Raw genomic sequence first — 72,089 nt, forward strand, 5'->3', positions numbered from 1 at the left:
GATGTGTGTAATAAAAATATTAATAAAGAAAAAGATTAAAATTTGTGGTCCAGATCAAGAAAGAGCTTCAAATGAGGTTAAAAAAAAGAGAGTGAAAGGAAAGCTTTATCCAGCTTTATTCTATTGTGATGAAATATAGATGACATAAAACGTACCATGTTAACCATTTTTAAGTTACAGTTCAGTGACATTAAGAATATTCACATTGCGTGCAACCACCACTACCATCCATCTCCAGACCAAAATGCTGTCCCCGTTAAATAATAACTCCCCACCCCACCCTTCCGCAGCCCCTGCCACCACCATTTCACTGCCTGTCTCTCTGAATCTAACTTCTCTAGGCACCTCATACAAGTAAAGTCGTGCATTATTTGTTCTTTTGTGTCTGGCTTATTTCACTTAGCGTGATGTCTGCAAGGCTCACCCATGTTGAAGCATGTGCCAGGTGCTTTTTCCCTTTAAGGCTGAACAGTTTCATTACATGCATCTACCGCATTCTGTGTATCTTCGGATGGGCATTCGGGTTGTTCCTCCCTTTGCCTGGACATCGGCGTTTTATTCCCTTTGTGATGGGAGGTCAGGGCACATCCTTCTGTGTGTGGCCTCTCTCCAACTGCTGATTAGGTTGAGATTCAACTAACAGTTAATAAGCAGCTACGGGGCCCCGGGAGCCAGCCTCAGCGCTCTTAACCTTGTTTTATGTAAGCCCTCAGAACCACCCTGTAAGTGAAGTGAGGACAATTATCACTATTTTACCGCTGAGAACGCTCAGGCTCCAACAGGTCAAGTAACGTGTCCAAGGCCAGTGTGTCAGAGAGGCTGTAATTACAAATGACTCCAACATCTCAGCGACAATGTTTTTCTCTGAAAAAATATCTGTTTCTCACTCATGTTCATGTCATCGTAGGTCAGCTTGTCTCTGCTCCACATTACCTTCATTCCAGGCTGATAGAACAGCCCCTCTCCGGGACATGGCTGTCCTCACGGTAGAGAAAAAAAAAGAAAAAGATAAGCGACCACAAGCCAGCTCTTAACACATCTGCTTAGAAGTGACACGGTTGCCCGGCCGCAGTGGCTCGGTGGTTGAGCGTCGACCTATGAACCAGGAGGTCACGGCTTGATTCCAGGTCAGGGCACATGCCTGGGTTGCGGGCTCAACCCCCCAGTGTGGGGGGTGCAGGAGGCAGCCGATCCATGATTCTCTCTCATCATTAATGTTTCTGTCTCTCACCTCCCTCTCCCTTCCTCTCTGAAATCCATAAAAATATGTTTAAAATAAAAAGTGGAAGTGACCGGTCATTTACACACACGTTTCATTGAATCCAAACCAAGTCCTATGGACACTCCTGTTCAACAGGACAGAGATACACAACCCTGTCCCAGGGCAGACAGCGAATGGAGTGAACAGAAATGTTAGCCCTGCAGCCCGAGGGGGGAGGGGGTGGTCCTGGAGCTGACAGAGGACGGGGAGCTGTCAGCGGAGCCCACAGGTGCTCAGTCGGGGTCCACATTGCAAAAGTACAATCCAAAGCCTGCGAGAGCCCCAGAGAGCTCTATTCCCAGAAAACTGACCCACTTGAACCAAACTCAGAGGAAACAATAGACAGACAGGAGGTCAAGATGTTTATTTACAGTGAGCATTGGAGAGGCCGCAGGGAATCAGACACGTGGGTCCTGTGCGAACACAGCGTCTCTCCTGGGTGGAGGCCTCCGGAGGAGCCACTCGGCGACTCTGCACACCCAGCAGCAGCGGGTGGTCCTGGTAGAACACAGGCAGGCCTGGCCTCTAATTCCCTGAAATGCGGCCATCTTTTCCCTGCCGGGTAGAAAAAGCAAGCCAGTGCGCCTGGCCCTGTGCTGGCAAGGAGCCCCTCCTTGGAACCCTGTGAGTAGAGACTGTTCAGCCCATTTTACAGAGGGAAAATAGGAGAGAGACAGACAGATACACACACACACAGATATGCATATATACATATTCACATATTCTATATGCTCTCTTTATACATTGTATATATAATTATATATGTATATGTAAGCTGTATATACATAAGGATTTTGCCTGCCTATGTTTTCTGTGTATACTATATATGATGTATGTTATGTATGTATTGTACATGTGTACATATATAAAATATAGGCAGCAAAGATCAAAGAAAGGTCAAGAGGGTTTTTTTGGTGATATAATTATGGATATATAGATCTTTTTTAAAAAATGAATTTCTGACCTGCATTGAGCATATGTCAATCTATAATTAAGAAACATTTGTTAAAAATTAGCCCTAACCGGTTTGGCTCGGTGGATAGAGCAACGGCCTGCGGACTGAAAGGTCCCAGGTTCGATTCCGGTCAAGGGCATGTACCTTGGTTGCGGGCACATCCCCAGTAGGGGGTGCGCAGGAGGCAGCTGATCAATGTTTCTCTCTCATCGATGTTTCTAACTCTCTGTCCCTCTCCCTTCCTCTCTGTAAAAAATCAATAAAATATATTTTTAAAATGTTAAAAAAAAATTAAAGTAATTTAGCCCAGGCCAGATGGCTCAGTTGGTTGGAGCACCCTCCTGTACACCAAAAGTCTGTGGGTTTAATTCCCGTCAGGGCATGTATGGGAGGCAACCTAGTGATGTTTCTCTCTCACATGGATGTTTCTCTCTCTAAAATCAATGAACCTATCCTCGGGTAAGGATTAAAAAGAAATCAATGTCATTGAAAAAATTTTAACAGGCTGAAGATTTGCAATACTTATGGGAATTAACCTTTCCTGGATTTTCTTTTTTTTTTTAAATTAAATCTTTATGGTTCAGATTATTACAGTTGTTCCTCTTTTTTCCCCCATCTCTCCTGGATTTTCTACCCAAGCCCCATTGCAGGAGCTTGTTGAGCACCCACTGTCCGCCCAGACAGCAAGGTGTCGCATCTACAGTGAAGAAAGAGATGCAGACATGTCCTCACAGGGCTCACAAGGTGGACAAGAAAGACGATGAATGAGCAGTTTCCATAAAGTGTGTGGAGGCCCAAGAACCTGAGAGTGGTTAAGAGCTTGTCCCAAAATTGTCCAGTCACTAGTGGCAAGTACTTCAACAGAGCAATGGCTTTAGTCCTGAATTCAAAAATCCTGGTTCCGTCCCCTTAGTTGAGTGATTCGCCTCCCATAGGCAAATTACTAAACCTCTCAGCCTTGGTTTTGCTCTCTGTAAAATGGGTCCTTATAAGATTAACTGAGGTAACCCATGTACAACCCTGAGCTCAGGTGTCCAGCACACAATGAGTGAGTCACTGAGATGCAAGAAGGCATTGGACCCAGGACTCCCAAATCCAAGTGTGTTGCCCTGTCCAGCTCATCTCATTGCCTCTAACTCAAGACAAGGCCCGCTCCCTCAGGCACAGTGGTGCTCCCTGCAGTGGTAGGGACCCCATCTCTCCAAGATAATGACCGACAAGAAACTCTCCTCTCTGGAGAGAGAACGGGGGAGCGGGGGTGTGGAGACTGCACAGCCTTCTGAACTGTTTGAAAAAATCACTTCCTTATTCATGAATTCTTTTCAGGTTTAAAAATATGGGGCAGCGGTTATTTTAATAATTGGAATTAATGGACTGTCTAGGTACTCCTTCCGTGGAAAGCTCTTTTCCCTCTGCAGAGCACGGCTTTCCCCACAGTTGAGTCTTCGGACCATCTTTATTAGAACTCCCCGCCCAGCCAGCGTGGCTCAGTAGTTGAGCGTCGACCTATGAACCAGGAGGTCACGGTTTGATTCCTGGCCAGGGCACATGCCCGGGTTGTGGGCTTGATCCTCAGTATAGGTGTGCAGGAGGCAGCTGATCAATGATTCTCTCTCATCATTGATGTTTCTATCTCTCCCTCTCCCTTCCTCTCTGAACTCAATAAAAATATGTTTTTTTAAAAAAGAATTCCCTGCTCCCCCCACAGCCAGCTCCAATGAGTCAGAATTTCTGGGGCGGTGGAGGAGGGGGAAGCCTGCTAGGCCTCTCTTTTAATTAGCTCCCCTGGTACTTCTTAAAGACATCAAACTTTAAGAACCACCTCCTTAGGAATCCATTGGCATATGAAGTGCTTAGAAATGTTACCTTCCCTTTCAGTCTGCCTTCACCCACATTATATTACAGGTTGTTGGCCAAGAGAATCCACCTGTAACTTTGTTTTTATCTACAGTACAAACTAAGGTTATTTATGCTGTCACCCCATTGTCCTAAGAATACAAATGCTGCCTCAACGGGTTGAATACATGTAATGGAATACTACTGTGTAGATATAAAAATCAGGATGAGCAGCTCTTCCCACTGTGCTGTGGATCCAGCTCTCAGATATGTAAAGTGAAAAAAATAAACATGTACAACAATGTGTCTAGCCTGCTAGCACTTGTGTACACACACACACACACACACACACACACACACACTCTACGATATGTACTTGTATGGGCAAATCATCTCCGGAAGAACAGACAGGGAGAGGAACTCGGTGGCTGGGGGCCTGGGTAAGAGACGCTTCATAGTACTGTACACCCACCCTAGCTCTTGAATTCTGAACCACCAGAATGCATGCCTTTTTAGAATTAAATTAAACTCGAATGTAAAAGCATGCTGCCAGGGTAACGCTGTCCTTAAGCTGTTTGAATGCACGTGCCTCGTTCTCAGCTCAGCCCTGCAGCTCCGTTTTTCAGACGGTCTTTTCATCTACGGCTCTCCTTCCACAGAGTCAATAGCTGACCGTGTCTATCCACAGACATATTGTGATGAGACTGTTAAGCCAGACAACGCCGCCGGTACTTAACATTCTAGTCCAGAGGCAGCAAGCGCACATTTGCAAAAGATTCCATGATTCCAGACTCAGCCAAGAAGCAAGAGGTCGGTGTGCTTATGTGAGCCAACGCTGCTTCCCAAACACGACGTGCTCAGGAAGGCAAGGTGCGCCCTTGGCCTTCTGCAGCAGCACGATGTGCACAGGAACAGAGAGGGGCAGCTCAGAGGGAGGAAAGGGGGAGGGACCTTAAGCAATCCTAAATTGATAGGCTTCCGCAGAAAAGAGAGATATTATTAAGAATAAAGTAAGGGTAATATATGATCCAATCATTCCATGCCTAGGCATTTATTTGCCCAAGAGAAAAAGAAATATGTCCACACAAAGACTTGTACACGAATGTTCACAGCAGCTTTATTTGTAATAATCCCAAACTGGAAACCACCCAAATACCCATCAATAGGTGAATAGATAAGCAAATTGTGGCAGATCCAGCTGGTGGAATACTACGGAGCAATAAAAATGAATGAACTATTGCTACTTGCCAACAACATGGATGAATCTAAAAATAATTATCCCAAGTGAAAAAAGCCAGACAAAAAAGAGTGCATACTGTATGATTCCATTTGTGTAAATGTCTTGAAAATGTAGGCTAAGCTGTAGTGACAGAAAGCAGATTAGTGGCAGCTCAGGGATCAAGGTAAAATAGGCTGAGAGGGAGGGATTACAAGGCCGGATGAAACTTTCAGGGGTGATGGAGATGTTCGCTATCTCGGTGTAGTGATGGTTTCACAGGTATACACAAATGTCAAAACTTAACAAATTACACACTTTAAATATGTGCAGTTAACTGCATGTATACCTCAATAAAGCTGTTTTTTACAAAAGAATCATGGGGTATCTCAAGAAAGAGGTTATGCTTTTGGGGTTGAAGGAAATGTTCTATATCTTGATTGCTAGTTACACAATTGTATACAGTTGTTAAAACTCATCCAAGTGAAGAAAAAAAACACCTCATCCGAGTGCATACTTAAAATTAGTGATTTTTGTTGCATAATATACCTCAGTGAAATTGATCTTTAACGAACAGGACATATATGTATACTCATAGAGTACAGGTTAGCAGCTGGACCTCAAACACCTGGTGCCCACCTTCCACTGCTGCAAAGATCTCTCTCCATCTCTTTCTCTCTCTCTCTCTCTCTGCCTACATCATTCTTTCTCTTTCTCTTACTTTCCCACTGATTTATTCCCTTCCAGTTCTCTGGCCCCAAAGGCAGAACATTCAGCTGCCAATACTTTCTGAGCTCGAAGGCCCAGGCATTACAAAGAAAAAAAAGAAAAAGTGGGGAGGAGGAGACTTCTGAGTCAAGTTGCAAAACCCATGAGGATTCTGATTGATCCATTTGGAGTTGTGTGTTAGGCCTTCATGCACTGGAATAAATAAAACGGTGAGCAGCACTTGCAGGCATTGTGCTAGGCCCTGGGATCCCAGGGAGAATGAGACTAATGATGTTTCCACCCCAGAGGAGGACGGAGCAAGCAACTCCACACGCCCACTCACATCCTGGTAAGTGCTTTAAAGAACAAACAGGAGTAAGGCGCTGGCGAGTGATGGGTAATGGGATTATTTTAGATCCGATGGCCAGGGATGGTCTCAAAGGAGGTGACATGTACAGGGGGTTAGCTCTCCAAAGAGCTGGCTGAGGAGAAGTTAGGTCCAGTAGAAAGGACAGCAGGGGAAAGGCCCCGAGGCAGCTGTGTGAGGGCAGCGTGGCTGGGGCAGTGGGGAGAATGAAAGATGAGGCCAGATCAGATAGGGCCTTGGAGGGCAGAGAGAGGAGTTTGCGTTTTATTCCAGTGACTTGGAAAGCCTCTGAAGCAGTTGAAACGGAGGGCTGGCTTGCTGTGATTTTTTTAAATCTCCTCGGGCTGCAATGAGAAGAATAGATTATAGTGGGACAAGAGTGGGGGCAGGGAACCAATAGAAGGCACTTGAAGGTACAGCCAACAGGACTGGCTAATGGGTTGAGTGTTGGGGGAAAAAGAGGGAGAGGGAGAGAGGAAGGAGGGTGTATAGGGAAAGAAAGGAATGAAGTGGATAACTGTGGCAGGGCTGCAGTCCTGTTTACTAATAAAGCATCTCCCACCGTGATCACATGACTGAAGGTGGAGATGGGGTAAGCCGTAAAAGTAATACATGTCAATGTTGAGTTCCCTCTCCGAGCCTCAGGAACCTGGTCAGGGAAAGGAGAGGAGGGTTGGAATAGCTTCGGTGGTTCTCAGTGGGGGTGGAACGCCCATGCAGAACACCGACATTTCCAGGAGGGAACCAGGGATCCCAGACATCCGGAAATGTGTAGGAAGTCCCACACAATACAGAATGGTCCCATGTCCCACTTTCAAATGCCCCGCAGCCCATTTATAAAAATGAAAAAACTGTAAAATTACCTGACCTGGAATTTCACTCCATTTTACATAGAAGCATGATTTCTAAAAATACTTCCCAGGAATGCAACTCCAGTGAAAAATCAAGGGATTTGATCTGTTTAGAAAGTTGCCCAAGAATTGGTTTTGGAAGAACATATCGCCCAGAGCAATCAATGCTCCTAGTTTTTGAAGTGCAACACCCCTGTGTCGGCCTCCGTTTACAGCTGCGGCATCCAGGGTGATCCTATGTGCAGGTGTAAACATCTATCTCAGTCACTTCCTGGATAACCATGTGTAGGTATTTACAAATTTAAAATGCATTGTATTATAAGTTACTTTCCATTTATTTCTTCCTTTGTTTACAGTTGAGATTGGAATCCTAAACTAATTTAATTCTCAAAACAATCCCATGAGGAAGACACTGTCATTGGCCCCATTTTATAGATGAAGAAACTGAGGCACAGACTAGCACCCAATTCACAAAGCTAATGAGCAGCAGAGCAGGAACTTGAACCCAGAAAGTTTACTCCAAAATTCATATTGTCTAAAGCACTGCATCACATCGACTTCAGGTAGGTTTTCTGTGAATTTTATTTCAGGATAGAAGAGGAGCAGAACTCTGTGTGATGCTCTGATGGACTGAAGAATCTCGGGTTCAGTTCTGGTCAAGGGCATGTATCTCGGTTGCAGGCTCGATCCCAGCACGCAGGAGGCAACCGGTCGATATGTCTCTCTCACATCGATGTTTCTCTCTCTCTCTCCCTCTCCCTTCCACTCTCTCTAAAACTCAATGGAAAAAATATCCTCAGGTGAGGATTGATTAAATATATGTATATCTCACAATACCCAAGTCTAGTGAAGACACAATCAGGCTCTCAGACATTGTTGGTGGGAGGGCAGTGAGGGGCTCCTTCCCAGTAAAAATTCAGCAATATACACACATCATTCTTTGACTGACTTCACTTCAGAAAATCCTCCATAAGGAGATATTTCTTTTTTTTTTGTGATAAATGATACATTCCATGAAATTTAGCATTTTAAAATGTGCAATTCAGTAGCATTTAGTACATTCACAATATTGTGCAACCGGCACCACTATCTAGTTCCAGAACATTTCATCACCCCGAAAGGAAACATCGCTTCCATTAGTCACTCCCCGGCTCCCTTCTGACCCGGCCTCCGGCAGCCACTAATCTGCTTTCTGTCTCTATGAGTTTATCTCTTCCGGATATTTCCTGAAAATGGAATCCTACAACATGCGACCTTCTGTGTCCAGCTCCTTTCTCTCAGAATAAGGTTTTTAAGGTTAATCCATGTTGTAGCATGTATCACTACTTCATTCCTTGTTTTGTTTTAATTATTTTGTTGAGGTAAAATTCACGTAACATATAAGTAAGCATTTTCAAGTATACAATTCAATGTCATTTATCACATTCACAATATTGTGCAATTACCATTCTATCTAGTTCCAAAACATTTGCATCACCCCAAAATAAAACCTGTGCCCATTAAACAGTTAATTCTCATTCTCCCCTCCCCCTAGTCCCTGGCAACCATCAGTTTCCTTTTTTGTCTCTATGGACATCTGTATTCTGATATTTCATACAAATGGAATTAAATATTATGTGACTGTTTTGTCTAACCTCTTTCACTTAACATGGTTTTTCGTGGTTCACCACATTGTAGTATGTATCAGTACTTCATACCTTTTTATGGTTGAACAATATTTCAATATATGGATGTACCACATTTTGTTTATCCATTCTGCCATTGATGAACATGTGGGTTATTTCTATCTTTTGGTTGTTATCAATAGTGCTGCTATGGACATTTGCGTATAAATTTTTTGGGTTTTTTTTTAGTATATACCCAATGGTAGTGCTAGATTATATGAAATTCTATGTATAAGCCATAGAGAAACCGCCAAACTGTTTCTCCACAGTGGCTGCACCATTTACCATTTTACAGTCCCAATAGCAATGTTCTAATTTTTCTATCTCCACATCCCCCCAACATTTGTTTACGAGTTTTTTTCTGGTCAATCTAGTGAGTATGAAGTGGTATGTCATTGTGATTTTGATTTGCATTCTCCTAATGACTAATGACAATGAGCATCTTTTCATGTGTTTATTGTCTATCTTCTTTGGAGAAATGTCCATTCAATCTTTTGTCCATTTTTTAAATTGGGTTGTTTGTCTTTTGTTGTTGGGTTGTGCCTAAAGAAATCATTTTAAATTTTAAAAAGTATTTACACATAAAACTATTCATCACATATTATTTATAATAGTGAAAAGATAAAAAATGACACTTATGTCTAACAATAAGAGATCCAAAGACAGTCCCTGTCCTCACAGGGCGCTCTGTCTTGTTAGCAAGTCACAAGAAAAACAATTGATTCAGTAAGCCCCAAGTTCAGGGTGCACACAGGTCACCAAGGAGCTCAGAGAAGGGCGGAAGGATGTCAGGGGAGTCTCCCAGACCCGGTGAAGGAACATGAGGATAAGTACGCAAGGCAGAAGGAATGGCCTTGCCCAGAGCTGTGAAGGAGAATGACACCCTCGGGGAACTACAATCAGTTTTTGGCTGTGGTTAAGGTTCAGTGTGGAGAGGCGGGAAGAAGCTGGAGCACGAAGGGTCTTTTGGGCTAAACCTTTACCTGAAAGCTCAGGGAGCTACAGAAGCAGGTGACATCACCAACTTTATCTTTTGGAAAGATCCCTCTGACAGCCACATAGAAGGTGAGCAGTGGTGGGGCCAGACTACGGTCTAGTCAGGAGGTGTAACAAGACAGAATGAACTAACACGGGGAGAGAGGAGATAAGGTCAGGGATCAGACATAATCCCTATATCATAGTTCCTGCCTGTTATGGTTTGGCCTGTGTTCCCCACCCTCAAAAAAACCGATATGTTGAAGTCTTAACCCCCAGTATCTCAGAATGTGACCTTATTTGGAAATAGGGTCATTAGCTAAGATAAGTTCACACTGGAGCAGGGTGGCTCCCTTCTCCAATATGACTGGTGTCCTTAAAAGACAGACACGTGAAGACAGAGACACACAGGGAGAATGCCCTGTGGGGACGAAGGCAAAACATGGAGTGATGCAGCTGCAAGCCCAGGAATGCCAGAGATTGCCAACAAACCACCCAAAGATAGGAATAGGCAAGGAAAGATTCTCCTAAAAGTTTCAGAGGGATTAAATACAGTCATTATTTGAAACTTACAATTAAATAAATTATATTCAAAGACAAAGATCATAAGTTCTTAAAACTATCACTTCCTAATTATTTTACTCTTATCTGTGCTATTATCTTTCTCTCTAGTGCTTTTTTCTTTTCTATTATTATTTTTTTTTAATTGAATTTATTGGGGTGATATAGGTTAATAAATTTATATAGGTTTCAGGTGTACAATTCTATAATACATCATCTGTATATTGTGTTGTGTGTTCACTATCCCAAGTCAAGTCTCCTTCCATCACCATTTATCCCCCTTTACCTGCTTCTACCTCCCCCCACCGCCACCTGTGCTATTATTTATTGTCTTTGTCGGTGGAAATATTGTAATTGTGTGCCACGGCACATTTCTTCCCCACTCTATGTTCAGTAATGTCAACTGATAGCTTGAAACTGGCCATGGCAGGAGGATGTATACCATGGAAATTGGCAAATGCTACAAACCAGAGCTTGATTTACTGTTTTGTTGACTGTCCACACTTGAGAAAGTAATGGAGAAAATGTTAGTAACGCATATTAAACTTAAAATTGCATCATGCCTGTAGCCATTACATTATAAACAGCACCAAAAAAATGAGGAAACAGTGTTCCAGTATTCAAAAACTATTATCCAATTCTGCAAAGAAGTCACTCATGGATAAATGAGTCAAGTTCTAACTGAAGTCTTCCTTGTTTTACTTTCGAGTCTTTACCATAAAGGAAAATATCAACCAACATTTATATTGGGTTTGTCAATTGCAACTGTAAGTTGGCTAGGATATAAGAGTTTGGCAAAAATCAACAAAAGCATTCTGTAAGAATCAATTGGCTACATGGAATTTACAATAGAGTAATGCACATTTTATTATTTTTAAATTGTATGTTACTCATCCTTTTTATCAGTGAAATTTATAGTACACTAATATATGGGTATGTATAAGTATATAAACACACACACATACACACGTAATTGTTTTCGCCCAGACATTGTTCAACTGCCTGACTACATCCGAGCAGAGCAGTCACTCTCATGGAATGGGTCATAGGGGTTAAGGTAATAAAGGCCTTCAAAGCTGAGGGGCTAGAAGAGGCACTGAGTTTGCCCAGGAAGAGGGAATGACTAGGGGTGGGCCTTCAAGGCCCAAGGAACTACATGCATTGAGTGATGGGGAGGGTGGCAGAGGGGAGCAGCAATAAAGGACAGTGGTTGTAACAGCCTGATGATAACTGCCTCAAGCTGGTATCAGCCAAGGACAGAAGAGCAATGGTCTGGCTGTGGCCCTGGAGAGCTGACTCCTCATCTCCCATTGGCTTTTGTGGTACCTGGGTGATGGGACAATGAGTAGCCTCCATATTTGAGGCCAGAGAAAGCAGTGTCCTCTGGGGAGAAGTTGGTTTCCGTTCATAAGGACAGCTCCCACATAGTGTATGCAAGGGGAGTATAGAGCAGTGACGTGATCAGAGTTTCTAAGTTAGACATTTTAGGCTAGAATTCTGGCTCTGCCACTTACTGGAGGTGTGATACTGGGCAAGATACTTACGCATTTCTGAGCTTTCCTGTCCTAATCCACCTACCACTCTACAAATAATATACTTAAGACACTAAGCACAGTGCTTAGCACATGGTAAACATTCAATAAATTGTCAATATTGTTGTGACTACATTAGTGAAAAAGCAAGGTACATAATTCTATAACTACAATTATACCTGGGGGTGAGGAGCAAAGGGAAAAGGAATCTATATATATAAAAAGCCAATGATTCTCAACACTGGTTGCTATGACACCCACTGTGGCCAGCGAACCCTCCCGATCAGGGGGCAGGGCCCACAGCCAACCGCCTGTGGCCCCTCCCCCCAACCAGCTCCACCCCTGATTGGCCCACCCACCCCAATCAGGGGCGGTTGCCACCAGCCAATCACCCTCAGCCCCTCCCCCCAGCCAGCCCAGCCCTGATCAGGCCCAATTGGGGTGGGCCAGCCGGCCAACCTCCCACTGTCTCCTCCTCCCCCCGCCCCCGACAGGCCCGGCTCCAATCTGTCCCAATTGGGGCCAGGCCGGCTGGACCCCACCCATGTATGAATTCGTGCACTGGGCCTCTAGTACATAATAATATTAATAACAATTGTCCTGGGATGACAGACCAATGATGGATTTTTCTTCACCTCCTCTGTATTTCCCAAAACATCTACAACAACCCTATTTTTTATTTCATTCTGAAAAAAAAAAGTATTTTTTAAAGCAACGATTATGCATAAGAAAGAAAATATTCATTAAAAAAATTTAAAAAGACCAGTGTTGTCTCCAGGCATTAGAAAATAAAGTTTTGTGTGGTACACACAGGCCTCTCACGCAGGCAAATTATTGCAAAAGACAGAAAAAACACATGCAGAATTTAGCATTTCCAAGTCACCCTGTTTTACTACTGAAAACATTAATAAGTTCAAAGGCTGTCTTCTCTTCTCTATTGCGTCTCATCCTCTGACTTCTACATTTCAAGAGGACTGGTAGTGATGAATAAAGGTGCGATACATTCATCTAAACACCTAACATTCAAGTCTTTTATTTATGCAATTCATTAAAATTTTACCTGTTATCAATCTTAGGGTTCCAGGTGTTAATGGCAACTCTAAATGAAAGTCAAATGTAATCGTTTGCATAAAAGCATTAGAAGATGATTAATTGGTATTTTCATGCAGCAGTGATCTATTCTGCACTCCTAGAGCTGAAAAAAATTTTCACTAAAAACGTTTACCTACATGAACCCTTATGAAGTTGCAAAATGTTCTTGTTTTTCATGTACTCAGCTACACTGATAACATCTTCATTTGGGGGTCGTATTTCCTAGTTCCTGATTTTAAAAGGCATTACAGTTGGGCACCCTAGAAAATGAGGCTGAGTTCCACGCCTTCCCTTGAATATTTATGTGTTCTGTTCCAACAGGACAGTAGAGATGAAATCGACTGATGTTAACAAATTCCCATTTGTATATTTTAGCATGATATGAAAAATATACTCCAATTTCAAGGGACCTACACTTGAGTTGCCCTAAAAAAGTAAGTCATGGGGCTTAGGTAGAGAAGTGTTTTCAGAGGAGTGATTTATCTGTGCTGAATAAAAGCTGCAGCACTGGCAACTCCGATCCAGTGATGATGGCTAAAGCATGCGCAGGCAGGTTCCCGAAAGCCTCGCAGGAATTTAGGCCACATGTTAATGCACTAAAGATAAAATCAATTTGAAAATTTCTTAAATCAAATACCAATCCTGGAGTAATACTCTATGTGCAGGAGAACCAGCCAGCGGTAATAGGGAGCCAATTATAAGCCATAAACCACTCTGCTCAGATGACCTGGTTTGTTACTGGTAGGGCCCATTACACACAGTTTGCACAAGTTAAATCCACTTGTAACTGGACAAACAATGGGTAACCATGCTGCCGTCACTACTCGAGCCAATGAAGCAGAGACAGGGTTGAATCATATATGAGTGTTTGTTCCAGTACTGCCGGCAGCATGGGAGAGCAGCATGTCAGCCACCGAAGTCTGCTCTGTACCCCACCATGAGCCAGTTGAGGGCAGTTCACTGATATGCAAAAGGACTAGGAGTCTTCAAAGGGCTGAGTGATATGCAAGGGTTGGGGTTACCTGGGGAAATGGGCAGTTAACAGGTGAGCAGGCTGGAGTTCTGCAAAGGCCTGCAGGTGTGCAAAAAGGGCTGGGGAACTTCAAAGCACTGGCGACTCTGGTTTCTGCAGCAAAGTTGTTAATCTTTCCATGATAACAGGCAGTGCCAAATGGGGAGGAAGGGCTGCTTCTCCAGGTCAGCTCCAGCCACGGTAGAATGTGCCTTCTTTAATCAGAATAAAACAATCACGGTGAACAGAGCATGATTCATATTTCTTACAATACTAGCTGGTTCCCCAAATGCTATTGCTGCCCCCTTTCACGCTGACTAGACAGAACTGTTATACACAGGCATGTATACACTCCCCACACACACACTCAACATAGAGATGCAGCTCAATTAACAGGGACTCCTACTATGTGCAAAAACCCACAGCCACATCCTGAACATAACATCTTTCCATTCTACTATTGCCATACAGCTGAGCAGGTAAGTGCCGATTTTAGAATCAAATGGGCCCAGATTCCAACACTAGCCCGGCCACCTACTTGTTATTTCATTTCTGTTTCCTCCTCTATAAAATGGGGATAGCGAGGAGAAGCCAGTGAAGATTAAATGAGATAATAAGGCAATAATAAAATTCTGAGCACAGCCTTACTCGGCACATTTTGGCTAATGTTAGCCTCTTGTTCCTCCATCTTCCTGACAGCCCTGACCCCTGAACAGCAAAGGAGACAGAGGCATCACATTGTCACACTTGCCAGTGAACTCGCCCAGGGTGGTTGCAAGGTTGCAAGCAGTGAGGTGTTCTCATTGCTTTCATTTGCCTTGTGTGATCTGCGGGAGGAACAGAGGTGGGGGCGGCTTTACAAATCTTTCCCCACACTGACCAGATATCCCAGTTGTGGTAAATTAACCCCTTGAAATGCCAATGCAGATCTACTGGCCACCTTTTCATGTAACCTGGGCTCTGGTGGCTAAAAAGAAAGAAAGTCTTCTACCCTCTTCCTCTGTTGCTCCCTTAGTTGAGGCCCCAACACTTCTGTGCTTGCTTACTGCAAGCCTTCATCAGCCCACCATCCTTTCAGCCTCTGCTCTCTCCACTTCATTCTGATTCATTCCACTGATGTTTATGGCATGCCTAGCACAAATCAGGCACTGAGTTTGCACAACTGGTATGACATCTAATTTAAGGAGCTTCTTGAATGACCAAAGCGAGTGCCAGATGGGCAGCTTTGTGAACACAGATCTGACCGACCATATAGCTCTGGTGTTTCCCCATTGCCCAAAGCAGAGATTGCCAACTCGAGACCCTGATTCAGAATGGCCTTGGTGTGCCTGGACATAGACAGTTTGAATAAATCACATAGTTAACTCTGATGTTTCCTCTTGATTGAGATAAACTTTCAAATTTCTTGCTAAGATACATAATATCCTCTGCAGGATGACTCCAACCTTCCCAGCTGCACCAAATCCATTTGGCCTCTACCTAAATTTCGCCTTCACTCCTTACCACACTCCAGCCATATTACCCACTGCTGCTCCCGGACATAGCAAACTCATCCTTCAAGTCTCTCATACTGTTATGCACACTGATTAGAAAGTGTATTGCCTATTGCTGTAACTATTCTTTTCCACTTTTATTTATATTTCCACTAGAATTTAAGCCCTACAAGGGTAGATTTGGTCTTATTTATCACTATATCCTTAGTGCCTAGAATAGTGTACAGTATGTGGCAGGTGCTCAAATACTCACCAAATAAGTCATCACTCTTCCTATAGGTACTTCAGTCACAGTACGGAATAACACGCTATTTGTATAATCCCTTCAAATCAAGGTTCTATTGGTTATTAAGAAAGTCAATCAAACTGCTTTAAATAAGGGGCGAGGGAAGGGGCAGAGACTACTGAAAGAACTCCAGGAGAGGCATACACCTAGACCCTCTGGGAAGTGGAACTCGGAATTTGGCTGGAGCTACTCCCGGACCATAGTCTCTCCATTTTGCTTCCCTAGGCTGCTGCTCCCTCCTCCTCCCTCTGGCATGTCACATATGACCCCACACATGCCCTGGCCCTGCTGGCTCCTCACATCCAAGAGTCTCCCTGAGTTGAAACTGAGAATCTGACCCCTGGTTAGCTTTGGGCCAACTGTATCTCTGACCCAATTAGTTGTGGCCTTGGGGGTAGAGAGGGAGGCACAAGGAAGGAGTGTATAGTATTGTCTCTAGACTCTGAGTCTAATGAGGACCAAACCTGCCCGGCACAAATCCATACCCTCCAGAGAACAAACATGCCATTTCTCCCAAGTGTGCTAGGCTCATTCAACTTCCACTCCCTCATCTTACTTCTTCTGCCTGAAGTTTACTTCCCCTACATCATGCTTATTTGTAAGTGTACAATTCAGAGGCATTTAGCACATTTACAGTCAGGTAACCATCACCACTATCTAATTCCAGGACATTTTTAACACCCCACAAAGAGACCACATATCCACTAGCAGTCATTCTCCCCATCCCCACCCCAGGAAACCACTAACATGTTCAACTCTCTCCAGTATACATCAGAAGTTGGATCTCAGCTGACATGGTTCAGTGGTTGAGCCTCAATCTATGAACCAGGAGGTCACTGTTCAATTTCCGATCAGGGCACATGGCTGGGTAGCGGGCTCGGTCCCCAGTGTGGGGCATGCAGGAGGCAGCCCATCAATGATTCTCTTATCATTGATGTTTCTATCTCTCCCTCTCTGAAATCAATACAAATTTATGTATTATATATTTTTAAGAAGTTGGATACTGGACATACTGGAACTGCTGTTAATCTGACAACTGTAACTTTTTGAGAAACTGTCCAATTGTTTTCAAAAGCAGCCCCACCACTCCACATTGCCATCAGCAATGTGTAAGGACTCCAGTTTCCCCACACCCTTGCCAAGACTTACTGTCCATCTGTTTTATTATAGCCATCCTCATGCATGCGAAGTACTATCTCATGCATCAACCTTTTCTACCTCACACTTCAAAGTCCAGCTCAAATATGATCACCATGGAACTTCCTCATGTGCTCCAGGGTAGGTTTAATAACTCCCTTCTCCACAGTAGTCACTTATGCTTCTATTAGTGCCCATTCATTCAATATTTACTGAGCACAGGCTACATGTCAAGCACTATTCTAGGTGAAGATAGAGTGAACAAAAAAAAAAACAAAAAACCTGTGCCCTTGTGGAACTTATTCTGATGGGGGAGAGATGATAAAGTCTGTGACAGAGAAAGACAAGTACCTTATTTCATTTATATGTGGAATCTAATGAACAAAATAAAGTAACAAAATATAGATTCATAGATAAATATTCATAGACTGACAGCTGTCAGAGCAGGGGCTGGGTGAAAAAGGTGAAGGAATTAAGCAAAGGGAAAAAAACTCACAGACAACAGTATGGTAATTACCATAGGGAAAAAGGGGTGGGTGAGGTAGAAGAGAGTATAAAAGAGGGGATAAATGGTGATGGAAGGAGATTTGACGTGGGGTGGTGAACACAATATACAGATGATGTATTATGGAATTGTACACCTGAAACCTATATCTTTATTAACCAATGTCACCCTAATGAATTCAATTTAAAAAATTTTAAGTCTGAAATGATGGTGCTATGAAGGAAACTAAAGCATAGCAGGGTGACAGAACATGCAAAAATCTGTATTAGTTTTCTATTGCTGCTGTAATAAACATAAATTTTTGGTTAGTGCTTAAAACAGACTTATTATCCCACAGTTCTGTAGAAGTCCCACATGGGACTAAAATCAAGGTATTGGCAGGCTGAATTCCTTTTTGGAGGCTCTAGGGAAGAATATTTCCTTCATTTTTCCAGGTTCTAGAGGCGCCTTCCTCTATCTTCCAAAGTCAGCAACACTGCACCACTCCAACCACTCTTCCCTAGTCACATCTCCTGACCTCAGCCAGGCAAGATTCTCTGCTTTTAAGGACCCATGCGATTATCTCAGGCCCACTCAGATAACCCAGAATAATCTCCCATCTCAAGGTTCTCAACATAGTGACAGCCACAAAGTCCATTTTGCCATTGAAGATATAGTTACAGATCCCAGAGATTAAAAATGTAAACACCTTGGGGGGGCATTATTCTGCCTACACAGTAAATGAACAAATGAGTGATCAATTGTCATATGCTGATATGTCAAAAACAAAATAAGGATTGAGAACTGACCATTGAATTAAGTATCATGGAGGTACTAGTGACCTTTACATAGGCAGTTTCAGTGGAGTCAAAATCCTCATTCAAAGTGGGTTCAAAAGAGAAAAGTAGGGTGGATAACTGAGTTTTGCTATAAAGACAAGAGAAAGGGGATAGTATCTGAAAGGATTGATGTGGGTGAAACATGGAATAAATAGCATGTCTATAGGCTGATGGGACTGACCTAGTAGAGGGAAATGAACAGGACAGAAGGAAGAACAGCTAAATCTGGGCCCACTGAGTAAGAAGGGGGTCGGAATCTAGTACAAGTAGAAGAGCCTGCCCTACAACTGGAGGAAAGGCAGAGCATACAAGCAGATATAGACGGGTGAGTAGATGTGATGGTAGGAGCCTATGGACATTTTCTTGTTTCTATTCTGTTTTTTAAAAATGTCATAAGCTGAGACAAATTGGGAAAATGTAAGCTTTCAAGTATGAAAATATGAGACAGAAATGTAGTAGGACTGACAGATGGTACAACGGTCTACTTTAAACACAGAGGTCATGCCCTGGCCTGTTTGGCTAAGTGGATAGAGCATCAGCCTGTGGACTGAAGAGTCCCAGGTTCAATTCCTGTCGAGGGCATATGCCTGAGTTGTGGGCTTGATCCCCAGTAGTGGGCATGCAGAAGGCAGCCGATCAGATTCTCATCATTGATGTTTCTCTCTCTCCCCCTTTCCCTTCCTCTCTGAAATCAATAAAATAAAAATTTAAAAAAAACACAACAGAGGTCATGACTTTAGCCAGCAAGTTCAGTTGCACAAGAGCATAAGTGCAGAGGTGGCATATTAAACCAAAAAGGGAATTGAGCCAGGCAAGTCCATATAATGAAACAAGAGATGAGGCAATCTGTGTAGCCAAAAGTGACTGTAACTAACCATGGGACACTGAATCTAAGCTGGATAATGGACATGAACTGGAAAATTAAGAACAGGTGAATGGGTCAATGAATTATAAATCACACAGTACTGTACTCACTCACTCTGTTTATGTCTACATAGCTAACTCCTCTTCTAGACAGGTACTCCAAAGTGGGATGTCTTTTATTTTCATTCTTGGTACTTGAACATGTAAGTTCATTATCTAAATGGATGGATGAAATGCTTACCAATGGTATAAGGGAAATTGCCTACCTCCAATCCTATGATTATATAGATTTTCTCCTCCTTCTTTAAGAGTTCAAGTAAAAAGTTGCAATGCTTCATCAAAACCTATGGTATAAACAAAGTCCTTTGGAATGAGACAAGATGCTGAATTCCTAGTGTTGTGCCCAAGAACTGAACCAGAAAATGTAACAGATGTATCCCAGTAAGTTTGCCCTTACTGAACACCTGGGTGGCATGAAATCTTTGAACTTCCCAACCTCTAATTATTTCACCTCCTTGCAGTAATTAGCAGGACCTAAAGCAGACCTTAAGAATACCAAGTTTTCTAGGGAAGCAAATGAAACTCAACCTGGAGTGGAAAACAAATGCACAAACAAAGAGCATGTAAAATATGTTTATTGTTCTTTAAAAGGGTTCAGGGTTTGGTTTTAAATCAGGCTGCACACCTTTCATCAGTCTGACATCTCTCTCACCATGTCAAACTGGCTTCAGCTAGCAATACTTCATTAAATCCAAAAGATAAAAAAAAAACACCTTAATTTTGAGGAAGAAAATCCAGTTCTGAGAACAATTAACATTAGTCTGCAATTTAAAACAAAATGAGGGCTAATGTTTCATGTTGCTTTACACACTCTTCTCCTCATACAGAACCAGGAATGTAATTTTCCTAACTCAGGCAGGCACTGATACTAGTGGACACTGCACGCGCGCACACATACACACACACACACACACACACACCTATTTTTCTGTCTCTCCCTGTCTCCCCCTCCCCCAAACAACAAAAATCAGAGCATGTCAAAGGAAAAAGGTTTGGTATGATATTGATCAAAACCCTTGGAGTCAACAGTCTATCTGAACTTAGAGAATATTCTGTTTTGATCTTGAGCCTATATTAAAGGAATCTATTGTCATGTTCTGAAATAAAGAATTTTGGATAGTACCATCATTTTCCACTTTAAAATCCTAGAAACAATTCCAAAAAGCATTATTTAGTTTTGTTTTCTGGGATGGGGGAAGAGAGCATCTACAGATTTTCATTTAGTTAAAGAGCTCAAACAACTCCGGCATAGGAGATAGGCAGTTCACAGAGCCAGCCAACATCTGAGGTATCACCAGTGACAACATCCCGGTCCCTTCCTAACTGGCCTAGCTGATCCTAACAAAATGGGAAGTTTATGGTTCTGCATAGCAAATTCCAACAGGACAAGATGACCCTAAACCTTTATTCAAATTGTTAGAAGCAGAGCACTAGGAAGTGTATAATATTTAAATGAACAGTGCAAGAGGCTCTGATGGTGTCCTTCAACTTGCTTTGTGAATACAGCCTGGTCACAACTGCCTTCCACAAAAGAGCAGAACAATGGTTTTCTAGATCAGCACATTGAACCCCACAAAGAATCAGCAAAAATGACACCACCAACTTCACTAGCAACACAGTCCTTTTGCTACTGGTTGGGCTGCTTTACATCTCTCTCCTACCCTGTTAGGCCTGTGGACACATACTCACTAGGCATTGTTGGTTTTATCTCATAAAGAACCTAGTAAGAAAATAACAAGGCAATCAGTGGTTAAACTGAACTGTACATATAGGGGGCAGTTTGGAAAATACCCATAACAGGCATTTTCTCAAGTCCAAAATATTGTGTCTTTGCTATTCCATTACCTGTTCCTGAAAATTCAGAGTACAAATAAGTCCTAAAATAAAAAATTTTAACTACCAGCATTCTCTGACATCATTAGACAGAAAAGCAGAGTAATGCTACATACAGCCCACAGTTCTACAAGGTGTAGAAAGTGTGCTAACTCTCTGGACACATCTTTAGTGATGAACTGGAGTACTCCCCTTCAGAAATCAAATGTTTCTGGAATACTCACTTAGCTTCATTAGTTGGGAAAGAGAAGAATTCGACTCTCAGCTAAGTTCTTTGAAAAAAGAGACTCCTCTTAAAATGCCATGTCCCCCACTAACTTACCAAAACAAAAACCCAAATAAAAAAAGGCTCTTGGCTACTTTGCCTAATGTTGTATAGAGTTTTCAAGGAAAGAAACTAACATGAACACTCCATCATCAGTAAAAACTAAAAACCACCTGGATCATATAATATGTATATGCCACTGCTTTTTTTTTTTTTTTTAATGTTTTTTGTTTTTTTCTAAAAGTGCCCAGGTGGGCTTAAGGCTGCCAGACTGCACGCACATCTACAGCAACAAGGGCTTCTCCTATTCCATCTACAACTAGTATCAGGGGGGAAAGAGGGATGGGGAAAAGGAAAGAAGAGAGGAAAATTGTAGCCCCCACCCCCTAACCCCAAATAACAAAAAAAGAAAGAAATTCCACAACAGGGAGATAGACCTATGTGCCAAGCATAATGGAAGAGTGTGCTCCCCAAAGAGAAGGTTATGCACAGGCTAATGTTCTGCTGGTTTTCCTTAGAGACCTATTTTGAAAAAGTTTAAAAAGACAGGAGATTTTGAAATAATTCAATCCTGGCAGAAATTCAAACTGCAACACTAAGAGCAAAACCATTCTCCACTGAAGTAATCCCTTTTTTCTTTCTCTTTTTCTTTTCTTAAACATTTTATTCATGTTATAGAGGGATTTCTTTTGTTTTTTGTTTTCCAATCATTAGGAGAGTGGTTGAGGAGTACTGAATCCATCACCACTTTGATGACACAGTCAAGATTCCAGATTCACATTTCCAGGTACCAAGAGTTCCCTCTAAATGCCACAATCAAGTCAGCCTTCGTTTATATTTCTTTCTACTGAACACAGCAATGCCCATTGGTATCTCTGAAGCGTAATCGCATCTTAGGTCGGTATTTCTCCAGGTAAAGCAGCTGTTTGGAATTGAATGCTCCCCTTCTTTTTCTGAAAATACAAAATGGCAAACTTTATCGTGTACAAAAAAGAGCTGCCTTATTCACTGAAATGCATTATTTACGGCCTAAGGCCATTCTAACAACACCTAGCCGAAAATCAACATTTCCCATACAACATCACTTCTTAAGTTTAAATCAGAACTTTCTGTGCCTTCTGAGAAAAAGGAATAGACAAATTTTCTTTGCTGATTCTCACTACTCTTGTTAACCGTTTAATAAACATCAGAATGATTTATCCCAAGTCATCTAATATACTCTTTACCAATTAGCTTAACATATTTTTCAGATTAGAATTAGTAGCAAGTATTTAGGATGCATGAGTATTTATATGAAGCAGCAGGCACAGATGGCATTTCTTGAAATATGTTACCTTCCTAGAGCTGCTACCATTCATTTCATGCCGTCATTAATAGTCTTTTTCTTTCTTTCTTTCTTTCTCCTCTTTTTTAAAGAAAAGAGGAAAGGCTAAGAAAATAAATGGCAAAAAATTCTGGACAGCAAAATATCATGGCCTATCACTCCAGACTGAGGCCAAGATTCTGTCTGGACACTACCATCCTGATTTTATGCCTAAACAGGTCACTTATGAATCCCAGGTGATTAACTGCTCCTCTACAGATTCTGGTTTGCCTCTTGGTCATAGAAATTGCATTTTAAAGATATTCTGGACATCTATTAAAAGAGACACAAGATCACTGAGACTCTTCTACCTAGCTATTGATTTTAAAGATTCCTAGATAGTCAAGTCATATACTGGACATATTCTACAATGTCCACATTTGCTGCCTAAATTAGATATCCTTTAAATCTGGGAGCTAGTAGTTTTACAAGTCTCTTTATCATTGGCTCTTTCTGATAATCAATCTTCAAACAAACAAACATTTTAAGCCAAAGGCAGCAAGTTATTCCAGACTAGGAATGGATACTTTCCATAATTCCTTCCTCTTGTATGATCTTGCTTTATGTGTTTCTGAGTATAAAACTTCATACTTACTGTCTTATAAACTGAACTGCATCTTCATACTTCATTCCACATTCAATCAAAGCAAGTGCAACCAGCACAGGTGCCCTGCAGAGAGAAACTCAATTGTAAATATGCACACATCTTTAGAATTAAATTTTAAAAACCAGATTACATGTTACCAAAACTCTGATATTTATTATAAATCAATTTTAATATCATTTCCTTATCAATTACTAAAAAGATGCTAGACTTCAACAAAATCCTTTTCGTGAGCTAGGAGAGGGTCAGAAAATTGATAATTAGAATCAGTCTCAATAAAAGTATGTACTAGTATTTTTAAATATAACAAAGGAAATGAAGTTTTTTTTAAAAAGTCAGTTATTGGGCACTGATTTTGGACTACCTAAATTAACGCAAGTCAAATTAATAATACTACCTTTGCTCTTCAAGATAAGGACTGAAACTTAGAAACTTTACTATACTATAAAAAAAGGAAAACAACAAACAAAAGGGCTAAGCAGAGGTAAGAACCTGAGTCACCACTACCTGCACTAATGTTTTGAGTCATAGTACACATCATAAATTGACCTTTAACCTTCTGTTGATGAGTGTTGCAACACCATTCCATGCAATGCTCAAGGAAAAGGTTTTTTTAAAAAATTAAAATTATTTTTCATTCTCCATTAAACTCCACATCTCCTTTTAGGAGTTTAAGTTCAGCCATCTGCTCTCCACCTTCTAACTTCCCACACATCTCAATCCAAAATTAACCATGTACAGATTTTTTTAATGTTATTGCACATTTCAAAAGCCTGAACCTTTGGTTACTTGGTACAGCAAGAAAAAGAAAACTGAATTAAGAGTATATTTTTAGCTCAAAGATTAGACAATTACATTAAGTCATTTTCAGAACAACTGAACCACCAACCACTAAATCTAGTATGGCATCAGACAACCAATGAAAACACAAAAAGCAGCTTTTGTTCTCATTTCCTTTCCTTTCAGGCAATTAAATATTTAGTGTAATAAATGAAAATTTCTACCCAAGTGAAATATTTGATAATGAATTCACACACAAAAGGGTAAGAACTTACCTTCCCAATCCCGCAACACAATGCACTGCAACACAGCAACCTGGTTCTTCACGAAATTTGGTTTTTAATAGGTTTAGCCAATCGTCCACTATCTGATTAGGGGGTGGCGCACCATCATCAAATGGCCAATCCTGGAAAGAAAAAAATCTTTTATTTAAATTGGTATTTTCTCTAGGATTAACTCCTAATACTGAATAGCTGCACAATACAGAGGGCGGGCCTACTTGAACTAACCATACCATATATACCTATCTACACTAATAAAAGAGAAACATGGTAATTGGCGTACGACCGCTACCCTTCCCATTGGCTAATCAGCATATCCTTATGCAAATTAACTGTCAGCCAAGATGGCGGCCGGCAGCCAGGCAGCTGGAAGCGAAGAGGAGACTTGCTTGCTCCAGGGACTGCAGACTGCAACATTCCCCGCCTGTCTTGCAGGCCTGAGCTGGCAGTTTGAAACATTCTAACAAATATAGCCGGCTGGGATCTCAGAGCTGAAGTTATACATTGTTTCGATTATAGAACGGCAAACAAACCAGCAGCTGAAGCCTCAGAGCTAGAGCCAGAGCTAAAGCTGGCCCAGAAGAAAAAAAAAAAAAGAAAAAAAGGAGCGGTTGGGAGCTTCAATCAATCGCAAGCCTTAAGGCAGCCCTCAGCCCCTCACCCAGACTGGCCAGGCACCCCAGTGGGGACCCCCACCCTGAAGGGTGTGTGACCAGCTGCAAACAGCCATCATCCCCTCATCCAGGCTGGCCAGGCACCCCAGTGAGGACCCTCACCCTGATCCAGGACACCCTTCAAGGCAAACCAGCCGGCCCCCAGGCCTCTATCCTATATAGTAAAAGGGTAATATGCCTCCCAGCACTGGGATCAGCAGAGCCGCGAGGTCTCCTGGCACCAGATCAGCACGACAGGGGGCAGCGCCCAAACCCCCTGATCGCCCTGCGGCTCTGTGTGTGACAGGGTGTGGCATCCCAACCCCCTGATCGGCCCTGCTCTGTGTGTGACAGGGTGCAGCGCCCCAAGCCCCCCCCACCACGGGCCCTGCTCTGTGTGTGACAGGGTAGAGCCATAACCTCCCCATCGGCCCTGCCCTGAGTGTGACAGGGTGCAACGCCCCAACCCCCTGATCCGCCCTGCTCTATGTGTGACAGGGGGCGGTGCCCTAACTCCCCTATCGGCCCTACTCTGTGCGTGACGGGGGAGCTCCCCAACCCCCTGATGGGCCCTGCTCTGTGCATGAGAGGGGGGAGCTCCCCAACCCCCTTATTGGCCCTGCTCTGTGCGTGACAGGGGGTGGTGCCGCAACCTCCCCATTGACTATGCCTTGAGTGTGATAGGGGGCAGTGCCCCAACCCCCCAATCAGCCCTACCCTAAGCGTGACTGAGGGTGGCATCACAACCTCCCAATCCGCCCTGCTCTGTGCATGACAGGGGGCGGCGCCCCAACTCCCCAATCGGCCCTGCTCTGAGCCCGACCAGGGGCTGCCCCTAGGGATTGGGCCTGCCCTCTGCCACCCAGGAGCAGGCCTAAGCCAGCAGGTCGTTATCTCCCGAGGGGTCCCAGACTGCAAGAGGGCACAGGCCGGGCTGAGGGACCCCCCTTTCCCCCCCGAGTGCACAAATTTTTGTGCACCGGGCCTCTAGTTCTTAATAACAGGATTCTGGTCACTGCTGAAAAATGATCCAAGATAGAAATTCAAGTGTGTCAAATAACTTAGCCTTCTTCAATGAAGTGTAATCAGTGTCTAATTTTATCTTATGGAAATCTCTTATGATAGTGATAAGAAATTAATATTCCTCAAATATTTTGTCTGAAGCAATCTGTAAACAGACATAGAGAAAACTGTAAGCCCAAACAAAGTAAGAGAAGATACACCTGTCAATATGATTTAAAAGTACACTCTGGCAAAGAAGTATACCAATAACTGGTATCTTACTGGTCTCTACAAATATTTGTGAGGATTATCCCCCAAACAGTTCTAAGATATAAAGTCTTTTCTTTAGAGAAAGGCTCTTTGATTAAAAATCTCCAATAGTTAGCATACCATAGCAGAAGCATACTATCATCTTTGTGCTTATTTATACATATTTGAAAGCCATGTAGCAAATATTTTTAAAGCTTTGCCTAAATTATACATATCTCATTGAACGAGCACAGTGCCACATATTAGGGTCCCTAAGCAAACGGAGACCCCTTTCTTTCAAGTATCCCTTTCTTTCTATATTCATCACTAGAGGCCCGGTGCACGAAATCTGTGGGGGGGGGGGGGGGGGGGGCCAGCGGCCAGCATGTCCCTCAGCCCAGCCTGCACCCTCTCCAATCTGGGACCCCTCAGGAGATGTCCGACTGCTGGTTTAGCGGGATCGGATCTAAACCGGCAACCAGACATCCCTCACAATCCGGGACTGCTGGCTTCTAACTGCCTGCCTGCCTGAATGCCCCCTAACCGCCTCTGCCTGCTGGCCTGATTGCCCCCAACTGCTCTCCTCTGCTGACCTGATTACTCCCTAACTGCTTGCTCCCGGACGCTGGCCTGATCTCGCCCCTAACTGCTTGCTCCCCTGCCAGCCTGATTGCCCCTAACCGCCTCTGCCTCCGCCCCCACCACTGTGGCTTTGTCCAGAAGGAAGTTGGACGTCCGGGAGGAAATCGGACGTCTGGAAGATGTCTGGTCGACCCGGTCTAATTAGCATATTACCCTTTTATTAGTATAGATATGCATGGGTTGGTCTTAATTAAAAAACAGCCAGGTGATTCTCTTCCTTGCTACCTTACAAGAGGTCCTAAGAAACCAATACAAATCAGCTTTGAAGGAGGAGGAAAGGGGACTCACATTTTACATATCCTCTTTTCCATCTAGCTTCAAGGACAGAAATGTAAAAACACTGGAAATTTTTTTTAAACATTAAGACTATTCTAATGAAATTGGATAAAAACACTTTAAGATACTAGAGAAGGAAAAAGAGAAAAGTGACAGAGCATTAAATTGATTCTGCACTCATTATTGGCACCACTAAAACACTTCATGTAGCCCATTAACCATGACAGTACATTATGTTTGATTTGTCAACTACACCCCATAATTAAAGGGCTGTCAGTGTTATCATTATAAATGTCACTACAGTTTAACTATAAATAGCTATAAAACCAGTAAGTATTTTAGTTGAGAGTTTACTTCCTCTAATAATACTCCCTAAAATGCACCTAGTTAAGAAATAATAACACAAAGCATGCTTCACTTACTCAGACAAGCAGTAAACAAATTCCAAGATTAATTTTAAATGTCCTTGTTTTTTCAAGCTTAAGTTGTTAGCCCTTTAATTTTTTCTAATCATAGCTATTTAAAACAAAAGCCTAGATTTAAAGGCCTGGAATAAATCCCGGACCTACCAGCATTTTCTACAAATTAGTTCAAGTTCTTTACTTCATTTCTATTTCATAAAGATATTTATCAACATTACTGACTCAAACAGACTACAGTCAATCCACAGTTCATTTTCTCACCCTGCCATCTGTCAAAACAAACTAATTTCTCATCTAACCAATGGAAAACATACAGTAGACCCCCAGTGGGTGCCTGAAACCGCAGATAGTACAGACCCTATATATACTATGTTTTTTCCTAAATGTACAAACCTATGTTAAATTTTAATTATAAATTAGGCACAGTAAATTATTAACAATAAAACAGAACAATTATAATAATATACTGTAATAAAGGCTATGCAAATGTGGTGTCTCTCTCTCTCCAATAATTTTTATATTTTCAGTCCAAATCTATTCCTGAATCTGTGTAATGATCTCTTATTTGTTGGTGTTACTTGTTACTAGGCTTAAGGCTTTCTGGTGCAACATTTGCTGTCAATTGGAACATTTTCTGTTCATGTCTTCCACCCACAAATTTAATGTTGTTTCCATCTTAACTAAGCACTCATACACTGGCTATAACTTTTAGAGTCTGAGGTGCACAGCAAAACTAGCATAAATTTTTTTCCTTCTTCACACTTTCACAAAGATAGAAGACTCATTCCTACTGTGGTCATAGCAACTTCAGCCTACTTTTTTCTTTCCTTATTAAGTGGAGAACTTTCACCTTTTCAGTTAAAGGAAGCATATTCCAGCTTCTCTTTGGCATATCTGAATTGCCAGTATCACTATTTTTGCACTTTGGATGGGATGAAGCAATACTTCATCATACTACTCAGAATAGCACACGATTTAAAATGTATCAATTGTTTATTTCTGGAATGTTCCATTTAATATTTTAAGACCACAGTTGACCCCACAAAGTAACTGAAACCATGGAAAGCGAAACCGCAGATAAGGGGGTCCACTATACTTATAGGGAAAAAAACTTCAAAAATTCAGCCTAGCCCTAACCGGTTTGGCTCAGTGGATAGAGCGTCAGCCTGCGGACTCAAGGGTCCCAGGTTCGATTCCGGTCAAGGGCATGTACCTTGGTTGCGGGCACATCCCCAGTAGGAGGTGTGCACGATGCAGCTGATCGATGTTTCTCTCTCATCGATGTTTCTAACGCTCTATCCCTCTCCCTTCCTCTCTGTAAAAAATCAATAAAATATTTTTTAAAAAAAAATTCAGCCTAGCTTCAAGAAGTAAAATTTGGTTTTGTTTAAACACAGGGCTACATCAGAAGTTAAAGTTTTGTGTGTTTTTTTATGTGTATATATATATATATATATATATATATATATATATATATATAAATTCTTTTTTATTTAAAGTATTACATATGTCCCCTTTCCCCGCCCCTCATTGACTCCCTCCAACACTTTCTCCACGCCCCCCCACCCCCCCCACCCCCCCCCCCCGCAGCCTTCAGCACCCTATTGTCTGTGTCCAAGAGTTATGCATATATGCATACAAGGTCTTTGGTTGATTACCTCCCACCCACCCACCATTCCACGCCTTCCCTCTTGAGATTCCGCACTCTGTTCCATGCTTCCATGTCTCTGGATCCTCTCCGATCATCAGTTTGTTACTTAGATTCCAGATATGAGTGTGATCATGTGATACTTGTCTTTCTCTGACTGACTTATTTCTTGTGTTTGTGTGTGTGTTCTTAAACACCGGGCTACATTTTACACATGTTTATACTTATCCCCAGTGATTTCCAGCCAGGAGAACTTAAAGTCATTTAGGAATGAGAATGCAAACAAATTACTACCATGCCATACTACTCAAATACATCTGAGTACATAGTATTCTTTAAAAACATAATGTCTGGCTATTTATTTCTTCTATTTTCACCCAAATGAAGGTGAGGACACTTTATGGATCAGATAGGAGATGACTGCCTTACCAACAGGACATTTATTTTCTTTGCATCAACAGCCTTCCCAACTACTGACTAATGCAATAAAGACTACAAAACTAGCTCTCAATAAAAAGTAAAAATATAACCTGATACCAATATCTTCTTTATTTTCTGCCTCATCAACTACTAAAAAAATCTCCAGTTCTCAACCTACTTCACTACCTTCCCACAATCAAATCAAATAGCTCTAAAACACCTAAGACTACAAGGTCATTTCATTACATGCTCCTGCAATTTAAATAACTATTTAGGGGAAAAGGTATAAAATTTTGCCTAATATGAGGCTCCTGCTTTGTATAATAAAATAGCATATATTGAGGCTAGGGAATATTTTAATTTAAATTAATTTCAATAACTTTTTGTTCAAACTGAACTATGAAAGAAATCTAATCACACAAAAGCTTAGAAACCTAAAAAAGTATCAGAAACTAGGCTGATAACTGTGGAGTAAGATGCCCTCTCCTTCTCCCTTCTTTTTTTTTTTTTTTTTTTTTTTTAAATAGATTTTATTGATTTTTTACAGAGAGGAAGGGAGAGAGATAGAGAGTTAGAAACATCGATGAGAGAGAAACATCGATCAGCTGCCTCCTGCACACCCCCTACTGGGGATGTGCCTGCAACCAAGGTACATGCCCTTGACCGGAATCGAACCTGGGACCCTTCAGTCCGCAGGCCGACGCTCTATCCACTGAGCCAAACCGGTTTCGGCTCCTTCTCCCTTCTTATCGTCTTCTCCCACCTTTTTGTCCCCTACAAGTTAACTACAAAATACTAAGTAACTAATTTGTACTTGCAAAGTAAGAGAATATTTCCATGTGACTTAAGAATGTCTGATGGGGGGGGGAAAAAAGAATGTCTGATGGAAATTTTGTTTTGTTTTGACTTTGTTAGAGTCAAACTGGTAGCCTGGAAACAAAAGCCAACTATTGCACTAATTTCCTAGAAAAACAAAATGCAAATTAACTTTTTCTTAAAATAAGTATTCACTAAATTTTACTTTTTATTTCTTGAAAATACCCTGCAAGTGTAGACTTTAAGAGCACAAATGAGCAAAACTGCCAATAAAAAAGAATTTAAAGGTTGCTATGAACACTGTATTCTCCTAGTATAAGCTCAAAAAGCAAAACTACTGAGTTCCAAGTTTTATAAAATATCTGAAAGGTACAACTTGTTTGTAATGAAAAATTAAAACACTACACACTCACTAGAACATGGATTCCTTCTTTTTCAACTGGAGCTTTATCGTATGTAGCATCACAAACTCGAACCAAAGTTGTCACTCCATACTTCTTAAGTTCCTTTAAAGAAAAATAAATATAAGGTAATTTGCTTTTAGAATCTGTGACCAAAGCTTTAAAAATTTACTATTTTGAGTTGAAACAATGAGACATTATTCTTCAATAAAAACCAAAATCATTCTCATTGTGGCAACATATATAATGGACACTCTGCACTCTCAGTAGAAATATCAGTAAGACTCACCTTTGTAAAGGGCAATTTAGTAGCATAACACAAAAACTTTAAAAGAACACATATACTTTGACCTAGAAATTCTACTTCTGAGAATTTTCACTAATGAAATAATTAAAGATATACACATTTAGATGCCAAGCATGTTCAGCACAGTTTGGAATGGTAAAAACCTGGAAACATTAATGGTCTGAACAAGGGAATGGTTAAAAGAAAGTATGGGTTAGCCATACAGCATACTATGACAGCTATGAAAATAATACTGAAGAGGTTGGGGGGAAGTTTTATTTTAAATATGACCTATCTATTTGTAGGATCACAGAAAGAAACATCTAGAAGGCAAGTATTAACAGTTAAGTTTTTTTTTTAAAGAAACAGTGTTTATATTATACATATACTAGAGGCCTGTTGCACGAAGAGATTCGTGCAATAGGCCTTCCCTTCCCCTGGCTGCCAGCACCAGTTTTCCTCCAGCACCCGGGACCCAGGCCTTCGCTGCTCCAGCCAGAGCCTTCAGTCTTCGCTCTGCCGCTTCGCACCTACCTATGCAAATTAATCGCCATCTTTGTTGGGTTAATTTGCATACTCTGGCTGATGAGCATAGCAGAGGGATGGTCAATTTACATGTTTGTCTATTATTAGGTAAGATATACTAGAGGCCCAATGCACGAAATTCGTGCATGGGTAGGGTCCCTTGGCCTGGCTGGTGATCAGGGCTGGTCAGGGCTTTCTGGTTGCCGGCTGGGGCCTTCCTTCATTCCGCGGTGCCCCCTGGTGGTCAGCGCATGTCATAGCGAGTGATTGAAATCCTGGTTGAACTCCCGCAGGACAATTTGCATAGTAGGCTTTTATATATACAGATTTTTTAAAATTGATTTCAGAGAGGAAGGGAGAGTGTGAGAGGGAGAGACAGAAACATCAATGATGCGAGAGAATCATTGATCAGCTGCCTCCTGCACGCCCCCTACTGGGGATCGAGCCTGCAACCTGGGCATGTGCCCTAGACCGGAATTGAACCCGGGACCCTTCAGGCCACAGGCCAACGCTCTATCCACTAAGCCAAACCAGCTAGGGCAGGGGTGGGCAACCCCTGGCACGCGTGCCAAACATGGCACACCAGTAACTTTTGCTGGCACGCGAAACCCTCTCTTATACTCTTCCGTTTAAATTGTGGATCTTTGTTCTCAGTGATGAATTTTGTTAAGTCTCATAATAGGAGTAGCTGGATGGATTAAAGTAGTAGCTCGTGCATATCTCTGAAGGTCACGAAATATAAACCTGATGTAAAATCTGTCATCAGTGATGCAGCAGCCAAAGTCCCACTGATAATATCAAACGGAGTCATAAAGTTTTCTGTCGGACTATCAGTGTACATGTATACATTAAAAAATGTATTTTTCATCATCATATACTGTGTTTTTGTCGTTCGAATGAATTTTATTACTTCTTCAAGGTTCTTCACATAAGTACACCTTAAGAGATATCAAGTAGGCGTAACATGTTCTCAAATAATTAGGGTTGGCACGCAGAAGAATTTTGAGTCAGAGATTTTGCTGGTTTTGGCATGCACTCACAAAAAGGTTGCCCACCCCCGAGCTAGGGCAACAGTTGAATATTTTTAAAGTGTCTTTTGCTTATCTGTATCTTCTGATTTTTATTTAGAAAATACTTACTGTTCTTTTTTTTTTTTTAAGGAAACAAAGGTTATTTTGAAATTAAGATTAAAAAGTGGTATTATATTACAAAGCCAACTAACATACAAAATAATTATGGCCAGAAGTCTTGCTCCTTTAAAAACTTTCCCACAATAATGCCTAATACAGTGACTACCTATCTTCAAGGGACCACCGTCTTTTTATAGTTGCAGGAGGACAGTGACTTCTGCCACTTTTGGAATCTATGGCCAAGGAATCCACAGGCTGAAAATAGTATCACATAATTCAGCCAGGCTTAAAGGTGACTGATCAACCTAAGGACACAAGCCTAGAATCAACTTGTACACTGTGCACACAAAGTTAAGGAGCTTAGGACTTATTAAGTATAAATAAGCAGGAACAGTGATATCATGTTTGGTTATCTAAAGAGTTATTTTAATTGCTAAAGGATTTTATTTTTCACAAAAAGGCTTTCTTATAAAGTATGTTCAGGAAAGTTGTTAAGTATTATAACTAAGTCAGTAATTTTAGTAAGTTTCAGAATACAAATAAAATCCCTTTGAAATGAACTTCATAGTAGCCATTCATTGGAAGGTTATGGTAGAATTTTTCATGGTAAATATTTGTGGCCTTAAGCAAGTCAAAACCTTTTTTGAACTCAGTTTTGCCATTTGAAAAATTAGAATCCCTAAAAGTTCATTCAGCTCTCTAAGTCTATTCCATAAAATACATCAATAGAAATCACACTGAGACTGAACAATCAGGGAATGATTAAAAAGCTTACTCATATTTGAGTAAAGTACATGCTTTCCACTAATAACAGAAAAAATGAAGGATCTGACAAAAATGCTACCTATAATACCTTTCCTTCCCCTAAGTTTCTGAACCCTTGTATATAATGGCTACTATTGCAAGTAGTTCTGGGGTAGCTTTTCAACAAAAGTGGTTAGAATATTTGAGGTAGACACAGGTTTTAGTGTCAGAGACAGTTCTACTATGTACTGTGTGCCTTCAGGCAAATTACTAAATTGCTCTGAATTTCAGTTTCCTCATCTGTAAGAGAGAGATAATAATAGTACCTATACCTCACAGGGTTATTGAGAAGAGTAAATGACATACTGTATGAAATTGCTTATTGTAATGCTGGGTAGAAAGTGTTCAGTAAATGTTAATTATTTTTATTATTGTAAGTATAATCAGAGAACTAATAATGTAGAAAAGATATGAGAAAAAACATAGTACTAGATACTTTCTAAGGTCCCCCCAAATTCCATAAATGTTCTTTTAAAAATCTGTTATAATTAATCTAACCCATTAAAAAAAAAAAAAATACTGGTAGGATGACCATCATATGCCAATCACGGAAATAAATGGCTTTGTGATAAGAGATTTCTTTATAATGGTGTTATTTTTAATGGAATTTTACCTATATATCAATCCAAAAAGTACACCATAGTATAATCTTACCTCTGTGAACTTGTTGAGGGTAGCATTGGTAGGGTTGTGAGTAATCAGAAAACGCATGTTCTCATAGGAGATCTCCACAGGGGCTGGACGGTTCATTATGGCAAATAAAAAGTGTGAGTGTGCGTGTGTGAGTGAGTGTGATGGGGAAAATGAAAACAAAAAAAAAATCAATAAATCTTGAAATGTTTCACAGCAGAAAACATTAAAAAGACCACTAAAATGCCTATTATCAATCAGTGTTTTCTCTATTCAACGTGTTTATTCTTTAAGTAGCTTCTCTCTTCAAGATAAGCAGAAGTATTCAGAATCCACTTGAATCCAAATTCAACTTGGGCCTCAATGTCTGCAGATGGATACCTTCGGACTCCAAAAACATCCAACTACATACCAACTTAAGCAGCCTTTACTACATTTAGGCACTAGTGAGACAAGTTAAAAGTGTAGATTACTTTCCACTTTTGTTTACTTGATGCTTAATTTTACTGGAGTCATTAAAAGAAATATGCTTGCAATAAAAAAAAAAAAGCCAACTATTTCTGAGGCCAGTCTCGGTGTCCAGAGTCTTCAAGGCAATATTAATTATGGCACATAGAACCCCCCAAGCTCACTTGTCAGCAAAAACGCTGTGCTGAGCCTGGCAGAAGTCTGCCCTCACACTCAGAATCGCCATAAATGTGCAACGTATATTCCAACGAAAAACCTGGAAGAGAAAAGCATAAGTAAAATGAACTGGAGGTTGATAGCATTCATAAACACAATGCTCAAAAGTCAAGAACACATTCTTTATGAGCCTGAAGGCATCTGAAATGTCACCAATTCTAAATTATTGCCATCTATAAAGAATAGGATAAAAGTATATACCAAGAGTTTTAAAAGCTAGAGATTCAAGTCAAGCTTGTCTTTCTTTTTTCAAAACACGATCCAAGAAGCAAAGTTTCTGTGCTAACAAGATTACTTTTAGCCCTGGCCAGTGTAGCTCAGTTGCTTGGGCATCATCCTGTGCACTGAAAGGTCACCGGTCTGATTTCTGTCAGGGCACATGCCCAGATTGCAGGCTCATTCCCTGATCCCCAATAGGGAGCATGCAGGAGGCAGCCAATCAATGCTTTGCTCTCACATTGATGTTTCTATTTCCCTCTCCCTTCCTCTATAAAAATCAATTGAAATATTTTCTTAAAAAATATTATTTTTAACTCGCCACCTACTGGGGATTGAGCCACAACCCAGGCATGTGCCCTGGCCAGGAATCGAACCCGTGACCTTTTAGTGCATGGGACAACACTCAACCGAGCCACACTGGCCAAGACAACAAGTCATCTTTAAATGATTTAAAGGTCCTTAAAGCAATCTTCCCTCCATGGACTCTTCATAAAGTTTACAACGATCTCCTTTTTCTGTTTTGATGGTAAAGTCTTCCACATATATTCTTTGTTTCAAATAAGATAAATCTATAAATGGATAGAGGATATTTACCAAAGCTCCACTTTGAGGATTTAATTATTTCTATCTAAAATATATGCATTTGACCCCAATTAGGATACTATTCCATAAAGTACTTCCTGAAAAAAATTTTCTTTTCCTCACAACTCTGAGTAGTTGTTACGACCTATGAGGAATGAGGAAAGAGGATCAGAAAAGTGAAGTGACTTGTCTAAGGTAAATGAATTAGTTGAGCCCAAATTCTAAACCAAGTCTTCTGTTAGTTCCATGTTTTTTCCAGTGTACCATAATGTCAGCTGACTCAACCAATGTGTAAATCCCATCCTCTCATTTTCTAGTCCAGTTTACCTTTTTATTATTTCTCATATCACACCTCTAAAATACAAATGCATTTAAAGTTCAATTCACACAGCATTCTCCTGCCCAAATATGTATTAATCCCTACCAAAAACAAGGCAAGAAAAAGAAGTGGCAGAATTTTAATATTATTTTAGGCCACTGCTATGAAACACAGTAATCTTTATAGCTGGCTCAGTCCAAATGTCAACATAATCATAACTTCCTCTGGAAATAGGGACAAAGTCAAGTTCTTTCACTTGCCTCTTTCTTAAGCCTCCAATAAATGCTTATTTAGAAGTCCCTAAAAAAGATAATTGTGATCAGACAGAAAAAGACATAAAAGATAATGACTATAGAACCATTTTCAGGAAGAAACTGAAATATAGATTAATTCAAGCCTATTCATCTACCCTCAGTCTTCTTTTTATGATATTCTTATGGCATTTTATTTTGTAAGTTACATACTTGTGATGTTATCACCATGGACACGCACAAAACTAAAACATTCCTGAAATATGAATGACAGGTAATTCAAAATGGCATTCTATGAACATCAATAACTCAACAGAATGAGTTACCCACTACAGTAAATACACAAAACTTCTACACTCAAACTAAGAAAATATACATCTACACTCTTTCCTTCTTTTTTCTTTTTTAAATCCTCACCCAAGGATATTTTTCCATTGATTTTCAGACAGAGTGGAAGGAAGGAGGAGGGGGAGGGGGTTGGAGGTGGGAGTAAAGAGAAAGAGTGAGAGAGAGAGAATCAACATGAGAGCAACACATAATTGATGCCTCCCGCACATGCCCCAGGCGTGGGATCCAACCCTTCAGTCTTCAGGTTGATGCTGTAACCACCGAGCAAAACTAGCGAAGGCAACACTCTTCCTAACTCATAATTCTAGCTGTAACTCCAAAACACAGCCACCTTAGATTACACATTTCATATTTCCTTGTACAGTCAAGGAATTTTAAAGCTGGAAGAAACAAGGAATCAATTACTCTGACCTTAAAAAACAAAACAAACAAACAAAAAACATGATGCTTGGGCTTAAGAGAAGTCAAAATGACAGGCAGATCAAAGACAACAGCAGAGGTCTACTAACTCCCTATTTATTTTTCCTTCAATTTTGTCTAATGGAGGTACCCACATATTAAGTCACACTCTTTTTCATGCAAGTGTAACTTTTCAAATATTTGTTTGGATGTTCATCTGAAACTCTGTGACCTTATAATAAGGGGAGAAAAGATTAATAAGGTAACTACTCAACGAACAATGGTTTGCATGCAGTGCAGAGCAAAACACAAGGAAATTCTAACCTGTTTGAATCCACTTGGTTTAATGATGTTATCACAGCTAATTTGTGTCAGCTGAATAAAGGCACTGAAAGACCTGCATTGTAGTGATGTCCAGGCTTAAAAGTTACAGCTCTCGCATTAGGTTTTCTACCTAGTCTCCAGGGTTTGTCTGCTCAGCAAACAGAGCAAACTTAATCCCATTTTATTCCTCCCAAACTCATTTTGGAAGGACCACTTCCAGGGATAATGATAATTAATTATTAGATTTTCAATTCTTAACACCATACTGAGATCCCCAGCAAAATAATTTCTGCCAAATGAAACAGTATGCTCTATCAAAGTTAACAAATACATGATAAAAGCAAGCTTCTGCTCCTTCCCCCATCCACAAGAGTTCAACTACACATCAACAGTTAAATGTTCTTGCACCTGTCAATTCAGATAACTAATGTTCATTCCTGTGACATGCATAAGAATACAAAGTAAACAGTCTGTAAAAAATCATAAGCATACCGCAGCTGGAAAGTATTGTAGCATAAACTCAGCACCTGTACTCCTTACAGAAAAACCTTCTTCTAAAGTTCTCTCTCTGCCATTAATTCTGCTCTATCTACTTAAGTAAAAATTGATTCTTGCTTTAATTTACCAGGTGATGGAAGAGGCTGTTTTTTGTTGTTGTTAATCCTCACTGGAGGATATTTTTCCCAATGATTTTTAGAGAGTGGAAGGGAGGAAGGGGGGAGAGAAACATCAGTGAGAGAGAGACATACCGATTGGTTGCCTCCCACGGGAATCAGCATGCAACCAAGGTATGTGCCCTTGACCAAAATCAAACCTGGGATCCATCAGTCCATAGGCTGGCACTCTAACCACTGAACAAACCAGCTAGGGGAAGAGGTTGGTTTACTTGACAAATAATAGTGGCCAAATTCAAATAAGCATCTAAATATTCTCTTCACCCTTTACTTTTATGGAACCTAACTTTTAAAATGTTGCATTTGGGCCCTGGCCGGTTTGGCTCCGTGGATAAAGCGTCAGGCTGAAGGGTCCCAGGTTCGATTCCAGTTAAGGGCATGAACCTTGGTTTCGGGCACATTCCCAGTAGAAGGTGTGCAGGAGGCAGCTGATCAATGTTTCTCTCTCATCGATGTTTCTAACTCTCTATCCCTCTCCCTTCCTCTCTGTAAAAAATCAATAAAATATATTTTTTAAAATAGTAATAATTAAAAAAAATAAAATGTTGCATTTGGGACATTTCCATTTTTAACAAAAAAACACACAAAATAACAGAACTTCACTGAAAGATTAGAAAGGATGGTCTGTGCCAAACAATTCTTTTAAATTAAAGAAGGGAAGGAAGAAAGAGAACAAAGAGGGGGCTAGAAGAACAGCAAGCAAGCAGAGGCCTACCAAGCCAAGAGAGTGCACTGCCAATAACAGTAAGTGAATAACACAAGTCAAACCTCAATTCTCAAACGTCTCCCATCTTGAACAATTCGCTTCTCAACCCGACAACCCTTTATACCTGTATGATTAATCACCTGACTCTTAGGTGACAAACAAGGAAAGAATTCTAGAGCATGAGTCAGTTTACCACTGTTAACATCTCAGGAAATTGTTCTGTGAATATTTTTGTGGTTTTTTTGCTTTTGTTGCTGCTTATTATTGTTATTAAATTTTAATTTTTTACTATACATTTCATTTCCTTTTTGTTAAATTTTTATTTCATGTCCTTTTTGTCTTTGAAGTGTTTATTTATAGATTAAATAGTACATTAAACATGTACTGTATATAAGGTGAAAACAGGGCATCATTTGGGGTCTGGAACAGATTAATTCAATGTACATGATTTCTAATGGGAAAAAATGCTTTGGTTTTTGAACCTTCTAGAACAAATTAAGTTCAAGAACTGAGGTTGCTAGAGTTTAAATGTCTAAGGTCAATCCTCTACTGCCAATATTGACCTAGATGAGAATCAAAAACTAAAATGTATGAAATACAGTAAGCCCTTGATTTTGCTGACCTCAATTTAATGGACTTCGGAATTAACAAACTAAATTTCCAGTCCGTACGTCATATGTAAAATTAACACCCTGTTAATTTTAAAATGCTTGTAAACAAGATGTGCTTATAATTAAACTAAAGACCTGATGCACGAAATTCATGCAAGGGGCTCAGCCCTCACAGCCCAGGCTTTGTCCGGAAGGTTGTTTGGCTATCTGGTCTAATTAGCATATTATGCTTTTATTATTGTAGAAGATTAACAGGTTGTTTTTTTATTAGTTCATTATTATTTTTAACAAATTTTAACAATAGGTCATATGTTGGAAAAAACACTGTGGTAATAATTTCAGCGACATAAATCTTACATATCTACAACTATAGTCTACATATTCAAATCCAAGGCTTACTGCTGGTAAACAATGTTCAGTGAGTGATTAGCACATGATCACACCATATCTCTCTTGGTAATTGGTTGTGTTGTTGCATGGTGTGACTTTTTGCAGCAAATGTACTAAGCCAGCCATGTGCAAAATGCTTGTGGTGACTGATAAATGTACGCATTTACTAGATCTATTCACTATAGATTAAAATTACTGTAATACACAAAGGAAACTTTTCTGTGAAATTAAACTTTTCATACGTACCTAATTTTAATTACATAAACATGTCTACATAAGTAAAAACAGGTAAACTAACTAATTTGTAAATTTTTTAACATAAAGCATTCAGAAAACCTACTTTATTATATAATGGATTTTCAGCTTTAAGGGACACCTGTTCACCCAAATTAGTCCATTATATTAAGGTTTTACTACAATATTTAATACAATATCCATCATTTAATCATGGCACATTCATAAAATGGAAACTATGCAGAGGTCAAAAAGAATAAAATAGATTTATATGAACTGCTATGGAAAGATGGCTAAGAGACACTAATAAGTAAAAAGAGCAAGGTCTGTAACAGTGTGTACAGAAATATTTGTGAGTATCATATATGCTTCCATATCCATGAACTATCTGGAAAATTACAAAGACAAGAGGTAACAATGGTTGCCTGGGAGCAATGATTTACTTTATCATAATATATGCCTTTTGAACTGTTTTCAATCTTTTTCCATGTACATATGTTACCTTAATTTTTTTTTTTATTCTAGGGCAGGGATCCTCAAACTGCGGCCCGCCAAAAACATTTATCCGACCCACCGGGTGTTTTTGCCGCCGCTGCCTGTCCTGCTTAGCAGCTGACTCGTCCCGGGCCCGCAGTGCGCATGTGTGGAATGTCTGAGGGACAGTGAACTGGCCCCCTGTTTAAAAAGTTTGAGGACCTCTGTTCTAGGGTGATAAAAGACTTACAATGATGTACAATCTAATTACATTGTTAACAGTGCTAGAGCCTCGAGAGGGCTAGTCCCTCTGTTCCAGGCAGGCCTATACCTCCATAAAAGTCTAGAAAGACAGTGTTCTTCTTCGTTAAAGATACTAAATTATTGAGTAAAATTCAGGTCCTGCTTTGGCAATTGTAATTCTAAGTTAAAATATAAAAATAGAGAATTCAAGGGCATGAAGGAACTTTACAAAATCAACCCCATTTAAGTGACCCTAACTTACAGGGCAGCCTTTTGAAAAACCTGTCAATCCACTTACATCAAGCTACCCATTGAGAAATCACCTCTATTTCCAAATTAAAGCAAATGATACAGTAAACCCTCTAACTCAGCAGTTCTCAAGCTGTGGGTCGCGACCCCTTTTGGGGGGGTCGAACGACCCTTTCACAGGGGTCGTCTAAGACTATTGGAAAACACATATATAATTACATATTGTTTTTGTGATTAATCACTATGCTTTAATTATGTTCAATTTATAACAATGAAATTGGGGGTCACCACAACATGAGGAACTGTATTAAAGGGTCGAGGCATTAGGAAGGTTGAGAACCACTGCTCTAACTTATTGGGTTATGCCAGTAGACAACCAAATTAAAACAGCACATAAAATGCACAATAAAGCATTTATTAGGAAAATAAAATCTAAAAGCAAAGGTCTGACAAACAAATAAGCATACACTTACTATGTTATTTTTCTTAACCAGAAATTCTACAGGAAGTCATGCAAATTTGAGTTAGTTTAGTTTCTACAAACAGGCAACATGAAAGCATAATACTGTATATTAGACTAAAACCTTGCAACAATTTTTTCCTAAAGGAAATTTATTTCACTTTAACAAAGACACCTGCACTTCCCTTAAAGTATGACTAATTTGTCAACAGAAAAAGAAAAAAGAAATCATTCTCTGAAGTTAGACATTTTTTCCTTACAATTTGGCTAGTTAAGAATTTATTGCCCTAGCCGGTTTGGCTCAGTGGATAGAGTATCAGCCTGAGGACTGAAGGGTCCCGGATTCGATTCCAGTCAAGGGCACGTACCTCAGTTACAGGCTCCAGGCAACCAATCAATGTTTCTCTCACATCGATATTTCTGTCTTTCCCTCTCTCTAAAAATGCCCTCAAGGTGAGAATTTAAAAAAAAGAAAAGATGTTGAAAACAGATAAATAAAATAATTTTTTTAAATCAACTGGTAAATGTGTAAATAAATGAAATAAATCAATGTTTCTCTTTCTCTCTATCAATAATAAAAGTTTGTTGTTTGTACATCATTAAAAAAAAGAATTTATTAATTCAAATATCTATTGGACACTATACTATATGGCACATACTCAAGCAAGAGCAGTAAACAAACAAAAACTGTCAGGATGGGTCTTATATTTTTGTAGGCAGAAAAAGACAAATAAAATATGCCACTACTATGGAAAAAAAAATGCAAAGCAGGGGAATCTGCAGTGCCTCCAATTCTAAATAAGGCTATCAGGCAAGCCTCACTAAAAAAAGTGACATTTTATCCAAGACCTGGGGTTGTGAGCCAAATAGATATTTGAGGGAGCATTCTAGGCAGAGGGATTAGCTGTTGCAAAGGTTAAGAGATGGGGCCTTGCAGTGTTCTTAGAACAGCAAGGGGGGCCAGTGTTACCAGAGCAAAGAAGGCAAGGGAGTAAATAGGGTCAGAGAAGTAAAAGAGGACCTATAGGCCAATGTTTGGCTTTTATTTGGAAAAGATGAGAAGTTTTCAAGCAAGAGTGACATTTTATGCTTAAAAGTCTCTCTAGCCCTGGCTGGTTTGGCTCTGTGGATAGAGCGTCGGCCTGCGGACTCGAGGGTCCCAGGTTCGGTTCCGGTCAAGGGCATGTACCTTGGTTGTGGGCACGTCCCTAGTGGGGAGTGTGCGGGAGGCAGCTAATCGATGTTTCTCTCTCATCGATGTTTCTAGCTTTCTATCCCTCTCCCTTCCTCTCTGTAAAAAATCAATAAAATATATATATTTTTTTTTAAAGTCTCACTCTAGCTGCTACGTGGAGACAGACTATATGAGTAATAAGGGTGGAAGCAGGGAGATCAGACAGGAGCCTGTGCTATAATCCAGGAAAAAGATAATGATGGCTTATGATGGCTTGGACCAAGGTAGAAATACAAAACATAAAAAGGGATCAATTTCAAGATTTGTCTATAGACTGGATATGGAGTCTGAAAAAAAGAGTCACAGCTCTAAGTAACTGTAAGAACTCATAAATCCCTCTCAACATTCAGAAACTATTCTACAATAGATTATAAAATCTTCACCAACCATCAAGGAAGAAAAGTAGGGAAATTCTTCTGTGAAGTATTACTGTATCTACTTATTTCATTTTGACCATTTGAGAGAAAAAAATATCTTAAGACTTGTAAACTAAAAAGAATTCAACTTTGCTAATTAAACACTCAATGTCTGGTTAACTAGGCTCAAGATGAAATTTTACTCATCTCTCATATCCTACTCCCAATTCATCAGAGCCCTGTAGAAACAAGAGCTCTATTCTCTGTGCTACTTATCTTTCTTCATCCCTCTACTGTTGCATTATCAAACTAAAATTGAATACATGTGGATCCTTGAACTTAGACAATTCAAATTAATGTTAGTTCTCCTGCCCCACAGACTACAGTCATGAAAGTTGATAAAGAAAGAGGTATTTATTAAATTCTACACAAACTAGGGTCCAAAATATATGTAAACAAGCTAAAAAAACAGCAAGATGCTTCTTCACTGCTAAAAAAAAAAAGAAGTTTCATAGTTACTCCCCTGGTTATTCCCACTGTTCTACTTCCTCATTTAAGGAGGGAACTTGAGAATCAAGCTCCAGTACAGTAATCAATAATCAGTTCTATAAAAAGCAAGTATGACCTTGACGGTGGGAAAATATCTTAACATTTCAGAACCACTCAGAGAAAAGGAAAGCAATTAACCAACAACCACACCTGCTTCTGAGAACAGTGACAGTTATTTACTGAGGTCTTGTGGGCCCTGTTCCCACTCAAATGAAAAGGGAGTGGTTTTCAAGTTTGTATGTACCCTGGTGATTAGAAGTAGTTGTCCTTTTCTAGTAATTCCTACCTCAACGAATAACTATAAGACAAAAATTGCATTAAATATTTTCATGCTACACTTGAAAATACTTTTCAATTTTGTACTCCATTGTTCTTTTAAAGATTAACAATTCTCCAGATAAATCTCTTGTCCAAATTGTTCTTTTTCATTTCATTAATAAATTTAAATGGAGGTAACAGCACTATAGCCAGTTTTCATTTTCTAAAAATATATTTGAATACCAGTAATAACATTAAAAATCTCAACAGCACAATCCTAGTATTGGGCATTAATCTTACTATTTTCAGTGAATCTTCTAAAAATTAAGTTCTTCAGATTGAATTGATTATATTCATTTCCAGACAAAGGTATCATGGTATCCTCTCCATAGACTTTAGTTATTTTAAGACTCTCAAGCTTGTTTATTATTAAGTTTAAGCACATTCTTTTCCTAAGCAACTGCGATAAACCTCCTTTATACAATACAAATTATCTCAAACTCAGCTGCATTCTCATAAAATTAAATCCCAATGTCTGTTTTCTTCTTTCCTTCCATCTTTCTGTCTTTAATCTCAAAAGGCTACGTAACTAACTGTCTTAGAGAACAATTTAGGTCTTAATCATCTCAGTTTCCAATATCACTATTCATACATTATCCCAAGAACCACTGAATCAATTCTTTAATAAAAAAATGTATTTGAGTCCTAGCTGGTTTGGCTCAATGGATAGAGCGTCGGCCTGCGGACTGAAGGGTCCCGGGTTCGATTCCGGTCAAGGACACATGCCTGGGTTGCAGGCTCGATCCCCGGTGGGGGGCGAGCAGGAGGCAGCCAATCGGTGATTCTCTCTCATCATTGATGTTTCTATCTCTCTCTCCCTCTCCCTTCCTCTCTAAAATCAATAAAATAAAATAAAAAAATGTATTTGAGATTCTAAACTTCAATGCAAAAATTTTTTTAATGCAACTGTAATAAAGCAAATGCAAAAGGACTCCTGAATTCACCACGTCAACACCACTTTGAAATGTTTTCTGACCTATATCAGGACAGTTTGAATGAGTATAACAGCTGCAAGTTCCCTGAGGTTGCAAAATAAATACTTGGTTAAAGGTTATTTGAATCACCTTTCAAAATAACCTACAGCACAGGAGCAGCATGCAAAGCAAAAACTTCCAGGCTATTGTTAGCATTATTTAAAATGTTTCAGAACTTAGCAGTTTATGGGTCAGCTTAATTCTTTCATTTCCCTATTTTGTAAAATGTATTGGTCCTGTTCAAGTATCTACCACCAAAAGAGGGGAAGGAAGCTCTCTATGTCAGGATATGAAATAAAAAACATTACAAATAACATCTTGTCAGCACAAATTCTTTTGTTTAAGCCCCAGAAATTTGTCTGCTGTTAGGGTATTTTGGTTCAAATTTCCCCTAAAACCGGGTAAATTACACTTCACTTCCTCTCCTAAATTTACTTCTTATAAATCACATTATACTTCACAGCCATCTCTCTGTGTACTGAGTATAGTACAAGATAAATAGGCAAGAACCTAAATCATTCTATTTGGAGCTGCTAGTGGCCTTTTAAAATATACTGTCTACCCATTATTTGCCCAATAATAGCTTGATGTTTATTTTCGTAAAGCACAACATTCACAATCTTTAAAAACTATAGTTGTTTTACCTTATATGTTAATGTAAAGCAAAAATGGTGAAATACTCTATAATGCCATGTCAAGGGGTTATTGTCCTTTGCTCACTACCTTAGTTCATTTTCAACATGAATTCCCCTTCTCTTCCCACTTAAAGAATGCAAAAAAAAAAAAAATTTAATGCAAAATGTAATCTTTTTGTCCTCTTCCTCCAAATACTTACTGAGATGAGAGGCAACATACCACCTCCGAATAATACTAAAATGGAGCACATCCAATCTCACAAATATTTGTGGAGTTCTGTGCGCATACCGTACAAACATCCAGAATCAAGATCCTAAAACAATCAATGTGGATGAAAAATATTTTATGATGGGCATTAAAATTTTATACTGATACTACATACTTAGAAGATACAAAGTGAGTGTGAGTAGAATGAAGTAGGATTAAGACTTCTGAGGAGCCGAAACCGGTTTGGCTCAGTGGATAGAGCGTCGGCCTGCGGACTGAAGGGTCCCGGGTTCGATTCTGGTCAAGGGCATGTACCTGGGTTTCGGGCACATCCCCAGTAGGAGATGTGCAGGAGGCGGCTGATCGATGTTTCTCTCTCATCGATGTTTCTAACTCTCTATCTCTCTCCCTTCCTCTCTGTAAAAAATCAATAAAGTATATTTAAAAAAAAAAAAAAAAAAAAGACTTCTGAGGAAAGGTAAAACTTTTATGACAAGATTGGTATAAACACTGAAGGGGACATAGTATAACTTAGGAAAGGACCAAAGTCTCTGGTTACATATCTCTGGTGAGGACTTGACCATGCTGAGAATTTCAGATCAGTTCAGATGCAATAAAAGCTCTTAGGAAATTAAAAGTATAATAGTAGTAAGGAAACAACGCTTTGCTCCCTGTGAGAAAACAAACACAGTTGACCCTTGAACAACAGGAGCTAGAGGCACATACCACCCCCCCCAACACACACACACACACATATACACGCAGTTGAAAATCTGTATATAACTTTTGGCTCCCCAAAACTTAAGTTGCCCCGCGGTATCCGAGGGGGATTGGTTCTAGCCCTCCCACCCCCACAGATATCAAAATCCTCGATGCTCAAATCCCCCTTATAAAATGTAGATCAACGCATAGTCAGCCCTCTGCATCTGTAGACTCCCAACAATGAATCAAAAACAGTATAGGCATTTATTTATTATTATTATTATTTTAATCCTCACCTAAGGATATGCTTTTTTTATTTTTTGAGAGAGAGAGAAACATTGATGTGAGAGAAACATCAACTGGCTGCCTCCCATTATGTTCCCTGACCAGGGATCAAACCAAGAACCTAGGTATGTGCCCTGATAGGCAATCAAATCCACAACCTTTTGGTGTAGGGACAATGCTCCAACCAACTGAGCCACCAGGCCAGAGTGAGGCATTTATTTTTAAAAGTCCATGTGTAAGTGGATCTGGGCAGTTCAAACCCATGTTGTTCAAGAGTCAAACTGTATTGTCATATTGGTGGGCATTTCTGATCTACTGAGCAACTCCATAATTACCAACAAGTTTCACAAAGAATCTCTCAACTTATTAAATCCTACCTGATAAATTCTTCTCCCTTGTAAACAGATGAGTTTATTAACTAAACTAGAGACCCAATTCATGCAAGAAGGGGCTTGGCCCTTGCAGCCCCAGCTTCATCTGGAAGGTTGTCCAGATGGTTTGTTCTGCTGTTTGGTCTAATTAGCATATTAGCTCTTTATTATATAGGATTCTACCTGTTGATGACCTCCAAATGAAGATCGCATCTCACTAGAAAAACAATTCAGCCCTAGCTGGTTTGGCTCAGTGGATAGAGAGTCAGCCTGCAGACTAAAGGGTCCCGGGTTCAATTCCAGTCAAGGGCACATGCCTGGGCTGCAGGCTCAATCCCCAGTAGAGGTCATGCAGGAGGCAGCCAATCGGTGATTCTCTCTCATCATTGATGTTTCTATCTCTCTCTCCCTCCCCCTCCCTCTCTAAAATCAATGAAAATATATTTTTTTAAATGAAAAACAATTCAAAGTATAGTTTATGACTTAAATTTGAAGTGCTTTGTATCCAAAAAGATCTAAATTTTAAGTTAAACCAATAACCAAAAGGAAACTTGTTTGTAACCACACATGTGGAAAGAAGAATAATGTCACTAGAATCTATTGTTTCTCCATCATATCCTTCCCACTTTGCTGACAAATCCTGCTGATGACTCATATCCTTCTGCAATAACCAGTCACTCTGTTCCCTCATGATATGCTTTTCACCAATAATGGAAAAGCAGAAAACACATCAATTTGTTTTGCTACTAAAAACAGTAAATATCCACATATGCATATAAATACAACTTACAAACATTGTGGTGGTACAACCTAGTGAATATTTCCTATAAAAGAGTGCAAGAAAAAAGCTATGCTTAAATCTCAACTAAGACTAAAGGATGACTAGAGAAAGCAGACCTGATTGTAAATTTGAATTCTTGTCAAATGATACATTAGTACAGAGCCAACATTTTTTACCACTGCAGAAATAAAAATATAAAGTAATTTATCTGATCTGCTAAAGTAAATATATCATGTGTGTATTTTATGCCAAAAGAATTAACATTTTCTGAGAAGAATGAAATTTCAACCCAAAAATACTAAGAAAGGAATTAAATACACCAATTCCCTAAAGGTAAAGACTGTTCTAACGGTCAAAATATTTTTTCAAAACAGACTCAACTAGCAAAAAAAGGTTAGTCTTAAAATTCTCTACAGTTTAAAACGGCAATGACATGCAATGTAAATTTATATTCAAATGATGAAATTTAGTTTCTAGGCCACTTAAAATAGAATGGATGCTATGTTACAGAACCTATGGGACAGAAATCTGTTCAGGCAAACAAAAACCATTTGTATTATTATAGTCACATAACTGTTAGTATAATGCAGTGATGGTGAACCTTTTGAGCTCGGCATGTCAGCATTTTGAAAAACCCTAACTTAACTCTGGTGCCGTGAAATTTTTTGATATTTGCAACCATAGTAAAACAAAGATTTATATTTTTGATATTTATTTTATATATTTAAATGCCATTTAACAAAGAAAAGTCAACCAAAAAAATGAGTTTGTGTGTCACCTCTGACACGCATGTCATAGGTTCGCCATCACTGGTATAATGTGTCAATTCCTCATAGTCATTTTTCTGGAAAAGATTTAGTGCCAGTAAATCTATACCGATTGAACAGATAACGCAGGGAAAACCACCTAAGACATTGCAGGAGAAGAGTCATTTTCTCACCTGGGTCCTGGTAACTCCACAGGGTAACTGTGGAAAGTAGACAAAGCCTACAGTGCTGTAAAGCTTCTTTAGTAGAGTGGAGGTGCTAGGGTAGTGACAGTTTCTGGTACAGCATAGACCTCTACAACTCTAAGGAACAACAGATTTACATACAATAGCCACTTGACCACTACACCAAGCAATCCAGCAAGGCTTCAAATCCCTACAGTAGCCAGGAAGTCAAAGGAGCTAGAGCAGTGGTTCTCAACCTTCCTAATGCCGCGACCCTTTAATACAGTTCTTCATGTTGTAGTGACCCCAATTTCACTGTTACAAATTGAACATAATTAAAGCATAGTGATCAATCACAAAAACAATATGTAATTATATATGTGTTTTCCGATGGTCTTAGATGACCCCTGTGAAAGGGTCGTTCGACCCCCGAAGGGGTCGCAATCCACAGGTTGAGAACCGCTGAACTAGAGGATGTGGTTTAGTCAATAAGACAAAAGATAACTAGAAAAAGCTAACAGACACCTCTACACATAAACTAGTTCTGAAGTTGAAAATAGATTTTTTAAAAGGCTCTTCTAATATCCCAGATTAATAGACTCAAATCACCACTTCCCAAAGTAATTATAACTGGTGGCATCCACTGTTCATTTAACAAACTCAAGTACAAAATTATCTGAATTGTAACATCAAGGGCTCTTACTTTTAAAACTTAGAGAATCGTCAGTTTCTATGTAACCCAACCAATGTCTTAAGAAAAACCTCAACGCAGCAACATCCCCAAAAGAGTAAAAAATGTATGCAAGTACCTGAAGTACCCTTAAAAAAAAATTAACCCGGTGGGTGCGCCTAGGTGTTTGAGCGTTGACTTATGAACCAGAAGGTCTCAATTCAATTCAGGTCAGGACACATGCCTAAGTTGAGGGCTCAGTCCCCAGTAGGGGTCATGCAGGAGGTAGTCGATGATGTTAATGTTTCTCTCTCATCAATGTTTCTATCTTTCTATCTCTCTCCCTTTCTCTTTCTAAAAATCAATAAAATATGTATTTTTTTAATTTTACATTAAAAAAATTAAAATTCAAGCAAAAAAAAAAAAGCTGACTTCCTTAACATCTACTTAACTCCTACATAGCTCCCTATAAACTGACTAGAGTTAACTAAAAGAAAAGTTTACCAGAGATTTAAGCCCCAAGGGGAAATTTATTTTATCCTCTATCATTTATTTATTGATACTGTTTAAGTTAGATTCCAAAACCCGGGATTCAACAATTGATCTATAAATCAATTTCCTTATCTGTAAAACTGAAAGAATGCCACTTACTCACAGGATTATTATGAACTGTAAATGAGATGATTTGTGATTGAACACAAAGGAAATGATCTCAAGAAAGGAATATTGAAACCTAAACATAATGGTGGGACTTGACAAGTAGTCAAGACCTCAAGAATTCTACCACTACTCTTCTCAACATACCTAAGTCTACCATGTTAAACTATGGATCCTGATTTCAAGTTACTAAAAAATTTTAAAGATCCCCAACTTCTATGAATAGTACAACTTAATGGTACAGCACTGAAAGAAATCTGCCTAACTTAGGTTTCACTCTTCCAAGAGCAACAGCTAAAAATTTATCTATTGCTCCTCTGCATCTTATTTGTAATGCTTTTTTTGAGGCTTCACTGGTTACCAATCACAACTTCCAACAAAAAGAAAGTACAGTCAAATCCTGTAAAATAAATTTCTACTAAATTCCAATTTTGTGGCTCAAAATCATAGTGTTCTGTACTGCAGAGAGAAATATTACCTTTGAAAGACAGTAAAATGTTAATTTTAAGAAACATAAATCTTACCTTGTACACACAAATGTCTTTTCAAGTAAAATACAGTGGGGCCTTGACTTACGAGTTTAATTCGTTCTGAGACGGAGCGTTAACTCAAATTACTCTGTCAACTCAATACAAAAAATCGGCAGAGAGACAGCTGGTATCTCAAAAAACTCCTTAGTTGGGACACTCGTAAGTCAAGGCCCCACTGTATAAATAGGGGCTTTCAAGACCTTTTAAGAAAATTATGTGCATAAGCATTCAAACATTTACTCTTCCCTAATGCCATCAAAGTTCACTGATGTAAATGGTTTCTGCCTATAAGTTTGGTTCGTTCAAATTAAATATTACTTGACTGACTCATGGAGGGAGTGGTTTGACTTTTGCTATTTTGAGTCAGAATATACCAGGTCCAGCAGTTCTAAACAATTTCTCATTTGTATAGGTGTTCTAAATTCCTAGCCTTTTCCAGGTACTAAATGTAACAAACGGTTGCCTTAGTAAAAAAGTCTTAATGGTAATAATACTTTGAATCTGTATTTCAATGTATAATTAACAAAGTGCTTTCATATATATTTTCTCACTTGCTGTTCACAATCTCAAGGAGGAAAATACCCCACACGGCTGAACAAAGACTTTAACAAAGAAGTGACTACTACTAGCTGACTCGTAGCCCCCAAAATAAAAAACATAAAAGGCTGCTGAGTTTCTTTAATCAGACTTTCCTCTCCCAGACATATTCCAGGTGCCTCATAAAAACTCTGTCTCAAAGCACACATCCTGGGGCCCCAGGAGAGTTTCAAGGCATAATCTCCACCCACATAAAACCCTTGCTTAGGTCCTGAAGAGCCTCCGAGTCAGCATCTCCTAAATGATCCCCTTGCCTCCAGCCATTTACTCTTCTGCTGTAACTTCAACATCTCTCACCTGTACAAGCTGACAGGTCACTGTTTGGTAAAATACCCCAAAGTGAGACAACCTAATGTGAAGAGAGTAATTATGTTTTGGAAAATTCAAGCACTTTGGAGTCAGAAAGACCAGAGTTTTTAATCCAATTCCTATTATCTTTTGACTTAGAACAAGTTATTTCTTTGAGTCTCTTCATCACTTTAAGTCAATGAGGGCTCATCACTGTATTCCTAGTGCCTGGCAAATAGAAGACACTCAATATGTGCCAAATAAATATAAATGAAGACACTTACCACCTTTTAATAGCTGTGAGAATTAAATGAGAGTATAGAAAGCACCTGGTGCATAGTAGGCACTTAATACTAATTAATCCAGGTCCCCACTGACTAGTAACAATATTATTTATTATTTTCAAAAACAGAGGGCATGCCAGTGATTAAGAAAAAGAATGCTCTAAGAAAATTATAATTTGACACATCACTGCTTTTGCCTGTGATTCTATTATGTCTACCTAACTCTTTGGTTATCACATTGAAAAACTCCCAACTTCTAATAAAAGTCTCATCATTAAGGTGTAAAATCCATATAACGCACTCTTTATCAAGAACCCCTACCTTCTACAATACAAGAATCTGGGAAAAGTCCATGATAGTGATTAGTTCATTCACAATCCAATAAGAAACAACTTTTAAAATGTCAGAATACCGGCAAACAACTTCTCACCATCTTCACCAACACAATGGTATACTGACAAGTGGTTCTGAAACCTTAATAAATAAAGTATCCTTTTATAGCCTTAATTTCTTTTTGCACATGTAACGAAGCATAACTTCACCCACTTCCTATCTGAAACTACCGTAATACAGAGTATGGCAGCGAACAACTACCCTATCCGAGTCCAGCAGTGGTTGTCGTTTGCTGACTCCAGACAGACAAGCAGCATTTGCCCAACGCCTACAGTGACGCTGGAACTGCTAGACACTTTGTACGTCTCCTCACAAATTCCAGAAAATAAAAAACTAGCCTATGGTTCTTCGCCATCATCATTACATCATAGCAGCAGCAGCATTATTTCCTAAGAGCTCTTCTCCAGAAGATGAGGAAAGAGCCACCATCTAAAAATATGACTTCCAACTTTTAAAAATAAAATACCTTTCACCTCCCCTGAAAAGCTAACGATACTTTACAAAAGAGTCTATGCAGCTGAACACTCTAAAGGCAAAAGCCTAGGATCCTGGGCAGTAAGACAAGTTTTAGGTAGCTCTCACATCCCCAGACTAAAATGGGGTGACAACCACATCCTTGACAAGTTGAGAAATCTATGTAGATGGCCTGAAAGGAGGGAGGGGGGTGCAGATAGAAGGGGTTTGGAAAAACACATTCTTTTAAAAAAACCCCGAACTAGGAAATGACAGTGCCACCGGAATATACTCCTCTGCCCTCCTCCTCACACTTGGACCCAAGAGCCCAGGGACCAGCCGCTCCCGGGAAGAACGCCCTCGCTCAGGACGCCAGGACCCACCGCCGCCATGCACCTCCCCAGGAGAGCCTCCCGGACGCCTGCCCACACTCCGGACAGACGCGGGGACACCCTGCCACCGCCCGCCCCGCCACTCCCCGTCTCCCCGCACTCCCTCTTTCCCACCCGCGGCCCCACAGGCCGCTCCTCCTGCACCGTATCCTCCGCACCCCGTCCACAGACACGGCCCCCCGCACACTCTCCGGCACACGCACCCGCACTCCCGCACACTCCCCTCCACGCTGCCCCCAACTACCTCCACCCACACCTTCGCACCCCCGGCCTCCCTTCCCTCGCCCCGCATGCACACTCGGCCCGCTCCCCAACTCACTCCTCACCCCTTCGCGCACGCACATTCTCCCCCGCCCACACCCACCACATTCTTACACACACTGTTCCCCCGCCTTCCTCACCCACCCTCCTTCTCCACGCTGCCCGGCCGCGCCGCGCTCCCCCTCCCGGCCCCGGCCGGCCCTCCTTCCGGGGACGTGTCTCGGGCCTGCGCTAATGGCTGCGGCGCCTCCCGCCCTCCCTTCCCCGAGGCCCCGGGGGCCGGCGCGGGGGCCGCCCGGGAGCAGCGCACTCACGCTGGCGAGCTGGGGCCTGGGCATTGACGTCCGGCGGAGGCGGGAGCGAGGAGGCGCCTCTCTCCTCAGTCACCTCGGCGGCGGCGGCGGCGGCGGTAGCGGTGGCGGCGGCGGCGACGACTCCCCCCCAGCCTCGGCGCGCGACACCCGGCCCGGCCCGGCGGCGGCGGCGGCGCGTGTCCACGAGTCCGTCTTGCTGCTGCTGCTGCGGCCGCCGCGGCGTCTCCTGCTGCCCCCGCTGCCCCCGCTGCCGCCGCTGCCCTGTGGCGTCGCCTAGTGCCGTGCCCGGCCGCCGCTGCCACTCCAGCCGCTACCGGACGGACGACGGTTACAGCCCCACGATCGCGCCTCCGCCACCACCGCTGCGCGCGCAGCCGGAACCAGCTCCCGCCGCCGCCCCTCAGGGGGCGCTGCGGGGCGCGGCGCGCGCCCGTCGGCCCGCCCACCGCGCCCGCTGACTGGCTGGCCGGCCGGCGCGGGGCGTTTGGGCCCGCCCACTGCCCCGCCGGGCGCTAACCCACTGCCCTCGGCGCCTCGCCCGCTTCTTCTCGGCCTTCGTTCCGCTCTGCTCTGCTGGCTGCGGAAGCGCACCCACGTGACCCGCGAGGGCGCAGGAGGCGGCCCGGGGAGTCGCTCGCCCACGCCCGGCCCGCCCGCCCGCCCGCCCGCCCGCACCTGGGCTGGGGAGGGGGCCGGAGGCCGCCGTGTGACCTGCAAGGGCGCAGGGCTTCCCCTGCGTCCCGGGCGGCGGGGCTGGGGCCAGGTCCTTTAGGGGTGAGACAGCGACCGAGCCCTTTGCGTGGGGATTTCCAGCTCAGAAGTGAGAACCGGGACAGCTCACTTCTTGGCTGCCCTTCCTCGAGGCCCCGAGTAAATGGCGGGTGCGTCTACAATTGCAAAGGAGGTTTCTGCGCCTCCCCCACAGCCCTGCCGCCACTCACACCCGGACGTAAGAACCCTCCCTGCCGGACCAAAATTCAAACTTCCGGGATGTAGCATCTTGGGCAAGTTATTTCCTGTCTGTCTGAGTATCCTCAAACATTAAATAGACATAGTTATCAGCTACCTCGCGGGGCTCTTTCCACATGTCAATGATGTGACTATGAAGAAGAAAAAAATGCCCGATGAAGAGGAGACCCTGAGTTTCAAGGTTTCTAACCTAATGTCCCTTTTAAGGACAGGGATTGATTATCCTCGAGGTTAAACCATTCTCTCCTGCATTTGAGAGGCGGCCAGAAATTATTTAATTACTTGTCAGACTATGGAGTATGTGGTCGCCGGTGAGATGAGAGGCTGGTCTGGGCCCCTGCCAGGTGGCAGCCAGAAAGGCACTGGAAGCTGGTGGGACACAGACGGGCTTACTCGTAAGGGGGCTGCTGTCTCCCCTTTCCACCCCGGGAAGTCTCCCCTTTCTTCCCAGAACGAGCCCCTATTAGAAGGGACTGCTGTCCCTGGGGCTGCCCCTCCCGTCACCCAGTTACCACCGCACACCTATTCGCCTGGCCGTGGGGAGGAACACTGGTCAGTAGTCATCGTGAGGCCTTCCACCCAAGGTGCGGGCATTGCGTCTGACCAGGAGGCTCCCATTAGAGCTCAGCAGTGAAAAGAAAGGTCTCATGACTCAGCCGCATCAAGGCCCAGCACAGAACCCAGGGTGTTCACCACCGGCAGGTGGCCCAGGAGGGGGTATTCCAGGGCAAGGCTGGCGGCAGGGCTGTGTGGGAGTCGAGAGGCCTTGAAGCAAGAGGGACTGAAGATGAGATTCACCGCCCCGGGGTGAGGACCACAGGCTCAGCCGCCACGTGCACGCTACCTGCCTCCAGCAGGCGTCATTTTCCACTTCCTCCAAGCGCAGACTGGAAACAGCTATCTCCTCTGCAAAACTTTTGCTGAGTCTCTTGGTTATTATTCATTCTTCTGCTAAAATTTCAAAACACCTTATGCAATCTCCTATCATCGCATTTATAAATGCCTATTTTCGTGATTCTCTCCCCTACTTAAACTGACCTGCTTGGCACAGTCTAGTAGACGGCTGAACAAATGACTGACGGACGACTATTCCAATTAGCTGTCAGCCTGGCCCTAAAATGTCAGTAAATAATATAATAACATGAGGGTAACAGTAATGGCTACGATAATGGCTACCATTTACAAAGCATCTGCCCTATTCTAAGCCATGGGCAAGGTGTTTTAAAAATATATTATCAAGTTTATGCTTCAAAATAACCCTATGAAAAAGGTATTATTATTCTCATTTTAAAAGGGATTGAGACTCAGAGAAATGATGTGACAGAAGCAGGATTCACTCAGCCCAGGTGTCTTTCTCGAGCCCAAATAAGCATGCTGTTAGTCTCTGACTCCAGCCAATAACTGGTGCCCCTCAGATTCACCTGGAATCCCCTTTGAGATGTTGGAAATACCCTCCTCCGAGAGCAAAAGGCCTGAGATCATGGCACCACCAACTCCCCACACCATGCATGACCTCACCCAAATGGTTCCCGAGGAAGACTGCACACCTCGGACAGATCAGGAGTTGGGCTACAGGTGCCTAGTTACAGCGTGAACTACCCTTAGTAGTGAGTTTTACACATAATAAGTGCCCTGAGCTTATCCACTGCCTTTGCAGAAACATTCCAAGTGCCATTAGCTTATTAATCCTCCCAGTGCCCATGTGAGGCAAATGGGTGGTATTCCTGACTGATTTTATAGAGCAGAGCCTTAGCTCCTTTAAAGCAGGAGCTGTGTGGGCCTGCCACACATAGGCGTTAGAGAAAGAAGTAATGGTGGTGTGACAAAGAAACCAAAATCCTGGGAGAAGTGGTTTGATACAGAAGTGGGGACACAGACCAGCTGCCTGGTTCATACTATGGGGCTCCAAACTGTTTCGTCTGGCATCCTGGCGTTGCCATTTATTTGCTGGGTAACTTTGGGAAGTTACTTAATCCAGTTTTGATTTCCCCATCTGTAAACTGAAAAAGGTAACACTACTTAGCTCACAATGCAGTTTTGAGTGTGTAACTCAGCACCATACTGGACAGAGTAAATGTTCAATAAATGTTAACTATTAATACAGTTATTAGACTGGTCTCTGGCATTGTGGAATAAATAAACGGGATGAGTTTTGCTACAACTGGCTCTATAGAGTTTATTTCAAAATTGCAGGCTCTGCTACTTACTATGAGTTTTGTGACCTTGGACAGATAGATTGCTTAACTTCATGATTGAACCTCTATTCTCTGTGAAATAGGATTGCTCTGAAATGAAGATCTTCAAAGTGCTTTATAAACTGTCAAGCACTATACAAACATTAACTTGGTTTGTACTATGACTGTACAGGAATTCCAGGTCTGCCCCTTAAATTCCGGACTTCTAAAGTTTCCTCTTGTGTAATATGGGCAAGGTGATCACATCTCTCTCAGGGGGGTGTTGTGAAAAAAATTAAATAACTAAAGACAGTATATTTAAAGTACCTAGCACCGTGGGAGGTGGTCCATACAGGTTACTTCCTTACCCCTGATAAGTGTTGTTTTTCGGTGTCCTAACGTCAAGGAAGCCACAGGGTGTGGTGGGAAATTAATGGAACCAATAGAGCAGGGATCACTCCTGGCTCTGCTACTGTGTGACCTTGGGCAAGTTACCTAACATCTCTCATCTTTCAGATTCCTTGCCTCTAACTTGAGACAGGGCATGCCTACATTGCAACGTTTTAGGAAGATAAGACAGACTGGCCAGGACCGGTTTGGCTCAGTGGATGGAGCGTCTGCCTGCGGACTCAAGGGTCCCGGGTTCGATTCCGGTCAGGGGCGTGTGCCTGGGTTGCGGGCACATCCCCAGTGGGAGATGTGCGGGAGGCAGCTGGTCGATGTTTCTCTCTCATCGATGTTTCTAACTCTCTATCTCTCTCCCTTCCTCTCTGTAAAAAATCAATAAAATATATTTAAAAAAAAAAAAAAAAAAAAAAGACAGACTGACCCAGCGCAGACCTTACCTCACAGTAGGGGCTTGCTCAATATGTGGGATCCACTCTCAAGGAAAAGAGCCAGTTGGAAGCAACGACTAAAATTCCCCAACCCGAAACCAAATGGGGTCATTAGCTGCAAAATAGGGGATCCGGGCTCTACAAAGTTCAGCTGAGCTTGGAAGGGCCCCGATGAGGATCCAGCCCAGGACTACTTCGCTTTCCCGGACCCTGCCAGTGGAGTGGTCTAGAGAAGGCCCTGAGCGGACCCAACCCTCCCCAAGTGATAGCTGGAAAGGAGGAGGCGGGAGGGGGCGGGGGGGAGGAATGTACTGATTCACCGCCCCACCCATCCCCTGCCTCTAATCTCTCTTCCGGCATTTACAGCCCTCTTGCACTGGGTGGAGGCGGAGGGGGCAGGGCGTCGGTTACCGCCAGCTGCAGGAAGCCCCCTTGCCAATCAGCTTCTGCGGGAAACCCCTGGGAGTCGTGCACACACCCAGGCAGTTAGCTCCTAGCAACCTCCCTGCACGAAATGGGTGGGGAGCCCAGCGGGGGATGGAGAGGAGCTGTGAATTCCGGGAGACGCCGGGGTGCGGCCGCGGGCGGAGAGTTCCCTCTCCCGGTGCGGGTAGGAGCTGGAATGCTGCGCTCCATCTCCGAAGGGCCTGAGTGCGCCGGGAAGGCCGCGACCTCTTCGGAGACGCTTCCCGCGGCCAATCGGCTGTTGGGATCCCATCTCCACCTCCGTCAGGTGCAACTGGATTTCAGCCGGAAATCCAGAAAGGAAACGACCTCAGGAACTGGGAGCGAGGGAAGGGGAAAAGCTGAGAAACGTGGCTCAACTTCCTGTTTTACCTCTCTAAAGATTCGGCAACCGGGGCTCGGAGAGTGCGGGGATCTGCTCTAGGAGGTACTGAGGATTAGCAGCGAACTCCTCGTCCGCCTACGCTGCCTTCTGGGTTCAGTTCACAGCATTGTGCGATGCCTCCAGACTTAGTTTCCCCATGTGGACGTTGGAAAAGATCAGAGAATTTATGAACAACGGAAACAAAAGCTGTTGGAAAGTGAAGCAGAAAATCTCCCTGCACAACGAAGGGATTAGGAGGTAATGATATTCACAGCTAACATTTGACTAGTGCCAAGCACTCTTCTAAGAACTTTATATGTATTAACTAATATAATTGTCACAATAATCCTAGGCGGTGGAAATGACTATCCTCATTTTACAAATGGGAAAACAAATGAATAACAGCAGAGCCAGTTAAGCGAACTTGACCAAGGTCACCCAGATAGTAAGTACATGATAGAGGCAGGATTTGATCCCAGGGAGTATTTATCCAGGACCACCCCTCCACCCCCCGCCACACACACACACACACACACACACACACAGCCTCAACCACTGTGCCCTCTGCTTCTCAAATGAGAATGTGGTTACAATCTACCTACATCCTGGATGTTAGTTTAACAGTGTAAGCTCTTTTCATTATGGCAACCTGTTTCAGAGTGACTTAGATTATCTGTTTGTGTATAAATGTTTAATATATGCTCTCTGCCTGTGATAATGTTTCTACACACTGAGACATCAAAGCACCAGGTTAAATGGGGCAATCAAGGTCACATTGTGAAATTGAGAGCACTCCTTCCCTGGCAGGTGCACAGTTGTCTTAATTCTGTCAGTTGCTATGGCCAGAATCTTGACTTTTCCTCCACAGTGGGTTCCATTTTACCTCATAGAACCTCAAGTACCCATCTCCACACCAGTGATCCTAACTCGCCTACTGCTATGTTTTTCAAGGATACTGAAAAGATGGCCCTGCCCGCCCCCCTCTCCCCCCCAAAAAAGCAACATCCTCAGCTTTGTGTGCATATAAAACTGCACAGTTGAAGGTTTCTTTCTTGGTTTAAAGCCAAAAAATATTTCACCTTTTGTTCAAATGTAAACATCATGAGAGAGAAAAAATAAACTGGGCCTCACCAGTCATTTTTATGTAGTGAGAATGAGATGATCAGATCCTCCCTAAAAATGAGGACGAACAGAAGGACTATGAACTTACCCAAATTAATGTCTAAAAGAACCTGAGAAGTCAGTTAGTGCAACCCCTCCTTTTATAGGCCCAGGTAAAGCAAAAGTTTTCCAGGCCAAGCAGAGCTATTGAGAAGGGGGGAGGGGAAAACCATTGTGGGAAGGGAACAGAAGGCAGGCAGAGGGACCAAAGATTAGATGAGCTTCAATGTCAGAAGGCTTTCCTTCTAGTTGTGTTTTAAAAAATTTCCCCTGCTCCCAGCCTTAAAAATGGTGTGTGCATTTTATGATATGTAAATTATAGTTTAATAAAGCTATTAAAAAATAAGATGAGTTCTTTTTTATTTATTGATTTGAGAGAGAGAAATATCAATTTGTGGTTCCACTATTTATGCATTCATTGATGATTCTTTTTTTATATATCCTAGAGGCCCGGTGCACGAATTCGTGCATGGGTGCAGTCCCGAGGGGGTGGAGGCGGGCCTGGACTCGATAGGCCCTCAGGGCAGGCGGTGGGAAGCCCTTGCTGGCCGGGATTCCGATCCATTCCGCTGACATTCGCTCAGGTTGTTGGGAGCCACCTGGTGGTCTCTTTTATATTGTTTCTTCCTTGCGGAGTGTCTATGGAGGGGAAGCAGCCACAATGCTCCAGGCCGACTTCCAGGAGGCCTGTGGGCTGTTAAGATCCCTCGGTGCCTGGCCTGTTCTCCGGAGATTGGACCTGCAGGAATACTGAGGGAGTTAGTGGCTGCTGCTGGGCTGGTGGGCCACCAGGACAGGTCTCAGCTGAGCGGCGCTCCTGCTGTGGGAGTGCACTGACCACCAGGGGGCAGCTCCTGCATTGAGCGTCTGCCCCCTGGTGGTCAGTGCACGTCATAGCGACCGGTCATTCCAGTCATTCTGGTCATTTGATCGCTTAAGCTTTTATATATATAGATATTTTTATTGATTTCAGAGAGGAAGGGAGAGGGAGAGAGAGATAGAAACATCAATGATGAGAGAGAATCATTGATTGGTCACTTCCTGCAGGGATGGAGTCTGCAACCAAAGTACGTGCCCTTGACCAGAATTGAACCTGGGATCCTTCAGTCCGCAGGCCAACACTGTATCCCCTGAGCCAAACCAGCTAGAGCCATTGGTTGATTCTTGTATGTGCCCTGACCAGGGATCGAATCCGCAACCTTGACGTATTGGAAAGACGCTGTAACCAACTGAGCAATCTGGCCAGAGCTAATAAGATGAGTTTCTTATAAATATTTTTAATTACAGAGATGAATGCTTAATAAAGTAAAAGTCCCTAAGATCATACCCAGAGAAAGAACCACTATTAACAATTTGTATTATATTGTTCCTCCAGACTTTTCTCTGTACATTCATAGGTTTTCTGTGTATTTATACATGTGTGCATGTGTGTTGAAAAGAAATGGGTTTCTCTTAATATGTCTTGGACAGTTTTCTATGCCAGTACATTTATATCTACCTTATTCTTTTTTTTTCTTTTAAATTTATTTATTTATCTGGAAAGAAAGAAGGGAGAGAGAGAAACATTGATTTGTTGCTCAACTTATTCATGCACTCATTGGTTTCTTCCTGCATGTGCCTGGACTGGGGATCGAACCCAAAATCCTGGCACATTGAGACAGCGCTCCAACCAACTGAACCACCGACCAGAGCTACCTTATGCCTTTAAAAGCTGCCTACATAGTATGGCTGAACTATAATTTATTTAATAGGTTCTCTAGTGATAGATATTTGGATTGTTTCCAATATTTTGCTATTATAAGCAATACTGCAGTGGACATTTTTGCATATACATTATGGAACTCTTTTAGGGGAGTTCTGTAGGATAAGTCCCCAGATAAACTGTTCCTTTTAAAATAACATGCTTCATAAATTATCACTTGCATCCTATTCCAAACGGCCGGACATAAAGCCTGATTCTGATCAAAATCCTATAAAGTGCCTAGAATATAGTACACATTAAATATACAGTATGTTAGTTATTTTCATGATTAGTATGACAGTTTTTTCACAATATGATTAGACTGGTGGGTAGAAGTCCATTCCTTCCGTCAACAATGATTGATGAGCTTCTGCTATGTGATGAAGCCTGAGAATCCAACAGTGAAAAGATGTAAACCCTGCCCTCAAGAAGTTGAGAGTCTAATTGTTGATGAATGTGTTAGCTGGCAATTACAGCATTGTGAGATAAGCACTACAAAAGTGATCACCAGAGGGAGATAAGGAAGCAGAGAAAAGGGACATTAACCAGCCTGGGGGAGGGGGGCAGGCAAGAGAGGGGCAATGAAAAAGAAGCAACAGTCTGAATCATCCAAAGGGATAACTAGTGAGCACCCCAGCCATCAGAGGTATCCAAGCAGAGGCCAAGACATCATCTCCAAGAAATACCGGTAAGAACAGTAAACCAAATCAGTCGTTCTCAAACGTTCACCCTCAGACTGAGGAAAGGAGAAGAACAAGGGTGCAGAGGTGACTTTTCATATGCTAAGTTTATTCAGTTTAAGGGACAGTCTTTCATTCTGAGAGTATACCCTTCTTACTTTTTTTAGTATTAAAATGTCCTTCCTTTTATGAAGCTGTGGTTGTAACATGATAGCTGTTTTCTTTCATGATGTTGTTTGGCCTAACTAAAAGCTGACCACTATATCTCAGTGCCCCTTCCTCATTTTTTGAAGTTTTGACTACTGATGGTGTCTAAAAGTCGGAGGACCTCTGAGCCAGATGGCTTCTAAAGTTCTTTCCACCCCTGTGGCCATAAGATACGTTGCTCAAAAGTGATTAAGACATCCTGGCCAGCGTGGCTCAGTGGTTGAGCATTGACCCAAGAGGTATCCGGTTCGATTCCCTGCCAGGGCACATGCCAGGGTTGTGGGCTCCATCCCCAGTAGGAGTGCATGTAGGAGGCATGTTCCTCTTTCATCCATGTTTCTATTTCTCTATTCCTCTCTCTCTAAAAAATGAATAAAAACTTGTTTTTAAAAAAAGTGATTAAGGCTAAAGCTAAATTGAGTTTGGAATCTGTGAGCCAAATCCTTTTCAACAGACCTTGGGGTAAAAATAAATATGTATAACTAGCCAGTTTGGCTCAATGGATAGAGTGTCAACCTTTGGATTGAAGTGTCCTGGGTTTGATTCTGGTCAAGGGCACATACTGTGTTCAAGGGCATGTACCTCGGTTGCAGGCTCAGTCCTGACCCTGGTCGGGGGCGTGTGGGAGGCAACCGATCAATGTGTCTCTCTCACATTGATGTTTCTCTTTGTGTGTCTCTTCCCCTCCCTTTTGCTCTCTCTAAAAAAATCAATGGAAAAATATCCTCTGGTGAGGATTAACCAAAAAATAAAATAAATACAAATAAATATGTATGTATGTGTGTAAGTAAAAGAAAGAAAACAATTTAGTACCCTCTCAAATACTTTTATTTTTTTGGTTCCCAAACCACATAAGAGTACCTCAAGTTTCCATATAGACTTGCTCTCCTGCCCCCTGGGAAATGCAGCAGCGAAAAAGAGAAACCTCAGAAATAACAGATAGAAGTGATATGGGAAAAATCAATTTGGTGCAGTTTTCACAGACCTTTAAAACAGAGGAGTGATTTCAGCGATGATGGGGTTTCATGACCAGCGGCGGCAGAGCCTCTGATGGGAATGCGGGTGTTTTTTTTGGCCTTTCCCTGAGTGGGTTGGAGGGGAAGGAAAATGGTTTTCCCCCTCCCCTTTCACTTATAAGAAGATGGAAGCAATGAAAAGCAAAGCCTCCTGTAATGTCCCATTAAAGAGGAACAAATGAAATGCAGTTCCCTGTAGCCAGAAAATGCAAGCCCTCAAACAGGCTCTGGGCAGGCTTTCCCTGCCCACGGCTGCAGGAACTAAATATTCACCAACACACCTGGTGCTGCTGTTACCATGGCGACTCCTCACCTTTTGCATTCCTTGACTTGGGGGTTGAGACTGGTTGGGGCACCTTTGAGTTTTCATGTTTTCCCCTTGGCTTCTGAACAAGAAAAGGGGAGGAGAGGGAAGGATTCTAAATCAGTTTGCCTGCCGCCTAGGCCATTTGCTTCTCAGCTTGTGTAACTAGGCCTCCCTGGGTGAGAGGGCCCTGAAGCAGGTGAGGGAGCGGAAATAGCTCTGGCAGAGCCCAAAAGACCTAGGTTCAAATCCCAGCTCCTAATGAATCCATTTACTCATTCAACTAAGCCCTCCTCTGGGTCAGGCACTAGTGAGTACTGACAGAAGACTGAATAGCCAGCGTTGGCCCTCAGAGAGCTGGCAGTGTAGAGGGAAGGCTGGGACAGCAGATGACCGACCACAAACCGATATGAAAAGTGACTTCACAGAGGCAGGTGCTGATTCTATCACCGCCTAGAGATAGGAGAGGGGAGAAATGATGTGAAACCCACACCGCACTGAGGACATTCTCAGGAAACTCCAGAAAGGATTCCTTCCTCTTGAGCCCACTATAGTTCAGCATGAATGCATCACATTCAAGGTGACAGGAATTGAGACTTGCACTTTGACCTCAGGCAAATCGATTCACTCTCCTGAGCCCCAGTGTCCCCGTCTACAAACCAAAGCTAATAATAACTATGCTTGTGGAGAAAATTACATTAGTTATTGATGCAAAGAGCAAATCCACCCAGGTCCAAAACCTGACTCTCCAATGCCCAACTGAGTGATCGTGAATAATTCTGAACTTTAACCCCTCTGAGTCTGTTTCCTCACCTGTCAAAGGGGAATCATAATCATACTAACTCTTTTTTTAAATTTTTTTTATTGCTTAAGTTATTACATATGTGTCCTTACCCCCTATCCGCCCCAATCATGCCCTCACCCCCCTGTTGTCTGTGTTCATTGGTTAGGCCTATATGCTTGCATATAAGTCCTTTGGTTGATCTCTCCCCCTTACCCCCACCCTCCCCTACCTTCCCTCTGAGGTTTGACGGTCTGATCATTGCTTCTCTGTCTCTGCCTACTAACTCTTAAGAGTGTTGCTAGAATTAGCTGAGATAATTCGTGTAAACCGCATAGCACCAGCATACAATAAAATGCTAGTTGCTTCTTATTACAGAATGAGAGCTGCTGATCCAGTGCCTAAGGTGTCCTGAGTCAGATATTAATTATTGTTACATGGCGCCTGGTTGGCACTGTGTAAATATTACTTTTTCGCCTTAACCTTAGCCTGTCTCCTAGGCTGAATGAAGGGGAGAGGGCCTGGGCTTGGTCCCATGGGGCTCCTCTGGAGACTGAGATGGGGGAAAAGGCAATGGGAGTGCGTCAGCCCTGATGCAATCGCAGGCTCATTGCTTGGCCCTCTTCCTCCTCTTTGGGTGTTTACGGGAGATTGGATTCCACAGAAACCCTTGGAAGTATGCACTGACAGTAGGTGCGGGCAGCACACCAAATTGTCCCTGCTTTGGAGACAGTTTAGGAAGAAAGTGATACTGTATCTACCTGGGCCTCACGCGCCCTGGGCTCAGGGACAGAAGAAAGAGATACCAGGTGTTGAGTCCAGAAGGAGGGGCAGGGGAAGCAGGCTCAAGGAGGGAGGGACTAACCACTGGCTGATTGGTGCCAGGGCCAGCTTCCAGACCGAGGTCTTGGAGGCCCAATGAATAGGCCCTTTATCACTGAGTTTAGAAGCTCAGGGGAGGGAGACACGGAAGGGGTCTCAGGTAACCAGGAGCCTCAGAACAAGCTCAGAGGATCCTGTCCCTTCCTTCCCAGTAGAAATCTTAACTGGAGAGAAGGTTCTTTTAAGAACCTTGTTTTCCATCCATTTGCCTGGGATCTTCATCAGTTCCACAGCCTTGCTAGGTCACCTAGAGACATCCTGAGATGTGCCGTGTTAGTGGTAAAGAACATGGGCTTGTGTCCTGGCCAGATAGCACAGTTGGTTAGAGCATTGCCCCTCTCCACCAAGGTCGTGAGCTCAATCCCCTGATCAGGGCACATACTAGAATCAACCAATAAATGCATAAATAAGTGGAACAACAAATCGATATTTCTCTCTCTAAGATCAATAAGTAAAAAATAATAATAAATTTTAAAAATAACGTGGGCTTGTGGCAGTCCATTCTCAGCTCTTTCAGCTACTGGGAGTCACGTCACCTCTCTAACTCTCAACTTTCTCATGTCAAATGGGATAATAAGAGTACTTAATGTCAGAGATAAAGCCCCACAGAACAGGGCCTGACAATTATAAAAGAACTCATTAACTATTAGATATTGTTATTTTCATTAAGACTCCGGGAGAGGCAGAGAGGAAAAGCACTCCAGCATCAGCTCCCAGATCCAAGCACTGGAATTCTCTAATGTTTAGAGACCCCCCTTTTTTTCCTAAAGCTGGGGCTAATTGTCCTTCTTGCAATATCTAATGACTGTTTCTTGGTTATCAGGAAAGAATCAGACTTTCCCTCCCCCAGAGCTTTGAAACCCAGTATGCAAAGGTTGCTCAAGCTCCTGAGTCATTCAGCAAAACCGGCCCAAGATAATCAGTGGATCAAGGAAACTAGATGCAGAGTGGGGGAAACCCAGCCACAAAGTCTGGGCCTCCTCTTAGGGTAGTTCCCTTTGCTGGCCCCTAGGATGAGCTTTCATTCCGGTTCCATAAACAAGACAGCACCTGGCAGCTGAGCCCTTCCTAGACCCCCAACCCCCATACACAAAACAAGACATTAATTATACCTGGGTTCCTACTCACAGCCAGGCCTTCCCATAGAATCTTATTTGACGCAAACGCTTTGCCCTTGGACAAGCCCTCTCCTTCCCTCCACACCCCAGTCCTAGGGAGAGTTGACACCCTATCTCCCATCCTCCCTACCCACTCCTTTCTCAGCCCCTGTAACTTCTACCCAACCACTCCACTCCCATTACACTCATCAATGATCTTAATTGCCAAATCCAAAAGACTGTCTCCAGGCCTTTCCTCCTTGTCTTCTCTAAACACCTGTTGACACTCTCTTCTTTAAACTCTCCTTCCTGGACTTCTGAAGCCACAGCCCCCTGGCTCTCCTCTCTCTGCGACTGCACTTTTTGGTACTGGCTGCTTTCCATCCCTTAAATGTTGCTCCTCAGAGGTTCTGCTCTTACTCCCGTCCTCTTCCTATTCTTCATGGCCCCTCCCAGGTTTAATCGGTGCCCAGGTCTCTTAACACCCACCTCTTTGCTATTCCCAGACCATATCTCCAGCCCAGACCTTCCCCCCAGACGCCACTTGCCTACTAAGCAGCTCTTCTTGTATGACCCCAAGCACAACATGCCCAAAACTGAACTCTTTATCTACCCCCAAAACCCGCTCTTTCTCCTGATCTTGATGAATGACACCACCTTTTACCCTGTTACATAAGCCAGAGGCTCAAAGGTCACCTTGCCCTCTCCCTGCCCTGCCTACAACTCCTGATGCTCTTAACATTGTATAAATCTCCCCCTTTCCCCTCCATCCCTGTTTCTGCTTCAGCTCAGGCCTTCATCATGACTTGAAGCCTAGACTATTACACACCTTAAAAGTGGGCTCTAGGTCTGAACTTTTCCCCCTTTCTACTAGACTTACCTTGGAGTGCCTGGCCAACTACAGCCCTTTTCCTGAAAACCCACTGTTGCCCACAGATCTTGCTGAAGAGGTGCCCCTCGGTTCCATGCTGACCTTACCAAAGCTTGCCCTGCTGTCACCACCGTGTTTTGAACCAGAGGTGTACATTCGACCCAAGCTGGACTGAATTCCATCTCCTGGAACTCTGGGACGTAGTGACTCTATTTCATGTCCCCAATGGTCACATCAGCAATGAAAATGAATGAAACAGCCCAATGAGAGACAACGGGGAATGGGCAACTGTGGCAAATGGAGAGTCTGTTCCTTGTCTAAAAGTAGCAGCTGCTACTCTGCTTAGCAGATGGTTGCCATGGGAATATAGGTCCAGACTTGACAGATATTCTGACTTTCCAGATTTTTATGTGAAATTTCCCAATTTTTGAATATTGGGCACTAATTCATTCTGGTAAATGCCACAAGCTAAGAATATCTTGTGCATCATATTTGGCCTACAGGGCTGCCAGTTTACAATCGGCTTCAGAGTCAGGTTTAGGCACCGGACCCAGAGCTGGGGACAGCCACTTTCTGCCATTTGTATGGAGAAGCAGAGATAGCTCTCTGTGTAGAGGGGAAAAACAAAGCCTATTCCTGAGGCTCCTTGTCCCTCAGGTTTACCACAGGCCCACGTTTCCTGACCCAACATCTCCTGTCCTTCTACTATATAGGCCCAGGACTATGAAATAAAGTTACGGCTCAGAAATCAGACAGACCTAGTTTCAAGTGCTGACTCTGCAACTCCCCAGTTGTGTGTTCTTGAGCAAGTCACTTTATCTCTCTGAGCCTCAGTTCCTTCCTCTGTCAAATAGGGTACACACACACACACACACACACACACACACATGTAAATTTCAGAGAGGAAGGGAGAGGGAGAGAGAGATAGAAACATCAATGATGAGAGAGAATCATTGATCAGCTGCCTCCTGCATGCCCCACACTGGGGATTGAGCCTGCAACCCAGTCATGTGCCCCGGCCGGGAATCGAACCGTGACCTCATGGTTCATAGGTTGATGCTCAATCACTGAGCCATGCCCACTGGGCAAATAGGGTACTTTCTTTGTAGGGTTGTTAGTGGTATTAAAGGAGATTCTCAGGAATCTCCCCACAGCTCCTGGCACCCAGGAAGCACTGAATGGATGCTAGCCATTATTATTATTGCCATTAGCAGTGGTAGTAGTATTGCTCCCCAGCCCAGTCCTCTCTCTCAAAGCATCTTCTTGTTTATATAACTCTCTGGGCATTTACCATTTGCTCTTATTACTTATCATAATTTTATTTGCTTTGGTATATTGTAAGATCCTAGAGGGAAAGGCAACATTTTCTCTCTCTTTATATGGAGAGGGAAGGAAAGGAATTGGAGTTGGAGCACAGTGCTTTATACATAGTAGGTGCTCAAGAAACATTTATTTGTTGGTACACTACTGGAATTTAAGCTCCATGAGAACAAAGATCTTGCCTCTCTGATTCACTGTTGTATCCTGAGCCTAGTACAATACTGAGCACATATAGGAACCTCAATGAATGTGTATCGAATAAAAGAATAAAAAGCATCTCCTCACCCTTCTCCAGGATTATTTACCATATCCTGGGAGGTTATTGGTGCACATTTCAACTCACTGTTGTTTTTGGTTTGTTTGTTTGTTTTTTTAATCGACTGATTTGAGAGAGGGAGAGAGAGGAAGAGAAGGATGGGAAGAGAGAGAGAGAAATGGATTTGTTGTTCCACTTATCTATGCATTTATTGGTTACTTCTTGTATGTGCCAAATGGAGATTAAATCAGCAACCTTGCATATGGGGGCAATGCGCTAACCAACTGAGCTACCCGGCCAGGGCTCAATTCACTGTTTTAAAATAGTAGTTTCTGGAACCTCTGGTAATAGCACCCCATTTTTCCTTTAAGGAACTGTCCTTCCCCCATTCCACTCAATGTGGCTGAATCATGCCAGCTCTAGAAACGGTTGTGTGACCCAGGGCTAGCCAATCAGATGAAACGATCCCCTGGTCACTGTGATTGGTTCAGAATGAGCTTATAAGTCAATCAAACCCAATCAGAGCTGAAATGATTGGAAAGGAGAAATTTGCTTTCCACAGAGGAAGCTAAGTCATGAGAATATAAGCCTCGAGCTACTAGTGGCCATCTTATCACCGTGAGGAGAAAGCCTATCTAGGAATGAAGCAGAAACAGAAAAAGGTGTAACTAAAAAATGGAAAGAGATAGGTTCCTAATAGTATTTTTTGAGCAAGTGGCTCTAGCGGTGCCTGAAGCCAAACCCTTGACTATTCTCTTAGGGGCAATAAATTCCCTTTTTGTGTTTAAGTCATCTTGGGTTTCTGTCACTTCGATCCAAAAGAGTGCTGACTAACGTTGGGATTTTATAGATAGGGATTTATAGGAGACAGACAGAGACATACACTTTTGTAGGAATCTTCCCAGCCCACAGTGATCCCCTTTTTCAAAGATCCGCCCCTGCCCACAGACTAGACTAACAGCCGTATTTGTACTTCTGAACCCCGAGTCCCAAGGCCACAACTGGTTGAACCAGAAGTGGACACGCACTGCGGCATAATCAGATCAGATTCTCTCTCCTGGGGTTTCAGGTTTAGCACTGAGAGATCCTAGTTCGGCCTGAGCTGCATGCTTAAACTTGTAAATATAAAATGTAAAATTGGAAGCAGGGGGAGGTCACAGTCATGGAGCAGCAGAGAAGCTGATCTGCTGAAGGAGAAGAATGAGGCTGACACACACATGGAAGCAGAGGCTGGAGGCTATGATTTCTGAGAGAGAGAGAGAGAGAAAGAGAGAGAGAATATAAATAAGAGAGAAGAGAGCAACAAAGAGAGTGAGCTACTTCCTTATCCCTCATAAGACTAATTACTTCTCCTCTTGGGTTGCATGAGAGTTCTCTGTGTGCATAGAATTCTCTCCCCACCATCACCCTCCCTTTAAAAAAAAATAGCTTTAATGTTTGTGGCGGTTTTGTTTTGTTTTGTCTTGTAACTGAAAGGTTTTTAGACAACTGTCCTAGGAACAAGTCTGCAGCCACGATGTCCTATTCACTAAGCTGACAAAGACCTGGCTTCCTGCATTGAGACACCCCCACATCTAATTACTAGCTGTGTAACCTTGGCCAAAACACCTGGATTCACCGTGCCGGCTCCCACTCTGTAAAATGGAATAAGAGTGCTTACGCTCCCAGGTTGTTGCGAAGACTGAATGAGATAAGGTGGGAAGAAAGGCTTAGCACAGCCAGGGTACCAAGAAGCTAGTATTTAGCACATAATGTAATCAGTATGTGCTAAATACTGGAGAGGCGTTGGGTCCAACCCTACAGCCAGTCCACCCTTCAGTCCCAGCCAGGACTAGAAAAGGAAGCTTAAAGGGACAACCCCTATCCCCGTCAGCACCTTTTTTTCTATTTCATTTGTGTCAATTTTTCAAAAGCATTGAGGAGGAAGAGGATATTTTCATTTTTTTAAAGTGCCCATTCTACGCCTGGCCAGCGTGGCTCAGTGGTTGAGCGTCGGCCTGTGAACCAGGAAGTCACGGTTCAATTCCTGGTCTGGACACATGCCTGGTTGTGGGCTTGATCCCCAGTGTGGTGCATTCGGAGGCAGCCAATCAATGATTCTCTCTCATCATTGATGTTTCTATCTCTCTCTCCCTCTCCCTTTCTCTCTAAAATCAATAAAAATGTGTTTTAAAATAACAAAATAATAAAAGTGCCCATTCTAGAACTCTAATAATTCATGTACTCAGACCAGGGAAAATATATATACATAAGAATGCTCATTGCAATAGTATTTATATTAGAGAAAAATTGGAAATGATTTAAATGTCGAACACTGCATTTTGCTTAATAGATTATGGTGCATACATACAATAGAATGTTATAAAAAGATTTGAAAGAGAAAAGACAATATTTTAAAATAAAAATAAACATGGAATAGAATGCGAAATGTTATGAAGTACCCTGACCGGTGTGCTCAGTGGTTAGAGCAGGGGGGGTCCTCAAACTACGGCCCGCGGGCCACATGCAGCCCGCCAAAAACATTTATCCGGCCCGCCGGGTGTTTTTGCCGCCGCTGCCTGTCCTGATTAGCAGCCGACTCGTCCCCAGCCCACAGTGCGCATGTGTGGAATGTCTGAGGGACAGTGAACTGGCCCCCTGTTTAAAAAGTTTGAGGACCTCTGGGTTAGAGTTTTGGCACTTAAAGGTCACGGGTTTGATTCCCAGTCAAGGGCACATACCTGGGTTGCAGGTTCGATCTCTGGCCCTGGTTGGGGCACATGTGGGAGGCAACCAATTGATGTCTTTCTCTCCAATAGATGTCTCTCTCTCTCCTCCTCCTCCTCCTCCTCCCTCTCCTCCTCCCTCCCTCCCTTCCATTCTCTCTAAAAATCAATGGAAAAAATATCCTTGGGTAAGGATTTTTAAAAACTGTTTTAATGTTATGAGGTATAATACAAAATTTATCTGAATTTTAAAGGTAAAATCCCAATAATTTCAAAGAAGTTTTTCCCTCTGTCTTACATTTCAGCACCACACTCTATCTTACACACCGCCCGCCCAGCAATGCATTCATTCATCTTCTCTGTCTTTGGGGTAACACAGGTGGGAAAATTTAAGAAGCATTATGTACCTACAGATCCTGAGGCCTCAAACATTAAAGGTATTGACAAGAATAGATGTCCACATCTTCCAGGTAAAAAAAAATGCAGGTTACAAAAATACTTCCAAAAATGTGAACAGTGGTTATTTCATGCCATAGGATTCAGGCAGTTTTTCATTTCTGCTTTGTACTTCTTTGTATTGTTTGAAGTTTTTATAGTGTGTGTACATTATATTTATGAGAAAAAATAAAGCTATTTTCATGGCGGGGGGGAGCTACCTTGATTTTATTTTCTCCTATATTATCCTCA

At 42.1% G+C, this 72,089-nt stretch overlaps 1 protein-coding gene across 1 annotated transcript; it reads right to left on the reverse strand.

Moving 5' to 3' along the window:
* Positions 1-19,750: 19,750 nt before the first annotated feature.
* Positions 19,751-53,706, reverse strand: PTP4A2 (protein tyrosine phosphatase 4A2). The gene is made up of 6 exons (XM_070404609.1): positions 53,574-53,706; positions 34,248-34,947; positions 30,861-30,953; positions 24,314-24,444; positions 23,250-23,324; positions 19,751-22,244 (listed from the first exon to the last, which is right to left on the reverse strand). The coding sequence occupies exons 2-6, from the start codon at positions 34,341-34,343 to the stop codon at positions 22,136-22,138; spliced, it is 504 nt and encodes a 167-aa protein (XP_070260710.1). The 5' UTR covers positions 34,344-34,947; positions 53,574-53,706; the 3' UTR covers positions 19,751-22,135.
* Positions 53,707-72,089: the final 18,383 nt, after the last annotated feature.

Source organism: Myotis yumanensis, unplaced genomic scaffold (assembly GCF_028538775.1).
Source record: "Myotis yumanensis isolate MYYU_CA2020_CCGP unplaced genomic scaffold, mMyoYum1.0.hap1 SCAF_2, whole genome shotgun sequence".
NCBI classification, from domain to species: Eukaryota; Metazoa; Chordata; class Mammalia; order Chiroptera; family Vespertilionidae; genus Myotis; species Myotis yumanensis.

What these genes read in the sequence shown, in the direction of transcription:
- PTP4A2 (XM_070404609.1), bottom strand. Translation starts at nt 34,343, where the DNA reads ATGAACCGTCCAGCCCCTGTGGAGATCTCCTATGAGAACATGCGTTTT. An exon ending in AAGAAGGAATCCATGTTCTA is followed by an intron (nt 24,445 to 30,860) that starts GTGAGTGTGTAG and finishes TTTTCTTTCCAG; the next exon opens with GATTGGCCATTTGATGATGG. An exon ending in GCAGTTCAGTTTATAAGACA is followed by an intron (nt 22,245 to 23,249) that starts GTAAGTATGAAG and finishes TTGTATTTTCAG; the next exon opens with AAAAAGAAGGGGAGCATTCA.